The sequence below is a fragment of the Bufo gargarizans genome, chromosome 3 (assembly GCF_014858855.1).
Source record: "Bufo gargarizans isolate SCDJY-AF-19 chromosome 3, ASM1485885v1, whole genome shotgun sequence".
Classification (NCBI taxonomy): Eukaryota; Metazoa; Chordata; class Amphibia; order Anura; family Bufonidae; genus Bufo; species Bufo gargarizans.
The window spans coordinates 280,515,025-280,587,113 of record NC_058082.1 but is presented as its reverse complement, the minus strand read 5'-3'; the positions used below and the strand labels follow the sequence as shown (position 1 = coordinate 280,587,113).

The 72,089-nt window shown below is 44.9% G+C and overlaps 1 protein-coding gene across 2 annotated transcripts; it reads left to right on the top strand.

Moving 5' to 3' along the window:
* Nucleotides 1–14,068: 14,068 nt before the first annotated feature.
* On the top strand, nucleotides 14,069–56,460 carry BEND2 (BEN domain containing 2). 2 transcript variants are annotated; one of them, XM_044286147.1, is made up of 11 exons: nucleotides 14,069–14,169; nucleotides 16,328–16,478; nucleotides 22,779–22,850; nucleotides 41,783–41,857; nucleotides 44,090–44,191; nucleotides 48,066–48,573; nucleotides 50,190–50,387; nucleotides 52,749–52,870; nucleotides 53,726–53,936; nucleotides 54,884–55,087; nucleotides 55,892–56,460. In XM_044286147.1, the coding sequence occupies exons 2-11, from the start codon at nucleotides 16,389–16,391 to the stop codon at nucleotides 56,062–56,064; spliced, it is 1,755 nt and encodes a 584-aa protein (XP_044142082.1). In that variant the 5' UTR covers nucleotides 14,069–14,169; nucleotides 16,328–16,388; the 3' UTR covers nucleotides 56,065–56,460. The 2 variants fall into 2 exon arrangements, with proteins under 2 accessions (XP_044142082.1, XP_044142083.1); XM_044286148.1 differs by lacking the exons at nucleotides 14,069–14,169; nucleotides 16,328–16,478; nucleotides 22,779–22,850 and adding an exon at nucleotides 39,747–39,834.
* Nucleotides 56,461–72,089: the final 15,629 nt, after the last annotated feature.

The following is a 72,089-nucleotide window of genomic DNA, read 5'->3' as shown; positions in this document are numbered from 1 at the left end:
ACAACGAGAAGAAAAAATAAATAAAAATTGTCTGAACGATATGGCCATGACACGATCTCCAGGCTGACTAAACAGTCAGCTGAAAATCGGCCTAGTGGTGCACTGGAACACAGGGGTAACCTTACGCCATCCGGCAGATTGACAATCGGAACCAGACTGATACGTGGAACCGTGCTGGAGCTGTAATAGCCATAGCGCTCAGCACAAGGAGCCGCTGGCAGCAGAAAAGGCAAAGGGAGAATGACATACATCCCAAACGTGCCAAGTCAATCACCCAGAACCACCATCCACAAGGCTGCGATCCAACACTAACCACAATGTCAGTCAACGACCGTACACAGAGGAGGAAGACATAGACCTAGCAAGCGCTGACGCAAAGCACCACATTCGGACCCCGACCCTTCCCAGGACATTCAATGAAATGTTGACCACACTGACAACCACTGCCATACAGGGGCCAGCTACCTCAACTGCATGCAAACATTCAGAGCAAACCACTCTCTGGTGCCCACAACTCAAATGCGATCTCTGGCACAATTCCCAACGCATCATAAGCTAGATAACCTGCACCTGAGAAAGAAAACAGGAATTGCCGATACAGTGCGACATAGCGATCTAAGGGCTCTTTCACACTTGCGTTGTCCGGATCTGTTGTGTACTCCATTTGCCGGAATTACACGCCGGATCCAGAAAAACGCAAGTGAACTGAAAGCATTTGAAGACGGATCCGTCTTCAAAATGCATTCAGTGTTACTATGGCAGCCAGGACGCTATTAAAGTCCTGGTTGCCATAGTAGTAGTGGGGAGCAGTATACTTACCGTCCGTGCGGCTCCCGGGGCGCTCCAGAATGACGTCAGTGCGCCCCATGCACATGGATGACGTGTCCACGCGATCACGTCATCCATGCGCGTGGGGCGCCCTGACGTCACCATGAAGCGCCCCGGGAGCCGCACGGACGGTAAGTATACTGCTCCCCCGCTCCCCACTACACTTTACCATGGCTGCCAGGACTTTAGCGTCCCGGCAGCCATGGTAACCTTTCAGAAATAGCTAAACGTCGGATCCGGTAATGCGTCGAAACGACGTTTAGCTTAAGGCCGGATCCGGATTAATGCCTTTCAATGGGCATTAATTTCAGATCCGGCCTTGCGGCAAGTGTTCAGGATTTTTGGCCGGAGAAAAAAGCGCAGCATGCTGCGGTATTTTCTCCGGCCAAAAAACGTTCCGGTCCTGAACTGAAGACATCCTGAACGGATTTCTCTCCATTCAGAATGCATAGGGATAATCCTGATCAGGATTCTTCCGGCATAGAGCCCCGACGACGGAACTCTATGCCGGAAGAAAAGAACGCAAGTGTGAAAGAGCCCTAAGGCATGCGCTCCACGCTGGAACGCACGCCGACTCGGAAGTAGCTATAGATATATATATATATTTTTTTTTTATTATTATTATTATATATTTTTTTGTATCATCCTCATAATATATACTAAACTTTTATAGGAGGGAATATAAGAGCCGTCATGGTGGATTCAAGGAAACAGAATTGCCGGTAAGTCCAATTACGGTTTTTCCATTTCATCCACCATGACGGCTACGAATGAGAACTAACAGATTACCAAGTAGGAGGGGGCAACTGCTTGCAACACTCTTTGGCCAAACGCCAAATACGCTGCAGCAGAAAAGTTCAGGCGATAGTGTCTAATGAAAGTATTAATGCTAGACCAGGTTGCAGCCTTACATATTTGATCGAGAGATACCCCAGCTCTTTCTGCCCAAGAGGAGGCCATAGCCGTAGTAGAATGTGCCTTAATTCCTATAGGACATGCCTGACCTAATAAGTTAAAACAGAAAACAATAGTTATTTTTATCCAACGCCCTATGGATGTCTTGGAAAGTTTTTTCCCCTTTATTTTCCCCCAAAAACTGAATTAACAGATTATTATCCTTCCTAAAGGGTGCTGTAACTTTTAGGTACTGGATAATTGTCTCCCTTACATCTAGAAGATGCCATTTATCTTCCAAAGTTTTTTTTGGATCACTGCAGAAGGAAGGTAAAATTATTTCCTGGTCCCTATGGAAATTAGAAAACTACCTTCGGGAGAAAACCCGGATCTAGTCACAATACAATTTTCTCAGGAAAAATTGATAAATATGGTCCTTTACATGACAAAGCCTGGATTTCTCCTATGCGTCTAGCGGATGTAATTGCTATTAGAAAAGCAGTCTTGAAAGAGAGATGTTTTAGGGAAATTTTTGTTACTGGGGAAAAATGAGAATTTGTTAACCCATTAAGGACTAAATTTAGGTCCCATGGCGGCGTGTTAAGCTTTAATAAATCTTCTAACCCATCTATGGTTTGCTAGGTTAGTATCGTAGAAAGCCCCCAGGGCTGATATTTGTACCTTCAAGGTACTGGGCCTCTTTGTAAGAACAATATTTTTTTCAGATTTTTAGATAAATGGCTTCCGTAACTTTTTTCCTGCTGGCTTTTAGGGTACTGATTACTAAATTTGAGAGGCCCTTGCTCCTTAGGATCTTGCTTTCAGGGGCCAATCTTTTGATGTAAGATTGGCCCCTGTGAGATAATATTCTTCTGGAAAAGAATCAGCCATGGATCTTCGAAGGATAAGTTTGTCAGGATGGGAAACCAGGTTCTCTTGGGCCAATATGGGGTTATTAGTATCACTGTAACTGGGTCTGTGAGGATTTTCGGCAGACCCTTTGGGATTAATGCCCATGGGGGAACGTGTATGCTAGATTCCAGTTCCATTTTACTGAGAAGGCGTCCACCGCCCATGGATTTTCCCTGGGATTCAGGGAGCAAAACCAGTTGACCTTTGCATTTCTTTTTGAGGCGAATAAGTCTATTTGAGGTTGACCCCACCTGTTTATTCATTTTGAAATATGTCTGGATTTAAGGACCATTCCCCTGGGTCTAGAGTTTGTCTGCTTAGAAAATCTGCCTTGGTATTTTCCGATCCTTTCAAGTGAATGGCTGTGATAGATAAAACATTTCTTTGTGACCAAGAAAATATTTTCCTTGTTAAGGATCTTAATTTTTTGGACCTTTTGCCTCCTTGATGCTTCAGGCAAGCGACTGCTGTTGTATTGTCAGAGAATATTTTTAGGTGTTTTACACTTAATAGATTCCGATTTAAATTTTAGAGCCTCCCAGACCGCTCTTAACTCCCTGTAGTTTGATGACTCATTTTTTATCCGTTCCAGCCACTTCAGGAGGCCACCATTGCACCCCATCCTGTTGCACTTGCGTCTGTTACCACTTGCACTCCTGGCTCTTTTTGTCAGATAACCCCCCTGGTTAGATTGGTTTCCATCTTCCACCAATTTAAATCTATTTTTACTTGCAGGGGGATTTTTATTATTATGTCCAAGGATGACTGATGTTGGTTCCAATTGCTTAACCCCTTAAGGACACATGACGTACCGGTACGGCATGTTTCCCGAGTCCTTAAGGACACATGACGTACCGGTACGTCATGGCTTTAAATAGCGATGCCGGCGCCGCGGGGGTTAATCGGAACGGGATGCCGGCTGAAATCATTCAGCCGGCATCCTGTAACAATGCAGGGGGGGGTCATTTGACCCCCCCGCATCGACGATCGCAGAAAACCGCAGGTCAATTCAGACCTGCGGTTTTCTGCGTTTCCGGTCCATTCGGGTGTCCTGTGACCCGATGAACCGGAAAAAGACTGCGATCGGTGGCGTAATTTTACACCACCAATCGCAGTCCGAGGATTTGCAGAGGCGGAGCTGGCCCTGGTGCTGAACGCCGCTGTCCAGGGTGCTGATTGGTGCAGGGGAGAGAGGCGCGAGATTCAAACTTCCTGCGCTCCTCTCTCCCCTCCTCTTCCTGTTCTGCACGAGCACCCGGCAGCATCGTCCAGCACCAGCTCCTGTGTCCCCCTAATCGCCATCCATCACCCTCCTGCACCCATCGCCACCCAGGTAGGTTAGGGTCAGTGAGGGAGAGGCACCTTTAGGCAGGGATAGAAGGGAAAAGTTAGAAAAAAAAAAAAAAGCTACCAGACCCCAGCTCAGCTACCAGACCCCAGACCCCCCTGCCACTTGCCCCCCCCCCCCCCCCCCACCAGACCCCCCCACCACCACTTTTTTTTTTTTTGCGTGCGCTGACTGGCCGGCACTTTTTAGCGTCCGTCCACTGTTAGCGCATCGCCCGCCCCACCGCCCCACCACCCCACCGACCGCTGATCAGCGTTGAACCGCTGATCAGCAAGTTTGAACTTTTTTTTTTTTTTTTTCTAACACTTGCCCATTTTTTTTGCCTGGACTTTTAGTACGTGAACACCCGTGCCCCCACACACACGCACATAGAATAAAGGTTTACACGCACGCACATACACACACCCATGGCCCGCCGGGTGTTCTCGGCCGAGGAGGCATATGCCCAGATTGCCTCCGACTCTGAGAGCCCCAGTGAGGATGAGGATGACCCCACGTTCCTTTTGTCATCCGCATCCTCCTCATCATCATCGGATGACGATGAGCCACCAAGGCAGCGGAGACGCCGCCAGGCGGAGCCAGGGGCCACACATGCTAGGGATCCTGTGGCCCACCCTAGTACGAGCCGCCCTGGGGTTCGTACTGGTTTCCCGGCCCACCAAATAAGTTCACCGGAGCCCCCTGCCGATGAACTTAGCTGGTGTCCCCCAGTGGACTTTGAGCCTGAGATTCCGGATTTCGCTGGCAATCCTGGAATCCAGATTCCCACAGTGGGGTTTACTGAAATAGACTTTTTTAGTTTTTTTTTCAGTAACCCACTGGTGAATCTGATGGTGGAGCAGACGAATCTGTACGCCCAACAGTTCGTCACTCAAAACCCGGGCTCATTTTTGGCTAGACCCGGTGGCTGGACGCCGGTCAGTGCAGCCGAGATGAGGACATTTTGGGGCCTCGTGCTGCATATGGGTCTAGTGCAAAAACCCAGTGTCAGGCTGTACTGGAGTGGGGACGTCCTATACCAGACCCCACTGTACAGTACGGCCATGACACGCTCCCGGTTTGAGGCCATCCGGAAATGTCTGCATTATTCCGATAATGCAGCATGTCCCCCCCGAAGTGATCCTGCCTATGACCGGCTGTACAAGATACGGCCGGTCATCGATCACTTTGGGGCCACATTTCAGCAGGCCTACGTACCTGGAAGGGAGGTCGCGGTTGATGAGTCTCTCGTTGCGTTCAAGGGGAGACTCAGTTTCCGCCAATACATTCCCACAAAGCGGGCGAGGTATGGCGTGAAGCTATACAAAATTTGTGAGAGTACCTCAGGGTACACTTACAAATTTCGTGTGTACGAGGGGCGAGATTCCCGGATTCAACCACCAGAATGTCCCCCCACTCTGGGTGTTACCGGGAAACTCGTGTGGGACCTTATGTACCCACTGCTGGATAAGGGTTACCACTTGTACGTGGACAACTTTTATACCAGCATTCCCTTGTTCAGGTCCCTTGCCGCCAGATCCACGTTCGCTTGTGGGACCGTGCGGAAAAATCAACGCGGCCTCCCTGCCCACCCCCTCCAGGTACCTATCCCCAGGGGTGAGACCCGTGCACTTACCAGTGGAAACCTGTTGCTGGTCAGGTATAAGGACAAGAGGGATGTCCTTATGCTGTCCACAATCCACGGTAACAGCACCACCCCAGTCTCTGTGCGAGGTACCACGGCAACGGTCCTCAAGCCCGATTGTATCGTCGCCTACAATCGGTATATGGGAGGAGTTGATCTCTCTGATCAAGTCCTCAAGCCATATAATGCCATGCGCAAAACCCGGGCATGGTACAAAAAAGTTGCGGTCTACATGGTGCAGGTTGCCATGTACAACTCTTTTGTACTATCCCGAAGCGCTGGCAGCACAGGGACATTCCTCCAATTCTATGAGGCAGTCCTCAAAGACCTGATCTTTTCGGACCGGGAAAGAGCAGGCCGGAGTACCTCGGGAACTGGAGGCGCCCGGATCGTCCCTGGCCAACACTTTCCAGGTGTGGTCCCCCATACTGGAAAGAAGGGACGAACCCAAAAAAGATGCAGAGTGTGTCACAAGAGGGGGATACGGAAGGACACCACTACTCAGTGTGACACTTGCCCCGATCATCCGGGCCTCTGCATTATCGATTGCTTCAGGGAGTATCACACTTCCATGGAGTACTACATTTTTATAATCTCCAACAGTCCCCTAGAGAACATAAAACACTATGGCTCTCAGACTTTGGAGACACAGAAACAATTTTTTTCCCCCAAAAAAATATTAGTTTTAGTGCAGGCATCCTCAAACTGCGGCCCTCCAGATGTTGTAAAACTATAACTCCCAGCATGCCCAGACAACCTACAGCCATCAGCAGGGCATGGTGGGAATTGTAGTTTTACAACATCTGGAGGGCCGCAGTTTTAGGATGCCTGCTTAGTGTCTCCAAAGTCTGAGAGCCATACATATTGGGCATCGTCGCGTGCGTAAAAGTCGTCGCTATAAAAATAACATTTGACCAAACCCCTCGGATGAACGGTGTTAAAAATATAAAATAAAAACGGTGCCAAAACACCCATTTTTGGGCAAAATTTCCATTTGAATCCTTTTTTTCCAGTAATAAAGCAAGGGTTAACAGCCAAAAAAAACTCAATATTTATGGCCCTGATTCTGTAGTTTGCAGAAACACCCCATATGTGGTCGTAAATGGCTATATAGCCGCACGGCAGGGCATAGAACGAAGGGAACTCCATATGGTTTCTGGAAGGCAGATTTTGATGGACAGTTTTTTTTTTTGACACCATGTCCCATTAGAAGCCCCCCCTGATGTAGCCTAGACTAGAAACTCCAAAAAAGTGACCCCATCTAAGAAACTACACCCCTCAAGGTATTCAAAAGTTACTTTATAAACTTTGTTAACCCTTTAGGTGTTCCACAAAACTAAATAGCAAATGTAGAAAAATTTTAGAATTTAATTTTTTTGTTACCTTGCCTCAAAAAAGTGTAATATAGAGCAACCAAAAATCATATTTACCCCTAAAATAGTACCAAATCAACAACCACCTTATCCCGTAGTTTCCTAGATGGGGTCACTTTTATGGAGTTTCTACTCTAGGGGTGCATCAGGGGGCTTGAAAGGGTACATGGTGTAAATAAACCAGTCCAGCAAAATCTGCCTTCCAAAAACCGTATGGCGTTCCCCTTCTTCTATGTCCTGCCGTTTAGCCAAATAGTAGTTTACGACCACATTTGGGGTGTTTCTGCAAACTACAGAATCAGGGCAACCCATTTTGAGTTTTGTTTGGCTGTTAACCCATTTTTTTCAGTAATAAAGTAAGGGTTAAAATGGAAAATTTTCCAAAAAATAGAAATTTCTAAATTGTTTCTCCATCTGCCATTAACTCTTGTGGAACACCTAAAGGGTTAACAAAGTTTGTAAACCCAGTTTTGAATACCTTGAGGGGTGTACTTTCTTAGATGGAGTCACTTTTTTGAAATTTTTATTCTAGGGGTACAACAGGGGGCTTCAAATGGGACATGGTATAAACAAAACCAGTCCTGCAAAATCTGCCTTCCAAAACCCATATGGTGTTCCCCTCCTTCTATGTCCTCCCGTTCGGCCAAACAGTAGTTTACGACCACATATGGGGTGTTTTTGCAAACTACAGAATCAGGGCAACCCATTTTGAGTTTTGTTTGGCAGTTAACCCTTGTTTTACTCCTGGAAAAAATTGATTATATTGGAAAATTTTCCAAAAAATAGAAATTTCTAAATTGTTTCTCCATCTGCCAATAACTCTTGTGGAACACCTAAAGGGTTAACAAAGTTTGTAAACCCAGTTTTGAATACCTTGAGGGGTGTACTTTCTTAGATGGAGTCACTTTTTTGAAATTTCTATTCTAGGGGTGCAACAGGGGGCTTCAAATGGGACATGGTATAAACAAAACCAGTCCTGCCAAATCTGCCTTCCAAAACCCATATGGTGTTCCCCTCCTTCTATGTCCTCCCGTTCGGCCAAACAGTAGTTTACGACCACATATGGGGTGTTTCTGCAAACTACAGAATCAGGGCAACCCATTTTGAGTTTTGTTTGGCAGTTAACCCTTGTTTTTTTCCAGGAAAAAATTGATTATATTGGAAAATTTTCCAAAAAATCTAAATTCTAAAAATGTATGTCCATTTGCCATGAAGTGTTGTGGAAGACCTAAAGGGTTAACAAAGTTTGTAAAAACAGTTTTGAATACCTTAAGGGGTATAGTTTCTAGAATGGGGTCATTTTTGGGTGGTTTCTATTATGTAAGCCTCACAAAGTGACTTCAAACCTGAACTGGTCCATAAAAAGTGGGATTTTGAAGATTTCCGAAAATTTCAAAATTTGCTTCTAAACTTCTAAGCCTTGTAACATCCCCAAAAAATAAAATATCATTCCCAAAATGCTACAAACATGAAGTAGACATATGGGGAATGTAAAGTCATCACAATTTTTGGGGGTATTACTATGTATTACAGAAGTAGAGAAACTGAAACTTTGAAATTTGCAAATTTTTCAAAATTTTTGGTAAATATGGTATTTTTTTTATGCAAAAAAATTAACTTTTTTGACCCAATTTTAGCAGTGTCATGAAGTACAATATGCGACGAAAAAACAATCTCAGAACGGCCTGGGTAAGTCAAAGCGTTTTAAAGTTATCAGCACTTAAAGTGACAGTGGTCAGATTTGCAAAAAATGGCCTGGTCCTTAAGGTGAAATAGGGCTGTGTCCTTAAGGGGTTAATATCCAGGATTGTATGGTCCTGGTGTGAGCTTGGCTCCAGGCAACCACTGTTATGCAGAAGGTCATGAGACCCAAGATTCCTCATGGCGTTCCTGATCGAGGTGCTGTTTTGAGTTTGGAATTTTCCAATTTTCTCTATAATGGCTTTTATTTTTGCCCAAGGTAGTGATGTCTTTTGGGCTACTGAGTCTAGTATCACCCCAATAAATTTACCTGTTGGATGACGGAATTAGGGAAGATTGTTTTATATTTATCAACCAACCCAAGCTGGAAATTTTCTGTAAGAAGGTTTGAGTATTTGTGATTGTTTCTGCTTCTGAATCTCCCAGTAGAAGCAAATCGTATGGAAAAATTAAGTTTCGTAAAGACCCTTGGTGCGGATGAAATGCCAAATGGAAGGGAACAGAACTGAAAATGATGAATTTTGTGATCTGGACTTTGTAATGCAAAACAAAGATATCTTTGTGAGTTTTGATGTATAGGGACATGATAGTATGTGTCCTTGATAGCTATGGACGGCATGCCGCGTTTTTTATTAAAGGGACGATGGAGGAGATGGATTCCATTTAGAATTTTTAGTACACTATAATCTTGTTCAGATCTTCTAGGTTTATAATTGTTCTGGAGGAGCCATCCGGTTTTTGAACTAAAAAGAGTCTTGAGTAAAAACCTTGTTTTTCCTCTGGCATCGGGACCTGTTTTATTACTCCTGATGCTTTAAATTCTAGTATACCCTGTCAGATTTTTGAAAAGGTATTGGGATCATGGGACATTATTTGGAACCTTTTTGGTGGGGTAGAGGGAAATTCTATTTTGTATCCCTTTTTTATAATTTCTAGCGCCCAAGGGTTTGATGTTGTGGCTTCCCACTAGGTTAAGAATTGTTTTAGCCTCTTCCCTACTCTGGCATCATTGCTTTTCACTTGGTTTGTTTTGGGGGTTGAGGAGGAAGCCTCTGCCTTTGCCCCCCTTCTGGTAACTCCAGCGACCAGTCTTTCCTTTGCCTCTATATGGCCCAGATTGCTGACTGAAGGGGCGAAAAAAAAATCCCTTTTTGTTCTTCAGGAAAGCCTTTTTGGCAGTGGCTTTTTCTAGTATTTTATCGAGTACTGGTCCAAAAATACATTCCCCTTATCACCTCCCCCCCAGGATTTAATCCAAAGTGTGCGCCTGGCAGAGTTTGAGAAGGCGGCATATTTGGCAGCAAATCTAACCGATTCAGCGGAGGCATCTGCTAGTAATGCCGTGGCAGATTTTAAGAGGGGAATAGACTGAAGGATTTCTTCTCTGGGGGTTGTATTTTTTACATGACACTCCAGTTCATTTAGCCAGAAATACATGGCTCTAGCCACTGAGGTAGCTGCAATATTTGTTTTGACCCCAAACATAGAAGCTTTCCAACATTTCCTTAGAAGGGAATCCGCTTTCAGTTCCATAGGGTCACGCAACTGGAATGCATCTTCAAATAACAGTGAAGTCTTTTTTTACTACTTTTGCCACCTGAACATTGATTTTAGGAGTATCGTTGAAAATTTTTGATTTGGCAAGGGAAAAGAGTAGCCTCTTTCTGAATTCTCTAGAAACCCCCAGTCTTTTTTCATGATCCGACCATTCATCAATGATCATCTCTTTTATATTTTAATTAATGGGAAAGACCGTCGCTTTTTTGTGCGTAATCCCCCAAACATTTGGTCCTGTACAGATATAGTTTTTTTGGACGTTTTGATGCCCATGGTCTCCCTTACAGCTTTAAGGAGTTCATCCATATCTTCAGAGGAAAAAAAGTATTTTTTTTTTCTTCATCATCCTCTACTATCTCCCCATCCAACAATTGATCTTCATCAAGATTGTATTTGAACGCTGACACCCCTTCCACCGTGTCCTCAGAATTTGAGGTGGATGGAATGGATAACCTTGGCTTTTTAGTAGAAGGTGGGGGGGGGGGGTAAGAGAGGCCAATGAGGATCTGATTTCATCCTGAATCATGTTTTTAATTTCCGTCGGTAACGCAATTTTTGCTGAGTTTTTCCTTATATCCCTCGGGTAATTTTTTGTTGTTGCAATTAACACATTTGGTATACTTTGTTTTTGCTTTCATTTCCTTAACCTAAGTAAAAGAAGAGCAACCCCCAATCAGGCCCATGAACTAACTTAAGAAAACATTTAGGCATCTTTCACACGAGCGTGACAGATTTGGTCCGGATGCGTTCAGGGTGCGTTCAGTGAAACTCGCATTATTTTGCAAGCAAGTTCAGTCAGTTTTGTCTGCGATTGCGTTCAGTTTTTTCCGCGCAGGTGCAATGCGTTTTGATGCGTTTTTCACGCGCGTGATTAAAAACTGAAGGTTTACAAACATCTCTTAGCAACCATCAGTGAAAAACGCATCGCACCCGCACTTGCTTGCGGATGCAATGCGTTTTTCACGCAGCCCCATTCACTTCTATGGAGCCAGGGCTGCGTGAAAAACGCAGAATATAGAACATGCTGCGATTTTCACGCAATGCAGAACTGATGCGTGAAAAACAACGCTCATGTACACAGACTCATTGAAATGAATGGGTCAGGATTCAGTGCGGGTGCTATGCGTTTACGTCACGCATTGCACTCGCGCGGAAAACTCGCTCGTGTGAAAGGGGCCTTACAGACAAAGATGCAGGTTTTCCCCCTGGGAGACTCACGGATGGAGCTACCGATGGTGGGTCTGCACTTTCACCACGGGTCCCAGGAGCCAACATAGTCGCTGCAGACAGGGGAGATGCTGACTGTGAGCTGCCGCGTTGTATTGAAGCTCGGCATCTGACATCATCAGGGTTTGACTCAGGAGCCCGACCCAGAGTGATGACATGTGTCCCATCAAGCCCACCCCTTCCAGAAATAGCTGGGATTACAGCGGAGCCTTGAGCAATGCCCCATGCGGAGTTCGGCGTCCCCGCTGGTCTGCTTTCACACAATCAGTGGTAAGTGACAGGTCTGTGCTATAAGCAATGCGCCGCACAGAAATTTCACTTACCAGTAAGAGGAGCGACCGGCCGGCCACAGACAGTGCAGGTAAGTATAATGCTTCTAAAATTGCTAAGTAACCATGGCAGCCAGGACGGCAGTAGCGTCATGGTTGCCATGGTTACCTATCGGAGCGCCAGCAATTAAACTGGGACTCCGATCGGAACTCTCCGCTGCCACCAATGATGGGGGTGATTTTAATTAGAGGGAAGGGAGGCCGCACTGGCCACCAATGAATTTAATACAGGGGGGGGGGGGGGGGGGGGTCTGGCCCCTGCTGCCTGGCACACACACAGCTCCCATTACACTCACACGGTTCTGCACAGCTCCCATTACACACACACACAGTTCTGCACAGCTCCCATTACACACACACACAGTTCTGCACAGCTCCCATTACACACACACACAGTTCTGCACAGCTCCCATTACACACACACACACAGTTCTGCACAGCTCCCATTACACACACACACGGTTCTGCACAGCTCCCATTACACACACACACACGGTTCTGCACAGCTCCCATTACACACACACACGGTTCTGCACAGCTCCCATTACACACACACACACACGGTTCTGCACAGCTCCCATTACACACACACACACACGGTTCTTCACAGCTCCCATTACACACACACACGGTTCTGCACAGCTCCCATTACACACACACACACACACGGTTCTGCTCAGCTCCCATTACACACACACACACACGGTTCTGCTCAGCTCCCATTACACACACACACGGTTCTGCACAGCTCCCATTACACACACACACGGTTCTGCACAGCTCCCATTACACACACAGTACTGCACAGCTCCCATTACACACAGCTCTGGATAACACACACACACAGTACTGAACAGCTCCCATTACACACACAGCTCTGGATAACACACAGTACTGCACAGCTCCCATTACACACAGCTCTGGATAACGCACACAGTACTGCACAGCTCCCATTACACACACACAGCTCTGGATAATGCACAGCTCTCGTTACACACACAGCTCTGGATAACGCACACGGTACTGCACAGCTCCCATTACACACACAGCTCTGGATAACGCACACAGTACTGCACAGCTCCCATTACACACACAGCTCTGGATAACGCACACGGTACTGCACAGCTCCCATTACACACACACAGCTCTGGATAACGCACACAGTACTGCACAGCTCCCATTACACACACGGTACTGCACAGCTCCCGCCTCCCATTACACACAGCTCTGGATAACGCACACAGTACTGCACAGCTCCCGTTACACACACAGCTCTGGATAACGCACACGGTACTGCACAGCTGCCATTACACACACAGCTCTGGATAACGCACACAGTACTGCACAGCTCCCATTACACACACAGCTATGGATAACGCACACGGTACTGCACAGCTCCCATTAGGCTGAGTTCACACGGGCGAGATTTCCGCGCGGGTGCAATGCAGTAGGTGAACGCATTGCACCTGCACTGAATCCTGACCCATTCATTTCAATGGGGCTGTGCACATGAGCATTTTTTTTCACGCATCACTTCTGCAATGCTTTAAAATCGCAGCATGTTCTATATTCTGCGTTTTTAACGCAGCCCTGGCTCCATAGAAGTGAATGGGGCTGCGTTAATAACGCATTGCATCTGCAAGCAAGTGCGGATGCAATGCGTTTTTCACTGATGGTTGCTAGGAGATGTTGTTTGTAAACCTTCAGTTTTTTATCACGCGCGTGAAAAACGCATCAAAACGCATTGCACCCGCGCGGAAAAAACTGAACAACTAAACGCAACCGCAGACAAAACTGACTGAACTTGCTTGCAAAATGGTGCGAGTTTAACTGAACGCACCCTGAACGCATCCGGACCAAATCTGTCACGCTCGTGTGAACTCAGCCTTACACACACAGCTCTGGATAACGCACACGGTACTGTACAGCTGCCATTACACACACAGCTCTGGATAACGCACACAGTACTGCACAGCTCCCGTTACACACACAGCTCTGGATAACGCACACGGTACTGCACAGCTCCCATTACACACACAGTACTGCACAGCTCCCGTTACACACACAGCTCTGGATAACGCACACAGTACTGCACAGCTCCCGTTACACACACAGCTCTGGATAACGCACACGGTACTGCACAGCTCCCGCCTCCCATTACACACACTGCTTTGCCGACGTTCCACACAGAACAGGGGAACCAGACACAGGAAACTCCTCCAGCTGCACAGCTCCACTCCTCCCGCACACGTGACTGATCACATGGTCATGACATCATCAAAGGTCCTTTAGCAACTAGGATCCAGTGTCTGCCACCGTCCGCTAGAGCCCGGATACGTGAACGGACGACGCTGCTGCAGCACTTGCTTCCCGCCGGTTGGTTATGGTGTCCGCCCGTGTGATTGATGCTGGGTGTGGTGCAGTCCTCCCCCGCCCTCAGCTCGGTGCCCCGGTGAGGGGCGGGTGGAGGATGGGCCGGGGCTCGCTCTGTTTATACCCTGTGATATGGGGAGACTGTGCTCAGTGGTCGCTCTGCTGCTTGCCGCTTGGTGGCGCTATGATGTGTGGGGTTTCCATAGATGAGGCTGTAGGGGAGTGTCAGAGAAGTCCACGTTATTTGTGTCTGTGATAATGAGGGTTATAGTCCCTTATATAGACCTTTACCCTCTATATGGTACGTGCATTTGGTCAAGGGGCTTACCCTGTGTAATATATAGCAGTGCCCAGCACCATGGCACACGCATGTAACCTCCTTGTGTGAATAAGAACCATTGAAGTCTATTATATTCACACGCCGTCAGTAACTGACATCAGAAAATAGGACATGGCCTATTTTGTCCGTTTTCACAACCGGACAGCTCCAATGCAATTGTAGGCTGCAGTTTAAAAAAAATTAATCTGTGAAAAAACGTCCGTTGTGTGAATGTAGGCTAAGGGCAGATGTCGCACTATACTGAAGCCTCCGGGGGGCGCCGTGTATGCCGGACTGCATCATTTTGACATGTTATGTACCAGACATCCAGTGTGCTTTTATTTGGTGTCGGTGACAGCACAAGGTGTATCGCTCTGGCGTACTGATGGACCAAATAGGGAGTAAATTGGGGTAAAAAAGCAGAAATCCAAACTGATGACTGCAGCTTCTAGTAAGAGGACGCTGTACTGCCTATAGTCAGCAGAAAGGCCTGGAAATGTATTAAAGAGGTTTTCCAGGTTTAGAATATTGATGGTTGATCCTCAGGCTAAGGCCTCGTGCACACGACCATGTCCGTTTTGCGGTCTGTAAAGTGCGGATACTGACCGTATGCATTCCAGCCCTCAATAGACCAGTCCTATTCTTGTCTGTCATACAGGCCAGAATAGGACAAGTGTTGTTTGTGGGGCCCCAAAATCAGCAGTTTGAAGAAACGGTGAGGCTCAGCCTGTGATGTCACATTCATCGGTCTTGTGGCCTATGTGCAGCTCTGGAGAATAAGCCAAGCACATCCGCTATACAGTGTACTGAGCTGTAAGTAGGCTGCGGCACTCATTGCAGAGCTGCGGCCACTTCAAGCAGCTGTTCGGGGGGAGGGTTCAGGTGTCAGACCCCCACCGGTCTAAGGCTACTTTCACACCAGCATTTTCAATTTCCGATATTGAGTTCAGTCATAGGATCTCACTAGCGGAAAAAAACGCTTCAGTTTTGTCCCCATTCATTGTCAATGGGGACAAAACTGTACTGAAGGGAACCGAGGGCACCAGAACGCATTCCGTTCCATTTGGTTGCGCTCCCGTGATGCACACATAAGTGCAGCAAGCAGCTTTTTTGAGTGCGTCCTGGGATGCAGAGCAAGACTGATCCGTCATAGGGTCAATATCGGGGGAAAAAACGCTTCCGTTTTGTCCTCAATCTTTGTCAATGGGGACACAACGTAACTAAACAGAACGGAAAGCTCCAAAATGCATTCCATTCCGTCCTCACACTGGAGAGCAAACCGCAGCATTCTGCGGTTTGCTTTCCGTCCTGGGATGCAGAGAAAAACTGATCTGTCATGACCCACAATGTAAGTCAGTGGAGACGGATCCATTTTCTCTGACACAAAAGAAAATGGATCCGTCCCCCATTGACTTTCAATGGAGTTCATGACGGATCCGTCTCGGTTATTTCAAAGATAATCCAACCGGATCCGGTTGTATTATCAGTAATGTAAGCGTTTTTGTTGATCCATGAGGGGTCCAGCAAAACCGCTGGTGTAAAAGTAGCCTAACATTGATGACCGGTCCTTAGGATAGGTCACTAGTATTGTACTCCCAGAAGACCCGGCTAGAAGTTTAGGGTGCCTTCCTTCAGACAAGGCAGATTCTGGAGACGAAACTTTAGCAACAGAAAATCCCTTCCGTTCATTTCAATGGGACTGTTTTGCTAGCAAGCTTCTTCTTTTTTTTTTTTTTTTGCTCTGAATTCGGAATGGAATAGTCGCCACCGCATGACTGACTGCTTTTTCGAAGTTTTACATTTTGGTGTTATTCCATATTCAGTGCTTTGTCTCTGTTTTAGATGATGAAAATCTGCTGTCACTGACTGGTTCTGGATTGACACCCATCCTCTCCACTCAGCCATGCAGAGCGATGTCAATACTACTGAGGAGCTGGAATTTCGCATTCCACACAAGCGGCGGAAAGCCAGCAACTTGATGTCAGACACTACAGTAAGTATATTAGTCACAACAGACCAAGTGATTGCCATCCATTTTAACCCAATAACTGCTGGTGTATTAAAGGGGCTGTCTCACTTCAGAAAATGCCATTTATCAGGTAGAGAAAGTTAATACAAGCCAATTACTAATGTATTGTGATTGTCCATATTGCTTCCTTTGCTGGCTGGACTCATTTTTCCATCACATTTTACACTCTTTCCATGGTTACAACCAACCTGCAATATAATTTGATGGAAAAATGAAGGAGGCAATATGGACAATCACAATACATTAGTAAGTGCCTTGTATTAAACTTTCTCTACATGGTAAGTGCAGTTTGCTGAAGTGATTTTGATTTTGCCACCGTTCTGATATTGAAGACCTATCTTAACCACCGCAGCCCCCTAGCTGAAACACCCTTAATCAAATTTTTTTCAAAAAAATGACATTTTTCACTTTCAGTTGTAATTTTTTTTTTAAAAAACGACATCCATATATACATTTTTCGCTAAATTTATTGTTCTACATGTCTTTAATAAAAAAAAATAAATGGTTTGTGTAAAAGTTATAGCGTTTACAAACTATGGTACAAAAATGTGAATTTCCGCTTTTTGAAACAGCTCTGACTTTCTGAGCACCTGTCATGTTTCCTGAGGTTCTACAATGCCCAGACAGTAGAAAAACCCCACACATGACCCCATTTCGGAAAGTAGACACCCTAAGGTATTCGCTGATGGGCATAGTGAGTTCATAGAACTTTTTATTTTTTGTCACAAGTTAGCGGAAAATGATGATATGTTTTTTTTTTTTTTTCCTTACAAACTCTCATATTCCACTAACTTGTGACTAAAAATAAAAACTTCCATGAACTCACTATGCCCATCATGAAATACCTTGGGGTGTCTTCTTTCCAAAATGGGGTCACTTGTGGGGTAGTTATACTGCCCTGGCTTTTTTTGCGTGCAAAGTAGTTTGAAATAAAAATCTGTAAAAAATGGCCTGTGAAATCCGAAAGGTGCTCTTTGGAATGTGGGCCCCTTTGCCCACCTAGGCTGCAAAAAAGTGTCACACATGTGGTATCGCCGTACTCAGGAGAAGTTGGGGAATGGTTTTTGGGGTGTCATTTTACATATACCCATGCTGGGTGAGATAAATATCTTGGTCAAATGCCAACTTTGTATAAAAAAATTGGAAAAGTTGTCTTTTGCCGAGATATTTCTCTCACCCAGCATGGGTATATGTAAAAATGACACCCCAAAACATATTCCCCAACTTCTCCTGAGTACGGCGATACCACATGTGTGACACTTTTTTGCCGCCTAGGTGGGCAAAGGGGCCCACATTCCAAAGAGCACCTTTCGGATTTCACAGGCCATTTTTTACAGATTTTGATTGCAAACTACTTTGCACGCATTTGGGCTCCTAAAATGCCAGGGCAGTATAACTACCCCACAAGTGACCCCATTTTGGAAAAGAAGACACCCCAAGGTATTCCGTGAGGGGCATGGCCAGTTCCTAGAATTTTTTATTTTGTCACAAGTTAGTGGAATATGACACTTTCTAATAAAAATCATCATTTTCCGCTAACTTGTGACAAAAAATAAAAAATTCTAGGAACTCGCCATGCCCCTCACGGATACCCCTCAAAATCTGTAAAAATGCCCTGTGAAATCCGAAAGGTGCTCTTTGGAATGTGTGCCCCTTTGCCCACCTAGGCTGCAAAAAGTGTCACACATGTGGTATCGCCGTACTCAGAAGAAGTAGGACAATGTGTTTTGGTGTGTCATTTTACATATACCCATGCTGGGTGAGAGAAATATCTCGGCAAAAGACAACTTTTCCCTTTTTTTTTTTTTTTTTATACAAAGGTGGCATTTGACCAAGATATTTCTCTCACCCAGCATGGGTATATGTAAAATGACACCCCAAAACACATTCCCAAACTTCTCCTGAGTACGGCGATACCACATGTGTGACACTTTTTTGCAGCCTAGATGCACAAAGGTGCCCAAATTCCTTTTAGGAGGGCATTTTTAGACATTTAGATCCCAGACTTCTTCTCACACTTTAGGGCCCCTAAAGCCGATCAAAAGCTGGGTGGCCTCTGGGATGGGAGGTGGTGTTGTCGCTAAAGTGCAGGAAACGCAGGATGGTCTCAAATCGTGTCCTGGACATAGTAGCATGGGCATGTGATAATTTGGGTTCGTGGACCAATATGACTGCAATTCATGCTTTTTGGTTAGACCCATGTTGAGGAGAAGGCCCAGAAAAATTTTAATTTCGGAAACTTGGACTGGTTTCCACTGGAAAGGCTGGGCATAAAAGCTTCCCGGGTTGGCGGATATAAATTGAGTGGCATACCGATTTGTTTCTGCCACAACTAAGTCCAAGAGCTCCGCAGTCAAGAACAGCTCAAAAAATCCCAGGGCCGAACCGATCTGAGCTGTCTCAACCCGAACTCCAGACTGGGCGGTGAAAGGGGGGACTACAGGTGCGGCTGAAGTTGGGGACTGCCAATCAGGGTTTGCCAGCACCTCAGGGATTCTAGGGGCTCTACGGGCCTGTCTGTGCAGTGGCTGCGACGGGGTCACTACTGCACGTGCCACCGTACCAGCTTCAACTGCCCTTCTGGTGCTCGCCACTTCACCATGTTGTACGGCAGTGCTGGTACTAGGTCCAGGATGGGCTGCGCTGCTGGTGTATGCCTCACCACGTAATCCGACAGCGCCAGCTCCACTCTGCTGCCCTTGAAGCGGATCCTGCGCAACCTGTGGTCTAGCGACACGGGGCCGGGTACGCCTGGTGCTATCAGGGACCTCAACCTCCTCGTCCGAACTTTGGGTCAGACTGCCACTGCTTTCTACAGGTTCATATTCTGACCCGCTAGATTCATCAGATGAGGGTTCCCATTCCTCATCCGACTGGGTCAGAAGCCTGTAGGCCTCTTCAGAAGAATACCCCCTGTTTGACATTTGGGCAACTAAATTTAGGGGTATTCCCTGAGACTACCCAAGAAAAAAAGCAAGCCTGTCTTACAAATGGGAGGCTAGCGAAGTACCGGAGGCCGCTGCGGTTGATAAAAAATATCAAAACTGATTTTTTTTTATTGCCGCAGAGCTTGTAAAGTGATTGTGCAGTGATCAAAAAATAATATTTTTTTTGTCACCCCGGCGGGGCGGGCGTGGGTGAACGCACCTGTGGGCGACCGATCAGGCCTGATCGGGCAAACACTGCGTTTTGGGTGGAGGGCGAACTAAGGTGACACTAATACTATTATCGATCTGACTGTGATCAGTTTTGATCACTTACAGATACTATAAAAGTACAAAAGCTGTTTGCGATACGCTAATCGGCAAATAAGTGACTGCGGAGGGCTGGGCGCTAAACTACCCAACCAAGGGGCCTAAACTAACAGTCAATACCATTAAAAAAAAAAAGTGACAGTTTACACTGATCACTTTTTTCCCTTTTACTAGTGATTGACAGGGGTGATCAAGGGGTTAATTGGGGTGCAGGGGGGTGATCTGGGGCTATGTGTGGTGTTTGGTGCTACTCACTGTGATGCCTGCTCCTCTGCTGGAACCAACCGACGAAAAGGACCAGCAGAGGAGCAGGGAAGCCATTTAACACATTATATTTGTAAATATAATGTGTTAGATGGCTTCTGAATGGAGATTTTAAAAATCGCCAGCCTGCCAGCCACGATCATTGATGACAAAATAGTGCTTGAACTTTTGCCGGCCCGCGATGCGCGGGCCGGCTCAGACCGAAATCTCGCGTCTCATGAGATGACGCACGGATGCGTCCAGGAGGAATGAATCGACCGCCTCCAGGACGCATCCGTGAGTTAGGGGGTCTGGAGGCGGTTAAAGGGGTTCTCTGGGAATTAAGAAAGTGAAAATATGTAAATATTACTTTATTATAAATATATTCCCATATGCCTTTCATTAGTTATAATGTCTCGTTTTGCCCGGGGAGCAATCATCAGGAGAAATAAAATGGCCGCCGTCCTATTAGTGCACACAATGTCTGTCCTAATCACACAGCAGGACAAGTTACTTCACAACACTGACGTAAAGAGCTGCCTTATCCTCCTCTCTGCTCTGCTAGTCAGGGATTATGATTCTGAATACAGATGAGAAAATCTTTAGCTAAATCTCTGTAGGAGTGGAGTTCATGAGGAGACATTAAAGGAAACCTGTCATGGCAAAACCCATCCCAAACCACCAGCAGTACCTTCAAGTAGCCGGCAGTGAGTTTTGAATGATGGTTTTCTTACTGCATTCAGATGAGGCAGAAGTAAGAAAAACGTTCTTTTATCCTCCGTCCGCGCTATTTTCCAGTCAGGCTTGAAGTCAAGGGGGCAGCGGCCTCTTTGCTTGAAGTCAAGGTAACCGCGCCGCCTTCCCGGCCCCTTTGCTGTGAATGACAGCTGGCTGTCAGGCATAAGCGCTGTCAGTCACAGCGAAGGGGGCGGGAAGGCGGCTCGGTTACCTTGACTTGAAGCAGAGTCTGCTGCCCCCTTGACTTCAAGCCTGACTAGAAAATAGCGCGGACGGAGGATAAAAGAACGTTTTTCATACTTCTGCCTCATCATACTTCATTTGAAACTCGCAGCTGGCTACATGAAAGTACTGCTGGCGGCTTGGGATGGCTTTTGCCGCTGACATGTTTCCTTTAAGTACAGAGAGGACGGACAGGACAGACTGTGGTAATGGAGACTGCATACAAGTGCTGCTGCTCATTCCTACAGAGATTCAGCTGATGACCATATTAAACTTTATTCAGGGTGATAATCCCTGACAAGCAGGAGAGGAGGATGAGGCAGCTCTTTACCTCAGTGTTGTGAAGTAACTTGTCCTGCTGTGTAATTAGGACGGGTTTTGTGTGTACTAATAGGACAGCAGCCATTTTATTTTTCCTGAAGGTTGCTCCCCAGACAAAACGAGCCATTCTAACTAATGTAAGGTATTTGAGAATATATTTATAATGAAGTAATATTTAAGTATTTTAATTTTCTTAATTCCCGGAGAACCCCTTTAAGGATAGGTCAGTAAAAGGCACCTGTCAGCAGACTTGTACCTATAAAACTGGCTGGCCTGTAACATGTGCACTTGGCAGCTGAAGGTATCTCAGTTGGTCCCATTTTTGTATCTGCACTACAGAGAAAAATGATGTTTTATATAAGCAAATGAGCCTCTAGGAGCAACAAGGGCGTTACCATTACACCTAGAGGCTCTGCACTCTCTGCAACTGCCTCGTCCTCTGCACTTTGATTGACGGGACCCAGACAGCGTAAACCTGATTATGACTGCCTAGTCTTGTCAATCAAAGTGCAGAGGACGTGGCAGTTGCAGAAAGAGTAGAGCCTTTAGGATGGTTAAACATATAATTAACTCATTTTGTCCCAGAAAAACATAATGCTGTGCAATAGTTACTACTTCTATTGAAGTGTCACACTGCCAGAGGTATGGCCTCATAGGCAAAAATGGCAATCCTGGGGGCCTTTGTATATGTACATCATGGATCCCAGGTATTAAAATAATAATAAAAGGTTATAATGACATTCCAAGCCTCCTCCCTGTCTGGCTTTGCTTTTTTGACTGTAGCAGTGACGTGCCCATATACGGCACCTGACCTCTGTAGCCAATCCCTGGCCTCAGCAGTCTCATACTGTGTACCACTGAGAGACAGCGGTCACGTGTGGTATACATACACATCATTGCGGCATCCAAACGCATGACGTCATGGCTGCAGCACTGGAGAGTACTGGAACGGCAGTGTTGGAGTGGGCAGGGTTCAGAATGGCAAGTACTGGTATATCTTTTCTATTATTGTTCTAGTATCTATTCTGCCTTTTTCAACAATTTTATTTACATTGATGTCACCTTTTAAAGGGATTCTGTCCTCTCCCAAACCCCCCAGAAACGACATTAAGCATTGTACAGTAAAATGGGGGCAGGAGCACAGTGTTACATATACATAAGCCCACTCGTCAGTCTTTACACTGTACAATGCTGGCTGTAGTTTCTGGGGTCTTTGGGAGCTGACTTCCTTCTAAATGACGTTGTCTGTCTTATGAAATCTGAATTATGGCACAGACTTTCCCAGTACAAAAAAAAGTGCTTAGCTGTAAGTTTTCCCTTAGCTTACATTTGTAAGCTCACTTATTGTTAACTCTTTCTGTCCAGCTATCATGACATCTTTTTCGTTTAATACCACACTACGTACTTGTTATTTTTTTTTCTTTAGCACACTTATGTTTTCCATTTTGTAACAATGTAGCTTTGCTTTTGTCTTTTGCATATTCAGATGGGTATACAAGGTGAAGAATATGACGAGGTCAATAATTCCGAGTATGATTATGAAGCAGAATATGAAAACGTAAGTTTTTTTTATTTTTTATTTATTAAATTATATATATATATATATATATATATATATATATATATATATTTTTTTTTATTTTTTTATTTTTTTATTTTTTTTATTATCTACTCAACCTGGCAAAAAAAAAAGTGTAAGTGGCGGCCACCCCTCAAAGCAGGCTGGGGCTACATGGTGATCTTGGCCACAGCATACGTCACACGACTAAATATCTCTGTATAGCAGGTCAGCCATTGAACTGATTGGGGTTGCAGCACAACTCGTAAGTTGCCATGACACCAGAATCGCTAAAGATCCAGCAGTGTTACCAATAGTATACATAGGCTTTAAAGCAATGTATCACCTAGATGAGTTTTTACTAATTAAAACCATGTAGTATTTTCTGTACATGGTTATAGGGGAAGCCATGTTTCCTCAGTAGTTGGTCTGCTATGTTAACAGCAGTTCGGAGATGATTAAAGGGGTTGTCCAGGTTCAGAGCTGAACCTGGACAGCCCTTCATTTTCACCCCAGCAGCCCCCCTGACATGAGCATCGGAGCAGTTCATGCTCCGATGCTCTCCTTTGCCCTGCGCTAAATCGCGCAGGGCAAAGGCATTTTTCAGAGTTCCGGTGACGTACCGGGCTCTCCATGGGGCTGACAGGAACCCCGGTGACGTCACTGGCACTGATGGGCGGGATTTAGCGCTGCCCTAGCCAGTAAAACGGCTAGGGCAGAGCTAAAGCCCGCCCCTCAGAGCCGGTGACGTCACCGAACACACTGCTGGGCGGAAGTTACCGCCCGGCAGTGTGTTATTGAAAACACAAGAGCCCGTGCCCTGTGCGATCTAGCGCAGGGCACTGGAGCGCATCGGAGCATGAGATGCTCCGATGCTAGGCTCAGGGGGGCTGCCGGGGTGAAAATAAGGGTATGTCCGGGTTCAGCTCTGAACCCGGACAACCCCTTTAACTACTGCTTGGAGATAGGGTTGCACCAGGTATCGAAGTATCCAAACTTTTTTGATACTTTGATGCCCATTCAAGTCAATGGGGATGAGCTGCAATACCAAGCACTGCCCCTATACAATGTACAGCACTGTGCTTGGTAAGCTGCTGGGAGTCTGCAGTGTTCACCAGAGCTTTGGTGAGTGCAGCGGCTCCCTGAAACAGCCGATCGTGACTAATCGGAGGCACATAAGGGTCCAAACTGATAAAACTTCACATTAAAGGGGTTATCCAATTCCTATAAATCCCCCGGGCCCCTCACACAGGTAATACTTACCCCGCTCCCCAGCACCCACGTTGCTTCTGATGCCTGTACGGCTGCTTCTGTTTTAATCTGCGTGATGTGGGGAGGCAGCCAATACCAGGCATGATGGGAACGAGCCTCCCTAACGTCGCGGAGATGCAGCTGCGGCCATCATAAGCGATGCGGGTGCTGGTGAGCATCCCTTATAGTAAGTAACCCCCATCAAGTACCTCCTCACATAATGAGCAACATGTAAGGTACATGATGATGTTATTTACTATTAATATGAGGCACATAAGGGTCCAAATTGATAAAACCTTGCGCCTTACATTAATAGTAAGTAACCCCATCATGTACCTCACTTATTAACCCCATGTTGCTCATTATGTTGGCTAAAATATCCATTTGGTATTGAGTATCGTGATACTTGTTATCGAAATCAAAGTTCAAATTTTGGTATCTTGACAAACCTACATGGAGATGACGACTTGAGTTCTCAGCAGATGTCATTGTGCTAAGTGACAAACCATGAGCTGTGAACATCTGTTGTCAGTGGTGTGATCCAATCTGTGTTCAGCTTTATGTGGCAGGGTTTTGATGGGGAGGCCGAACTGAGGTATTACATTCAAATATGGACGGCCATTGGCCTACTTGAGACGGTGCCTATCATTGTAGCCCTGCCCTCTTAAAACAATGAGGTGACTAATGAGAAGTGATTTCTACAGCACAGGAATGGCAATATTTTCATGCACTTTAATAAATAACATAGTAACATAGTTTATAAGGCCGAAAAAAGACATTTGTACGTCCAGTTCGGCCTGTTATCCTGCAAGTTGATCCAGAGGAAGGCAAAAAAAAAACTGTGAGGTAGAAGCCAATTTTCCCCACTTTAGGGGGGAATAAAAAATTCCTTCCTGACCCCAATCAGGCAATCAGAATAACTCCCTGGATAAACAACCCCTCTCTAGTAGCTAAAGCCTGTAATATTATTACACTCCAGAAATACATCCAGGCCCCGTCTTAAATTCCTTTATTGTACTCACCATCACCACCTCCTCAGGCAGAGAGTTCCATAGTCTCACTGCTCTTACCGTAAAGAATCCTCTTCTATGTTTGTGTACAAACCTTCTTTCCTCCCGACGCAGAGGATGTCCCCTCGTCACAGTCACAGTCCTGGGGATAAATAGCTGATAGGATAGATCTCTGTATTGACCCCTGATATATTTATACATATTAATTAGATCTCCCCTCAGTCTTCTTTTTTCTAAAGTGAATAACCCTAATTTTGATAATCTTTTTGGGTACTGTAGTCCTCCCATTCCAAGTATTACTTTAGTTGCCCTCCTCTAAACCCTCTCCAGCTCTGCTATATCTGCCTTGTTCACAGGAGCCCAAAACTGAACACAGTACTCTGTGTGGTCTGACTAGTGATCTGTAAAGTGGTAGGACTATGGTCTCATCACAGGCATCTATTGTCCCTTTTGATGCAACCCATTATTTTATTGGCCTTGGCAGCAGCTGCCTGACACTGGTTTTTACAGCTTAGTTTGCTGTTCACCAAAATTCATAGGTCCTTTTCCATGTCAGTGTTACCCAGTGAAATACCATTATGTATGTACGGGTGATTTGCATTATTCCTTCCCATGTGCATAACCTTACATTTGTCAGTGTTAAATCTCATCCGCCCATCTATCTCCAATCTATCCAGATCGCTCTGTAGCAGTATACTGTCCTCTTCCATGTCCATTACTTTACACAGTTTAGTGTCATCTGCAAAATTTGATATTTTACTGTGCCAGCCTTCTACAAGATCATTAATAAATATATTGACATATAGAATGAGAAACTCACATTTTAAAAAAAACCATTTTTTTTAATCTAAAAAACAGATTTAGACAGTCGGTAATTTCCTAACAATATGTATATTTTTAAAGTGTTTAAATTGTAGATACATTTTTTTTTTTAAACTTGTTTTATTGAAGTTTAACATTAGGCATGAATCAAGACAGCAGGAAGTAGTGACAGCCCACGCAGGGGAGTCCCAGACTTCACGAGCAAATGTTCAGATAAATATTATAATAAACATCAGGATAGACAGTGGCATTATGTGCAAAAGCAGTAGGCAAACCAGCCCCCCACCACGCATCAATTAACTGGTGGTACCCCGGTAATAGTCAGCAAGCAGTGGCTATCATCCCCAAGGGTCTTCCGACACCGAATGCATATGAGAGCGATGTAGTGAGTAAGTCGAAGAGCACCACTCCCCCCCATACTTTTTCAAATTTCTTCGGGCACTTCCTATGAATATAGACTACCTTTTCCATAGACATAGCCTGATTTACCAAGCCTTTCCACTGACCAGCCGTAGGGGGCCTGTCCGCCATCCATCTCAAAGCTATCGCCTTTCTGGCCAAAAACAGAGTCTCTCCTAAAAATACTCTCTGATGATGTGTCCACAGTTCTTCATCCAGAATTCCCAGTACACATATTTTGGGGCAAAGTGTTATCGGAGCGGGCACCAACGTCGACAAAATCCCTACAACACTCTCCCAGAAGGTCCGCACATAGCTACAGCTCCATATCAAATGCCAGAAATCAGCTCCCTCCTCCTGACACCTGTGGCATCTGCTACTAGGTAATCTCCCCATTTTGTACAGCCTAAGAGGGGACAGATAACTTCTATGAAGGATAAACAGCTGAGTTAATCTATTATTAACCGACGGAGAAACCTTGGTGGGAACCAGTAATGCCTCCTCCCACTCCTCATCATCAAGTGTCGGGATAGTAAATTTCCATTTTGCTTCCACCTCCAGCGGCTGAAGTCGCATTCTATCTCCGAGTAACTGTGTGTATAAGACAGAAATGACTCCCTTAGGACCCTGGGACCTCAGCACTCCTATCAGAGGATACCTGGAAATGCTGCGGCTCATCCCCCTAAATTGCGCCTCCAGAGCATGTCGCAGCTGAAGGTATCTATAGAAGTGGGTGTGAGGAATCTCAAACTTCTCCTGCAGTTGTTGCAGAGATCTAAGCACACCCCCCACATATAACTCCTCCAATGATATGATCCCATATCCTTTCCAAATCGCCGAGCCCTCCAGGTCAATCAAATGTGGGAACATAGGATTATCCCAGAGGGGAGCTGCATCAGGTAGATCTGCAAATGCGTTAAATTTGGCAGCCTTCCACACCTGGTTAGCTAGCCTATGGGCAGGAAGCATTCTCCCAGGGACTGTACTCAGAGACTCCAACACTGGCCACAAGGTAGAAATACCAAGGCACTCTCTCAGCCAATACTCTGGCCCAGGCAGCTCCCCCTGCCTCACCCATGATGCAATATATTTCAGCTGGCCAGCTAAGTACCGTAGTACAAGAAGAAATCCGGCAAAGCCATTCCCCCCTGGAGCCTGGATCTCTGCAGCACTTTCAGAGAGAGCTTCCTCCTGGCCTTGCCCCATACAAAGGTAGTGATTAAAGAATGGAGTCTGTCAAAGAAGGCCTTTGGGACCGGAGCACATGCATGTGACAGGAGATATAAGCCCTTAGGGAGCAGTATCATTTTAAATAAATTCAACCTCCCCATCACTGAAAGCGGCAGAGACTTCCACGTTTTAAACTTATCTACAAACAGATGTTCTATAGGGTCTATATTTCTCACCACTGACGCATGAGGGTCCTTCGTAATTACTATGCCAAGATACTTTGTAGATACATTTTTGTCCCACGTTTAACATATACAGTATGTTGGTGGGGGGGGGGGAGGATGCAAAAGTGTAATACATGATTTTTCCATACTGTGGTGTCCTATAAATAAAACGTGTACGTTAAACGGATACTACTTTTACTGTATGGCATCCATCTGAGGCATTTAGCGTATTTGTCACATGTATACTGTAAATGTGAGACAAACTTGTGATGTGAACGCAGCCTAATGGGAATGCAATTCAGTGTCAGATGCTTTCCTGCTGTTTGTCATCAGGTCTTGTCCCATGGCTTTTGTTTGCTTTACTGCATTAAAGGGAATCTGTCACCAGTGACACGTAGCTGTGGATCACCTGATTTAAAAGCAGTTTTTTTTTTCTTTTGTTGATCCGAAGCTTTGTTCCTGAGTTATGATTCTTTTTCTTAAAGTGTAACTGCCATTTTCTACCATAAATAAATGTTTTCCCTAAATAAAGTATATTAGAAAAATGTTCCCTGTCACTCTCTCTATACATCAGCAAAAAAAGAAAATGGCAGTTACATTTTAATGTGCAAATTTAAGCCTTTAGTACAATAAGGAGGTCACTGTTGCTGTTGTTTGACACAAGCTCCACTCATTTCTATGGCCAGTAAGGGAAGGGCTGGCCATAGAAAGGAGCAGAGCTTTGGTGCAACAAGAGCAATAGTGACATTATCATTGCACCAAAGGCTTAGGTTAGTTTCACACCAGCGTTAAAGTTTTCCGGTATTGAGTTCCGTCATAGGGGCTCAATACCGGAAACAAAAAAAATCTTCAGTTTTGTCCCCATTCATTGTCAATGGGGACAAAATTGAACTGAAGGAAACGGAATGCTCCAAAATGCATTCCGTTCCATTCCCAGAACGGAAAGAGAACTGCAGCATGTGGAGCAAAACGTCATGACCCCCAATGCAAGTCAATGAGGACAGATCAGTTTTCTCTGGCACAATCTGCAACAATAGAAAACGGATCCATCCCCCATTGACCTTAAATGGAGTTCAAAACAGATCAGTTTTGGCAATGTTAAATAAATGTTAAAGATAATACATCTGGATCCGTTCAAACATATGCAGGCGGTTATATTATCTGTAATGGAAGTGTTTGCTGGACCCTGCCGTATCCAGCAAAAACGCTAGTGTGAAAGTAGCCGTAATTTGCTAGGAAAAAGAACCGTGACTCGGGAACATAACTACATAGTAATATAGTATATAAGGCCGAAAAAGACATTTGTCCATCCAGTTCGGCCTGTTATCCTGCAAGTTGATCCAGAGGAAGGCAAAAAATACCCTGTGAGGTAGAAGCCAATTTTCCCCACTTAAGGGGAAAAAAATCCTTCCCGACTCCAATAAGGCAATCAGAATAACTCCCTGGATCAACGACCCCTCTCTAGTAGCTATAACCTAAGTTATTACACCCCAGAAATACATCCAGGCCCCTCTTGAACCGTTTTAGTGAACTCACCATAGTCACTGCTCTTACCGTAAAGAACCCTCTTCTATGTTTGTGTACAAACCTTCTTTCCTCCAGACGCAGAGGATGTCCCCTTGTCACAGTCACAGTCCTGGGGATAAATAGCTGATGGGATAGATCTCTGTACTGACCCCTGATATATTTATACATCGTAATTAAATCTCCCCTCTGTCGTCTTTTTTCTAAAGTGAATAACCCTAATGTTGATAATATTTCTGGGTACTGTAGTCCATCCATTCCAGTTATTACTTTAGTTGCCCTCCTCTGGACCCTCTCCAGCTCTGCTATGTCTGCCTTGTTCACAGGAGCCCAGAACTGTACACAGTACTCCATGTGTGGTCTGACTAGTGATCTGTAAAGTGGTAGGACTATGTTCTCATCACGGGCATCTATGCCCCTTTTAATGCAACCCGTTATCTTATTGGCCTTGGCAGCAACTGCCTGACACTGGTTTTTACAGCTTAGTTTGTTGTTCACTAAAATTCCTTCCATGTCAGTGTTGCCCAGTGTTTTACCATTTAGCATGTACGGGTGACTTGCATTATTCCTTCCCATGTGCATAACCTTACATTTGTCAGTGTTAAACCTTATCTGCCCAAGCCTCCAATCTATCCAGATCCCTCTGTAGCAGTATACTGTCCTCTTCCGTGTCAATTACTTTACACAGTTTAGTGTCATCTGCAAAAATTGATATTTTACTGTGCAAGCCTTCTACAAGATCATTAATAATACCTGGCCCCTGAGGTACCCCACTAGTTACAGTGACTCAATCTGAGTGTGTACCGTTAATAACCACCCTCTGTTTTCTATCATTGAGCCAGTTACTTACCCACATACAGACGTTTTCTCCCAGTCCAAGCATTCTCATTTTATATACTAACCTTTTATGTGGTACAGTGTCAAATGCTTTGGAGAAGTCCAGATATACGACATCCATTGATTTGCCGCTGTCAAGTCTAGAACTTAGGCTACTTTCACACTAGCGTTCGTCGGTCCGCTCGTGAGCTCCGTTTGAAGGGGCTCACGAGCGGACCCGAACGCAGCCGTCCAGCCCTGATGCAGTCTGAATGGAGCGGATCCGCTCAGACTGCATCAGTCTGGCGGCGTTCAGCCTCCGCTCCGCTCGCCTCCGCACGGACAGGCGGACAGCTGAACGCTGCTTGCAGCGTTCGGGTGTCCGCCTGGCCGTGCGGAGGCGTGCGGATCCGTCCAGACTTACAATGTAAGTCAATGGGGACACAGATCCGTTTGAAGATGCCACAATATGGCTCAATCTTCAGGCGGATCCGTCCCCCATTGACTTTACATTGAAAGTCTGGACGGATCCGTACGAGGCTATTTTCACACTTAGCTGTTATATGCTAAAATAATGCAGACGGATCCGTTCTGAACGGAGCCTCCGTCTGCATTATTATGATCGGATCCGTTCAGAACGGATCCGATCGAACGCTAGTGTGAAAGTAGCCTTACCTCCTCATAGAAACTGATTAAATTAGTTTGACATGACCGATCCCTCATGAAGCCATGCTGATATGGCGTTATTTGCTTATTGTCATTGACGTAGTCCAAGATAGCATGTTAGAAAACCTTCAAACAGTTTACCCACAACAAATGTTAAACTTACCGGCCTATAGTTTCTGGGCTCTGTTTTTGGATCCTTTTGGAATATTGGCACTACATTTGCTAATCCTGTAGAACACTCACTGTCAGTATAGAGTCCTTAAATATCAGAAATAAGGGTCTGGCTATGACATTACTTAATTCTCTTAGGATACGGGGGGGTGTGCCATCTGGTCCTGGTGATTTGTCTATTTTAATCTTTTTAAGTCGCTGTTGTACTTCTTCATGGGTCACAGGACACTTTTAATGGGGAATTAACTTTTACATTCTGCATTTCATCTGACAGTTTATTTTCTTCAGTGAATACAGTTGAGAATTTTTTTTTTTAATAGCTTTACTTTCTCCTCATCACTCTCTGCAACTCCCCCCTCATTACTCTGTAGAGGGTGGACACCTTCAGATTTATACTTTTTACCATTTATATTATATAATTGAAAAATATTTTAGGGTTAGTTTTGCTGTCTTTAGCAATTAATCTCTCGGTCTCTTGTTTGGCTGCTTTTATTTGTGTTTTTACATATTCAATTTTTTTCCTTTAGGGCTGTTTCACACGAGCGGATGCCGTGCGTGACATCCGCTCCGTGAATGACAGCCAAGACCCGATGCAGACTGCAGAGGCACGGAGCATTAACATGACTGATAATGCTCCGTGCCTCTCTGTAACCTCTTTACTACGAAATCACAGTGAGATAAAGTTGTCACTGTGATTTCGTAGTAAAGAGGTCACAGAGAGGCACGGAGCATTATCAATCATGTTAATGCTCCGTGCTTCTGCATGTCTGCATCGGGTCTTGGCTGTCATTCACGGAGTGGATGTCACGCACGACATCTGCTCGTGTGAAACAGCCCTTATAGTTTTTCAGTGCTTCTTCGCAACCCTCCTATTTTAGTGATTTTAAATGCTTTCTTTCTGTCATTTATATCTTTCTTTACAGTTCTATTTATCTACATTGTTTTTTTTTCTTGTTCCTTAACCTTTTATTCCCATAAGGTATGTACCTCTTACAATTTAGATTTTAGGATGCTTTTAAAAATATCCCATTTTGTGGCTGTATTTTTATTTTTAAGGACTTTGTCCCAGTTAGTTAGGCCTATGGCCTCTCTTAGTTGGCTAAATTTAGCTTTTTTGAAGTTTGGTATTTTTGTTCCTCCCTGAAGAAACGCTCTTGAATAATAATTGGAAGGTTATTACTTTATGGTCACTATTTCCCAGGTGTCCCCCGACCTGCACGTCTGTTGTTCTGTCAGGTCTATTGGTTAATACAAAGTCCTGTATGGTCGTCCCTCTAGTCAGGTCCTGAACCAGTTGGGAAAGGTAACTGTCTTTGGTTATTGCCAAGAACCTGTTTCCTTTATGAGATATACAAGTTTCAGTTTCCCAGTCTATATCTGGGTAGTTGAAGTCCCCCATAATAATCACCTCATTATGATTTTCCGCCTCATCTATCTCAGTTTAGTAGTTGATTTTCTGTGGACTCTGGTATAATAGGTGGTTTATAATAAACTTCTATTAGTAATTTATTATTGTTTTTGCCTCCATGTATTTCTACCCACAGTGACTCCACATGTTCATGTACCCTCACTTATATCTTCTCGGACTGTGGGCTTTAGACAGGACTTTACATAAAGGCCGACCCCTCCCCCTCCCCGGTTTTGACGATCCTTTCTAAACAGACTGTAACCTTGTACATTAACTGCCCAGTCATAGCTATCATCCAGCCATGTCTCAGTTATTCCCACTGTCATAATTCTCCTCAGACATCACTAATTCCAGTTCCCCAGTTTTATTAGTCAGGCTTCTGGCATTAGTATACATGCATTTAAGAGGTTTATGTATATTTTGTGCCCTACAATTTTCCTTCTGAGCTGTTCTAGTCCCTCCTTCCATTCCTCCCCCAGTCCCACTACCTTGCCCCCGGTCTCTATCTGCACTATCTTCCCATCCTATAACGTAATTACCCTCCCCAGTCCCTAGTTTAAACATTCCTCCAAACTTCTAGCCATTTTCTCCTCCAAAACATCTGTAGCCCAATAGAGCCTGTAGCTGACAGAGTTCTTCAGGAACCCAAATCCCTCTTTCCTACAACAGTTCTTTAGCCACTTGTTAACCTCCCTAATCTCTCGCTGCCTTTCTTGTGTGGCCTGTGGTACAGGCAGTATTTTGGAAAATACTACCTTTGGGGTTCTTGCCCTAAGCTTTTGACCTAAATCCCTGAAATCATTTTTAAGGACGCTCCACCTACCTCTGGACCACGACCGCTGGATCTTCTCCAGCCCCTCCCAGTAATCTGTCAACCCGATCCACGATGTGTCGAACTCTAGTGCCTGGAAGACAACACACGGTTCGATTATCCCTGTTTTTGTGACAGATCTCCCATCTGTACCCCTAAGAATTGAGTCTCCTACTACCAGCACCTGTCTGCCCTGCCCTGCTCTCCTGGTCCCCTGCTTACTGGAGCTGACATTCCCCTGACTGGCAGAGGAAGTGTCCGGCTGCAGCAGTGCTCTCCCTGGACTGACATCCCCCTCGTCTGCCAACCGTGCAAACTCGTTCGGGTGTGTCAGATCAGGGTGAGCCTTCCTGGCACTCTTCCCTCTACCCCGCTTTCTAACTGTTACCCAGCTAGCTACCTCACTTTCCTGAGCCTCCTCGCTACCACCCTCCCCCACATCTACTCCCATTGAGTGCATGCTCAGTGAGCAGCAAACATTTTTACCAAATTGTCAACGCTTCTCAGTGTTGAAATTTGCCCGTTTAGATACTCGATGTGCGATTCCAAACAGGCAATTTGCTCACATTTTGAACAAAGATATGCACCCTCAAACAGCTGTTCCAGGACTGCATGCATCTGACAAGATGTGCACTGGACTGAGCTGTCAATAATGGAACACATACTAAGTGGGGAAAAGAAAAGAGAAAAATACAATATAGTGCAGTGATAAGAATCTAACTTACTGTAGTCCCCTCCTAAAGTTCCTGAATCTCAAGTCACGTAATCTAAAGTCACACACTTAATACAAACACACACTGAAACTCAAACACACGAATGCTCACAAACTCTGCCTGCTTATATAAATGCAGATCTCAAACCAGCCTGCCTTTTTTTTTTCCCTCTGGATTCAAAAACTTTGGATGAACAAAAGAAAAACAACGTTTTAACCAGGTGAACTACAGTTTGTGTCCATGTAAACAGTTGGATAGGGAGGTCTCTGGTGATAGATTCCCTTTAAAGGGCTTCTGTCACCCCACTAAAGTCATTATTTTTTTTTTTGGCTACTTAAATTCCTTATACTGCCATATATCAATATATAATGCTCTTACTCATTTTTGTTCAGCAATTTCTTGAAAAAACATACTTTTATAATATGTAAATTACCTCTCTACCAGCAAGTAGGGCAGATACTTGCTGGTAGCAGCCGCATCATCCTTTCATAAAGACGCCCCCTCCTCATGTTGATTGACAGGGCCAGCGAACGCGCTCGTCCTCTGGCTAGCCCTGTCTGCGTAAAAAATCTGGCGCCTGCGGCGTACCGGTCTTCAGTCGGCGCAGGCGCACTGAGAGGAGGACACTCGCTCGGATGCTCCATCCTCAATGCGCCTGCGCCGATGACGTCACATCTACACCCGGCGCAGGCGCACTGAGGAAGGAGCGGCCGAGTGAGCGTCCTCCTCTCAGTGCGCCTGCGCCGACTGAAGACCGGTACGCCGCAGGCGCCAGATTTTTTACGCAGACAGGGCTAGCCAGAGGACGAGCGCGTTCGCTGGCCCTGTCAATCAACATGAGGAGGGGGCGTCTTTATGAAAGGATGATGCGGCTGCTACCAGCAAGTAGCCGCCCTACTTGCTGGTAGAGAGGTAATTTACATATTATAAAAGTATGTGTTATAAAAGCGTCCTCCTCTCAGTGCCCCTGCGCCGACTGAAGACCGGTACGGCGCAGGCGCCAGATTTTTAACGCAGACAGGACGAGCGCCAGTGGCGTACTGCCAATATAGGCAGACCACGCCGTTGCTATGGGGCCCGCAGCACAGGGGGGCCCGGAGCGCATGAAAGGCTCCGCCCCCTACTCTGCACAAGACAGTGACACTACAGTGTATTCATAGTTTCAGGCGGCGTTCTTGAACTTCTCCCTCAACCCCACCCATTGTTCGGGCTGCATCTCCCTCCCCGGCAAGGATCCTGCTGCTGCTGATTGGCCAGTGTATCAGGCAGCAGGAGCAGCGCAGCCAGGCACACATAGAGACTAGGGTGGCCACTGGCTTCACGGACCTCGCCGGCCACGCCCCCAGAACTTACAAACCACGCCCACCTCAGCGAAGCCACGCCCCCGCATGCCGGGAAACGGGTGGAGGAGAGGTAAGAACTTGTGGAGGGGGTCATGGGTGTCCTGGAGGGACAGTAGTAGTTATTATCGGTAACCCCTTTAAGCAGTACCCTATTCACAGTATTTATTAACCCTTTTTAGCAGTCCCCTGAGGGCTTAATAAATACTGTGAATGGGGAACTGCTGAAAGGGGTTAATAAATACTGTGAAAGTGTGAAGGGCCTTCACATAAACCCTTTTCAGCAGTCCCTCATTCACAGTATTTAACCCCTTTAAGGCTACTTTCACACTAGCGTTCGATCGGATCCGTTCTGAACGGATCCGATCATAATAATGCAGACGGAGGCTCCGTACAGAACGGATCCGTCTGCATTATTTTGGCATATAAAAGCTAAGTGTGAAAATAGCCTCGGACGGATCCGTCCAGACTTTCAATGTAAAGTCAATGGGGGACGGATCCGCTTGAAGATTGAGCCATATTGTGGCATCTTCAAACGGATCCGTCCCCATTGACTTACATTGTAAGTCTGGACGGATCCGCACGTCTCCGCACGGCCAGGCGGACACCCGAACGCTGCAAGCAGCGTTCAGCTGTCCGCCTGTCCGTGCGGAGGCGAGCGGAGCGGAGGCTGAACGCCGCCAGACTGATGCAGTCTGAGCGGATCCGCATCCATTCAGACTGCATCAGGGCTGGACGGAAGCGTTCGGGTCCGCTCGTGAGCCCCTTCAAACGGAGCTCACGAACGGACCCATGAACGCTAGTGTGAAAGTAGCCTAAGTCCCCTCTTCACACTTATTTATTTTCCCCTTTCAGCTGTTCCCAGGACCCACACAGTAAGTATTATTAACCCCTTTCAAAATTACCAGCGCCTGCCCTTTTCCCCCTGTGAGCAATCCCCGACGGCCCACAGCACAGACCAGGGAGTACCTCAGCGCAGCTGCGCTCCTCAGAGTCTGTTCCTCCACTTCCTGCGTGGCCGCGCCTGCACAAACCAGAATTGACTGGCGCGATGCAGGCGCTGCCAGACGTGCGACTGATGTCGGTGCGCTCTACGCCGTGATGCGAGTGATCCTTAAAGTGCCCCGTACTCGTCGAGTCTAGAGTCGCTGATGACCACAAAAAAGGAGGACTTCTGGCAGTCCGTCCTGGCCTTGTGCCGGACGGAGGACCAGGAGTCTAAAAACCGGACGTCTGGTCACCCTAATAGAGCAGTGCACTCGGCTTGGCAGAGTTATCCTCTGCGCTCACGTGCTGCCCGCCATCTGCCGCCCGCCCTCAAGACAGTCATCAGCCAGTGAGTGCCCCACACCCCTGGCCCATACTGAAGGACTGGCCAGTGAAGTGTGCCACAGTAGGAGGACAGCAGCAGACTTAATATAAAGCTCATATATGGTATTGGTTGGATATGGGTATTCTTGATAGGGGGAGGGCAGCAGCAAGCAGTGGGGTTTGGGGGGAAAGGGGCCTGTAGGATCATAGAGGACTCCGGAGGACAGTGTGCTTTCCTCCTAATCCCCCCCCCCCCCCTCACTCCCTGGGGAGAAGAGGGTGGAAGCACACTGTCCTCCTGAGTCCTCTATGATCCTACAGGGCCCCCCAGCATATCAGTCATCTTGCAGGGGTGGGGGGAGAATATGATTGGTGGCTATGTGCACACTCAGCATCAGCAGCAATGAGTTAAAGGGGTTATCCAACCCATATAATGCCCCCCAAAATGCTCGGGGCCAGGCACCTTACTTACCTCATTCCCCAGCACCCGCATTGCTCCTGATGCCCACACAGCCGCCACTGCCTCCCTCCCGTCACGCAGATTAATACATCCTGCGACATAGGGGGGAGCAGCCAATAACAGGCCACAATGGGAACGAGCCTCCCTAGCATCGCGGGTGACGCTAGGGAGGCTCATTTCTGACGCAGCCTGCTATTGTCTGCACCCCCCCATTGGGCATAAGTATTAACTGTATGCGGTGCCTGGGCAATTTGGGGGGCATAATAGGGATTAGATAGCCCCTTTAACCCTTAGGATACCAGAGGTTTTTTCATTTTTGCATTTTATTTTTCCTTCCCTATCTTCCTTGAGCCATAACTTTTTTTTGTGGGAAAACCCCACAATTTTTCCACCTTTTTAGGGGTTTTGTTCCTACAGCTTTACCTTTGTGGCAAAACTGACCTGTGCCCTTCATTCTCTGGGGCAGTACGATTACAACGATACCACATATGTGTAGGTTTTTCATGTCTAAATAGTGTAAAAATACATTAACACTTTGATTTAAAAAAAAATATTTACTTTTTTACATCACCATATTCTGACCCCCCATAACTTTTTTATAGTTATATGATCTACTGAGTTGTGTGGGGGCTCATTTTTTGTGGGATGAACTGTAGTTTTTATTGATACCCTTTTGGAGTGTGTGTGACTTTTTAAATCACATTTTATTATTTTTTGGGGGGAGGGAAGTGATGAAAAAATGGCGCCGGTAACAAAGCTGTGTCAGGCTTTACCGCAGTGGGCACAGGCAGGAGGAGTGATATATATGCTCGCATACATATGGCGCCCTGTGCCCACTCTGCTAAAGCCTGACATCGCCCATTTATGCCCGACTTTACCAAAGCAGACAGGCAGGAGCAGTGATGTGTGCTGTACATGGCTGAGATCCTTACTCCCATACAGAGAGAGTATGGATTATAAAGCGCTATAAGCACCTGAATTCAGCACCTATTTCTTAAAGGTTTCTAACGGTTTCAGTAGAACATGTATACATTTTCTTATTGGCAAATGGGGGTGTGGCGGGGAGGAGCCAGGGGGTGGGATGGGCCAGGGGTGGGTAGTGGGCGGGGTTGGGGGCCCAATTCAGACTCTTGCTATGGGGCCCAGTGATGTCTGTGTACGCCCCTGACGAGCGCGTTCGCTGGCCCTGTCAATCAACATGAGGAGGGGGCGTCTTTATGAAAGGATGATGCGACGGCTACCAGCAAGTAGCCGTCCTACTTGCTGGTAGAGAGGTAATTTACATATTATAAAAGTCAGTTTTTTTAAGAAACTGCTGAACAAAATTGAGTAAGAGCATTATATATTGATATATGGCAGTATAAGGAATTTAAGTAGCCAAAGAAAATTAAAAATACTTTAGTGGGGGTGACAAAAGCCCTTTAAGGGCCCATTCACATGACCGTATCTGTTTTTCTGATCCGCAAAACATAGATACCGACCGTGTGTGTTCTGCAAGTTGCGGATAAGAAAGTCCTTCTCCATGATAGAAATGCCTATTCTTGTCTGCAAAAACAGACCATCTTTTTGCGGGGAAGCAGAGCAGAAGTGTGGATGCGGACAGCACACTGTGTGTACGGGGGGGGGGGGGGCGTGGCTAGCCAGGAATGTGAGCGGCCACTTGTCTGCAGAGCTCCTGTGCACTCTTTGCTGTTTATCCAGAATTTTCTGAATCCCCTAGCTGCAAAAATACTTACCATGCTCCTGACCTTTTAAGGATCCCTCTGGTACCTGGCAGGAACAATACCTCCTTGCCATGATTAAGAAAAAGGAGATGAAAGGTGCTGATAAGGACATCCAAGATGGCACTGGAGCGGCAACTCCTAGGTGCCTGGGCCATGCAGTGGAGGAGCAATGGAAGGCTGTGGCAGTTAGAAAAATATTCCTTCAACACTAGCTGCAAAAAGAGCTCACAAGAAGCAGCTGCCTCCACAAGATGAGTCAGGCCTGGACTCTGATAATGAGGCAGTCGGTACCAGAGCAGAGGCCATATGTAGCCCCATTAGATACAGCACCTTACAGACACGTGGCACAGAAGTGGATTCGGGGGCCCGGGATTCGGACTCGGAGGAGCCAACCCTTAAAGATGTAATGCATGCTATCGCTAAATGTGGCAAATCGTTGAACACTCTTACAGTACAGGTGGGAGCAATAAAAGAGGACATTACCATTGTTAGACATGACGTAAAGAAAGTCGCTGAACGCACAACAGCCCGTATGGGGTTGTGGAGGACGCCATACAACCACTCAAAAGAGATGTAGTGGAACATGCACGATAGTTGGACTCAGTGGCAGCCGAGCAAGAGGACTTAGAAAACCGGCTACGCCGAAACAATGTGCGGATGGTAGGGGTGCCCGAAAAGGTAGAGTGAGCGAACCCCACGGAATTCTTTGGAGGCATGGCTGAAGGAAAAGTTTGGAGTAGAGACATTGACCCTACTATTTGCTGTTGAAACAGCCCACTGAGTCCCAACTCGCCCATTACCACCAGGCACGTGGCCTGTTCTGATGAAGATATTACACTATAGAGATCAAGACATTATTCTTAGAAAAGCTGAGACTTGCCTGAACTGTCCTTCAATGATCACAAGGTGTCGCTCTTTCCCAATTATTCCCTAGAGATACAGAAGAGAAGAGTGAGATTTTTTTGACGTAAAGCGTTGCTTGAGGGCGCTCAACATCCCATATTCCATGCCGTACCCAACAAAACTTAGTGTGGTTGCCCTAGGCTCCACCAGCTTTTTTGAAGAATCGAAAGAGGCGATGAGATGGCTGGATCGGCATGAACGCCAGTTGAGAGAAGACAGGAACAGAGAGGATTAAATGAACAGACTCGCATCTAAGCGCAAGTACCATGATCACACACAATGAGACTGAGTGTATGTGGGCATGATCGTGCGGGAGGGTAGTTGTGTAGGGTTAACATGGTATGCTGACAGGGTCCTGTAAAGGGAGAGTATGGCTATAACAGACTGCAGTGGGGAGTATATCGGAATGGATGGCCTTGTTCAAAGGCTTGCCGAGACACATGCTGGGAGCCGAGGAGTAGACTGCTTTATTAATCGTGGTTATATATTAGCATTGTTCTATTTTTTTTATACTGTTTTGTTGACATCTGTATAAGGAGCGCCACCCTCTTACTGGTACTATTAAGTCCCACAGACTTACAACTAGGTGCCTAAGTGGGGGCCTGCTGGGAAAATCAGCACTTTAAATTGCCTTTCTAGAGGCACGTTTTAGGGACATTATTGGTTTACAACCTGGGGGACTGCAACTATGAGATATGAGGCTTTGAGAAGTACAATAAGGGTTTGTGCTATAACCCGAGAGAACAACGTATTCCTGCCACTGACTCTGTAGAGTTACACAAGGGGTTAATTTATGTTATTATGGCATGTATATTGCTAGTTCGCTGAGGCTTTTGAGCTGGAATGTCAGGGGGTTAAAGGAAGCCAATAAAAGGAGGGCTATTATGGATAGTATGAAACAATACCATCCTCTGATATGTAGCCTTCAAGAAACACACTTAATGGAGGACCATACCCACTTACTCGCTCCCTAGTGGGCAGGGCACTACTATCATGCCACCTACTCTGCCTATGCTAGAGGAGTAAGTGTCTTTATCCATAGCAACAAAGCGTTTGAATGTATATCTAAAAAAATAGATGAGGGGCGATATATACAGTATGTCTGCAAGGCAAAATATTTACGATCCCCTGTATTATAGGAGGCATCTATATCCCTCCGCAATATTCACCACTGGTGATTAGGAGGGTTCTTTCTTTTCTGGCTGAGTCACCAAACATCTCGGTAATATTAGGGTACTTTCACACTTGCGTTGTTGGATTCCTGCCTGCCGGATCCGGCAATCTGTATGCAAACGGATACCATTTGAACACTGATCCAGATGCGGATCCGTCTCACAAATGCATTGCAATACCGGATCAGTCTCTCCGGTTGTCATCCAGAAAAAACGGATCCGGTATTTATCTTTTTCACATTTTTAAAGGTCTACGCATGCGCAGACCGCAAAACCGGATCCGTTTTTTTCGGAACACTTGGGGCCGGATCCGGCATTAATGCCATCCTTCATATAAGATAGGGCCAGGGGCTGTCCATAGTATTTAGTATATTGGTCAGACTAGATGGGCCAAATGGTTCTTATCTGCCGACACATTCTATGTTTCTATGTTTAATGCATTTGCGGCAGGTGTTCAGGATTTTTGGCCGTAGAGAAAACTGTAGCATGCTGCGGTATTTTCTCTGGCCAAAAAACGTAAGAGGGACTGAACTGATGCATCCTGAACAGATTGCTCTCCATTCAGAATGCATTAGGATAAAACTGAAAAACAAAAATACTAGTGTGAAAGTACCCTTAGGCAACTGTAGAGAGTAGAAAGGCTACTCTGCAAGTCTCCTTTGCAGTAGAGTGTTTTACATTTGCCTATGCAAGTGGCCCATCCGCTGTCTGTTTGTGCCGATCGACTTGTATGTTGTCTATCAGCACTTGTTGGGGACGGTTATCACTCTCTGGAAAAGTATCCTATTATATTAACAGGTTGCCCAGAGAAATCCGCATGATCTCACAAGAAACATCTAATGGCTATAGCTAGCTGTTAAAGAACATGCAACCTGTCTGTTTTCTGTCAATGAATATTTCATATGATCTCTAGTTTGTTTTTACTTGTTCCCAGCTCATTAGCATGGTGTTGTATCATCTTTATATGATCAGTGAATGATTTAATTGAGCGCAAATCGTATGTCAGAAATACGTTAATATGTACTATCTTTCATCAGGCAAGCATCATTTCGGATGTCTCTTACTCTGGAGAACAGCTGCCAACGCTCACAGAAGTTCTCAGCTATTGCCAGGTATAGAAAACTGTCCTGTGCATATCTTTACTATGCTCATGTGGTACAGCAAATGTACCCCATAAACCAAAACTTAGTGGCTACATTTTTTTATTTCCTCATGTGCCCTGAATCCATTTGCTCCTTTCAGTGTTTTCATCTCCTGCTAGGGACTGGATGTTCTTGGGTCCTTGCATACAACCATCACCCTGCTTCTGCTCTACAGGGTCCATCAAATTGCATCTTGTCATGTCTGTAACTAGAAAATTCTGGGACTAATGACAAACATTTGAAAGGGCCTATTCCAGATCTATAATTAAGGCTATTTTCACATTAGCGGCAGGCTGTTCCGGCAGGTGAACAGCCTGACTGATCCGTGCCGCCGGAAGTCCTCTCCGGCCCCATTCACTATAATGGGGGCACATGCCTAGAAGCGGCCGGAATAAAACTATGACATGTGCCTTGGCCAGCGGGAGCAGTGTGGTTGTAATACACGCTTGTAGCACTCCCCTACAAGCGTGTATTACATTGAAGAAATTGAAATACAGCGGAGAGCGCTTTTTCTTATGTAAGAGCTCCACCTGCTGTCTTTATAATGAAATGTCAGCCTGCTGACTGGCAGAAAGGGGTTAATTCACTTAAAAAAAAAAGTTAATAAATAAGAAAATGCTAAAAAAAAAATAGAAAATAAAAATGAAAATATATAGCTATAGTAATTAGACTACATACACACCCATACAAACATCCCACCCCTTTTTCGTTCATAAGCAATAAAATAAAAAGATATATTTTATATATATTTATTAGTTTTAGCAATAGTATAGTGGAATCTGCATGTGTAAAATATACAAACATACACACACTTGTTTATTTTCAAAATCTAGGTATTTGTTTTAGATATATTTTGTATAACATGGTTTTTTTCTGCTTAAAATATAGTAACACACACAAAAATATTTACAAAAAAAACCCCCTTAAAATGTCTACATTTCCCCAAGATGAAAACCTTAGGCGAATAACATAAAAAAAGTCACTTTGAAGGGGCTTGTAATGTTTTGGCGCTGTACAAGATTTGTCTGGCAGTATGGTGCCCTAGAACCAGCAATAGAAAAATAGGCCGCCAAAATCTGCTCCAGTCTTTTGAAGTCTTGCGGCGGGCCCAGCCAATAGATAAAATACATACTTAACATCCACTTTTGGGGTACAAGCGTACGGGAATGGTTTCAGAAATGTTTTGTCTTGAAACCTTCTGTAATAGTTAGAAAAAGAATTGGATAAGAAAGAAAAAATATAAAAAAATATTCCGAATTTTCAGTTTTTCCTTAAATGTTTTATATATATATATATATATATATATATATATTTTTGTATTATATCCATCAACTAATGGCACAAAAGAAAGGTCTGTGTCCCGAGAAAAATATCAAATACATGTAGACTGGCATTCCGTTATTCATTCCGTCATAATAGAAGTCTATGGGCTACAAAACGGATCCGTCCCGTTTCCATTATGCAGGACAGGACTCCCCTGCTTAACGGAAACGGGATGGATGCAGGCCATAGACTTCTATTATGATGGAATGAATAACGGAATGCCTCTAATATGCATTCCGTCATAGAATTGCGTTATGGTCCGTGGCAACAGAATCCATAACGCAATTCACCTTTTACCAGTAAACCAAGCGTGACCAAATTTTAAAATATGAAATTCGCTCATCTCTAATTGCTACAACTGAAAAACTGGCCTGGTAAGGAAGGGGGGTAAACACTCCGGTAATGAAGTGGTTCAATTCTTACCAGTGTTGTGGATTTATTTCATTTATTGGTGTTGTCATATGTGAGCTTAAAGTGTTAAAGGGTCTCTGAGTGTTCATAAATACTTTGATATGTCAGAGACATGTCAAAGGTTTTCATTGATGGGGGTGTAAATGCTTAGACCCCATTGATCGCTAGAATGAGGAGACAGAAGGGCTCGCATATTGTGGACTGTCTCTTCGCTGCAAGGGACAGAATCGAGAGGGGCCCATAGACATTCTATTGCATCCATCTCGCTTCCTGTCCTGTAGCAAGGAGAGAGCGTGTGTCATACGTGAACGTTTCTCTCGTTCTAGCAATTGGTGTAGGTCTCGGCAATCGGACCGCACCAATCAAAACTTGATATTACTCCATGACATATCAAAAGTTTTATGTGACCCTTTAAAGAATGTATTAGCTACCACAGTGGCAACTTACTGCAACATTATAACACTATAGGCAATGTACGAAATGGTCCTCAGACTGGATAAGAAGATGGATTTACTCCAGAGGAAGGTATCTGAGATGTACCATGTCCGGATGAAGCCACATTTCAAGTCTGTGAGTCAGCTAAATGTTGTTGTTTTTAGTTAATTAGTTATTTATAGCATTCATTGTAGGTTTTTTTTCTTCAACTTTTTTGAAGTTCCGTTGTGCATGTGCATTAATTATCTGCATGGTGAATGTTGGATTAAAAGATTTTGCCAAAAAACTTAAAAAGGGACCACATCCTAAAAAACCTCTTTAAAGGGGTTGTGTGTGTCATCTCAGACAATGAGGGCATATCGCTAGGATATGTCCCCATTGTCTTATAGGTGCAGGTCCGAAATGAGTGGGAGCGGTGGCCGCACAAGCGAGGTGCATTCCCATTCATTTCTATGGGGTTCTGAAAATGGCTAAGGGCGCCGCTCGACTATTTTCGGTGGGCCAGTAGGAAGGATTGGTGCTGACTGGACCTGGCACTGCCAGCCCCCACATTGCCAGCCTCCTGTTAGGCTTAGTTTTAGAGATAGAAGTGGGTCCCAGAGTTGCGACCCACACCTTTCTCTAAAATGAAGCCTATCAGACAATGGGAAATATCCCTTTAAGTATCCCCCTAGCGTGTGACACTTAAAGGGGTTCTGCATGAATGGTTTAAAATGGCCACCAGCAATCTGTCCTAGAATGGGAACAGGACTGGTTTCCTCCACTTGCAGAGCTGCCTAGCAGAGTAAGGGGTCGGGATCTCGCTACATACTACACTCTGGCACTTGCATATACTACATATTGGTGATTTTTCCTGGGAGGCTGCTCAGCCATGATGGCACATCATAGGCAGGATCACATCATTACCATCTAGTCCTCCTAACATTCTAGGATGGGTTGCTGGCGGCCATTTTAAATCATTCCCAGAGAACCCCTTTAATGAAAGGATCATACTTGCCTGCTTCCTGCCACTTCAGCAGTCTTCCCCTGGTTTATTTACTTCTTCACAGGGTATAGATGGGGTCACGTATGCCACTGTAGCCAATAACTAACTTCAGCGGTGATGTGTCACCAAGCAGCACATGACCAAGCATTGGCTTGCCACTTGGGGACATGTCACTACTGAGGCCAGTCATTGGCTGCAGCAGTGCACTTGACCCTGTGCGTATCCTGGCCAGAAGTAAACAAGCTGTGGCCCCGAAGATTACTGAATGGAGCATCGGACCAGAGTGGTGGGAACAGGTGAGTATGATTCTTTCATGAAGTTCCACACACTGTGTGGCTACTTTAAAAAGAGTCAAATCCTGGAAAACGAATTTAAGGGCAGTTATCAATTGTAGTCTCTATATTCTTGTGTTGCATGCCACCGGACACAACTGTTCCAACAGAAAGCTACAATATGGGGCCTGTTTCGTCACCAGTGAGCAGAGCACCAGATGTAAATGAAGTAGTATAACCTACAGCAATAGGTTTTTCCCATTATCAACACTTTGTAGTACTAAAGATGTGAAGGGAGGAACTTAAAGAGGACCCGTCGCCACTCCTGACATGCCCTTTTTTATAGCTACATGCATTCACTGTGTAACAACTATTCTTAAGCATCTGTGCCATTCCTATATTATTTCAACTAGAAGTTGTGAATGAATTGCTAGCAGTCTGCAGTAAGGGTACAGAGGGGAGGTAACCAGGTGGGGGGGAGGGTCCCATCACAATCTGACAATGGCAGCACTGACTGGTTAGTCAGACTGTGCAGGTACACACCCCAACTAGTTACCACCCCTCTGTACCCTTACTGCAGACTGCTAGCAATTGATTCATAACTTCTAGTTAAAATAATAAAGTAAAACAACATGGAGCCATAAGAATATATGTTCTGGAATTGTTATTGCATGTAGCTATTAAAACAGACATGTCAGGAGTGGTGACAGGTAGAGTTGAGTGAATAGATTCCAACGAAGTGGAATTTGATCCGAATTTTAGGATAAATTGGATTTGCCGTGAAGCCGAATTTCCTCGTGCATCGTGGTTGCGAAACGATTTAACCTGAAATAGTGTGAAGAAAAAAAAACACACACAAAAAAAAAAATCATACCTGCCTCCTCCATTTGCTCACAACAGGCCAGCCGTCGCCTCCATCTTTATTGAAGATCTCAGCCAAAATCCCATGCGTGGAGATGACATCATCTCGGTCCGTGCGAGATTTCACACCAGATCTTCAAACAAGATGGTGGCGGCCGACCCGTCATAGGCAAATGGAGGCGGTAAGTATGATTTAATCTTTTTTTAAATTTTTTTCCTGTAAATTTTACACTGCCTTTTTACTCTTAGATGCTGCGATCATGTATGAATGCGGCATCTGAAGGGTATAGTGATGTGGAGTGGCGCAATCGCAGCTCCCTGTCATTGCACCCGCTGCTTTGCAGAGTGACTGATATGTCAGCGCTAGTGAATTACAGGGCCACCGTGCATGATTTGCATATGTACCTGTGCACCTGGAGAGGTTCAGTTTACATTATACCATCAGATTTCTGAAAAGGTACTTTTTTAATTTTAGTTACATTGACACATATAAGGCTACTTTCACACTAGCGTTTTTGCTGTATCCAGCAGGGTTCAGGAAAAAAGCTTCCGTTACTGATAATACAACCAGGATCCGGTTGTATTATCTTTAACATACCAAAGACTGATCCGTCATGAACTTCATTAAAAGTCAATGGGAGACTGATCCGTTTTCTATTGTGTCAGATCCGTGCCCTTTGTCTTGCCTTGTGGGTCATGACCGATCCGTTTTGCTCCGCGTCCCAGGACGGAAAGCAAACCGCAGCATGCTGTGGTTTGTTCTCCGGTGGTATCAGAACGGAACAGAATGCATTTTGGAGCATTCCATTCTGTGCAGTTACAGGAAGCATTTTTTTCCAGGATTGGGACCCTATGACGGATCTCAATACCAGAAAATAGAAACGCTAGTGTGAAAGTAGCCTAAGGCCCCTTTCACACGGGCGAGTATTCCGCGCGGATGCGATGCGTGAGTTGAACCCATTCATTTCTATGGGGCTGTTCACATGAGCAGTGATTTTCACGCATCACTTGTGCGTTGCGTGAAAATCGCAGCATGCTCCTCTTTGTGTGTTTTTTCACGCAACGCAGGCCCCATAGAAGTAAATGGGGTTGCGTGAAAATCGCAAGCAAGTGCGGAAGCGGTGCGATTTTCACTCACAGTTGCTAGGAGACGATCGGGATGGATACCCGATCATTATTATTTTTCCTTATAACATGGTTATAAGGGAAAATAATAGCATTCTGAATATAGAATGCATAGTAAAATAGCGCTGGAGGGGTTAACATTTTTTTAATAATAATTTAATTCACCTTAATCCACTTGCTCGCGCAGCCCGGCATCTCCTTCTGTCTTGATCTTAGCTCTGTGTAGCAACAAGGACCTTTGGTGACGTCACAGTCATCACATGATCTTTTACCATGGTGATGGATCATGTGATGACCGGAGTGATGTCACCACAGGTCCTGTTGCTACACAAAGCTAAGATGAAGACAGAAGGAGATGCCGGCTACGTGAGCAAGTGGACTAAGGTGAGTTAAATTATTTTTTATTTATTTTTAACCCCTCCAGCGCTACTTTACTATGCATTCTGTATTCAGAATGCTATTATTTTCCCTTATAACCATGTTATAAGGAAAAATAATACAATCTACAAAACACCGATCCCATGCCCGAACTTCTGTGAAGAAGTTTGGGTTTGGGTACCAAACACGCGCGATTTTTCCCACGCGAGTGCAAAACGCATTACAATGTTTTGCACTCACGCGGAAAAATCGCGGGTGTTCCCGCAACGCACTCGCACATTTTCCCGCAACGCCCGTGTGAAAGAGGCCTAAGAGTAAAGTGGTTGCACAAGCGAACATTCCATTTTGCTTATTAAAACATATTTTCCATTTTACTATTCCTGCACAGAGACAAGTTAGCTTACACCCTAGAGGTGCTCAGCCCCTACCCCAAGGTCATTTTAGGTTACAGAAACTAAACCAAAGAATCCCAAGCTCACTGATCCTACAGCGTCCAAGAAACACCCCAAGCCATCCACGGAAGCCTGATGAGCAGAGAAGACTGTGCCATCAGAGCACCACAGGTCCTTCACTATCTCCTCCAATAGAACGTGAACAGACTTTTTACAGATCAAGTCCTCCTCTGCCCACCATTGTATCTACCCATTCTTTGCAGTCACTCATCACTGTATCAGATGAAGAGAACAGAGAAGTAAAAATTGAAACCTTGCCTGAGAGCACTTGTTCTCCTCCACCAGTCATCACTGCACCTCTTGCAACTTCATCAATGGGTCAAAAAACGACAGGGGCAACTATTGCAGAGATTGAGCCATTGTTAGTGCCATGCATCCCTGTGCAAAAAAATATTACCAGTGAAGAACAACCTTCATCCTCTGTTCAGCTGGTTCCAGTATATGGTGAGTTACATGTAGGGTAACCCATTCCCCCAAGCAGTACTACTGGCTAATTAACTATAACATTTTTTGAAAGGGCTTGTCCAACAAAAAACATGTATCAATGTTGTGGGCTCCACCACTGCAACCCCCACCATTTACTAGAATGGGGGTCCTGAGGGCCTGTTCCTTGCTGCAAGGATGCAGTGAGAATGTAGTGGCTGTGCATGCGCACTTCTGTTCCATTCATTGTCTTTTGCGCCAACGTAGACAGGTCTTTTATTACGTCAATCAAGCCTAAAGTAGAATGTATTTTTGTGAACCATCAGCTGCCATTTATTATGACATATAAGGGTACTTTCACATTAGCGTTTTTCTTTTCCGGCACTGAGTTCCGTCACAGGGGCTCTATACTGGAAAAGAACTGATCAGTTATATCCCCATGCATTCTGAATGGAGAGTAATCCGTTCAGGATGCATCAGGATGTCTCCAGTTCAGTCATTTTGACTGATCAGGCAAAAGAGAAAACCGCAGCATGCTACAGTTTTATCTCCATCGAAAAAATCTGAAGACTTGCCTGAATGCGCATGCACAGACCAAAAAAAAAAGGAAATGCCGGATCCGTTTTGCCGGATGACACCGGAAAGACGGATCTGGCATTTCGGTGCATTTTTTTTGACTGATCAGGCATTTTTAAGACTGATCATAATCCTGATTAGTCTTACTAATGCCATCAGTTGACATACGTTTTGCCGGACCTGACAGGCAGTTCCGGCGACGGAACTGCTTGCCGGATCTCTCTGCCGCAAGTGTGAAAGTAGCCTAAAATAGGTAGGTAAATTGTGATAGGTAGAGGGCTTCAGATATGGAGGGGTATTTTTTTACTTTTATATTTTTTTCTTTCTTTCAACATTAGTAACCTTAGTGTCCTTACATGCACAGCCCTTATAGTGCCGAGGCTCATACCAGAGCCGTTTGTTAGTACGCCGGCTCCCCTACAAGAGTAGCTCGCTTAGGCAGGCACTACAATATAGTTTTTTGGTGCGAAATTATTGTGCTCCTGAGGAAGTGCTTATATAATGCGCACAGAAGCGCGTTGAGCATTTCAACTTGTGCACTCGAGCATGTTAGCACTGGTGTTTGGCTGTTTGGTGTTGAGTGTAGCACCTATTAACAGGGGTCCTCGGCTATTGGCATGTGTTCAGCCATAGGTTGAGTGACTCTCACTGCGTCTATAAATATTATATTTTATTAGTATGGATGACATCTCATTATGCAGGAAAGGACATCATCGCTGTGGCCAGGTATTGGCCACAATGGTACTATTCTGGCCCTTTGCAAAGCCTTCACACATATAAAGGATTCTTCTATATGTCCTAGGAGATCAGTGCCCCATCCTAAGCCCTGGAGACCAGAAATGCTAAGCTTCCTTATCTATGATGCAAGCCGCACAGATCTTTACTTCCAGACTCAAGTGATTACAAACGGAGCAGAGAGCGATATTTTGCTGTATACCAGACCTACCCAATACTTTTAGAATTTAAGTAGAGTTACGGTAGATTGTAAATAAGTGATCATTACATTTTTTGGTCTTTGTTTTGTAACTTGTGCACTGATTATATCGTGCTTATATTGTTAGAGTTTCTTGGAGATCCAAGTAGGAATATCCAAGTCCCAGGCAGCGTCTTGATGAAAGCAAAACAGAAAACACAGGCAAAGTATGCAGCCCGGTACTTGGTTCGTGCCTTGTTCAGTAAAGAGGCGTTGAGCAGCGCTAGTGGAAAAAGCGTCCAAGGATTGATGGCACTTGATGCCAACAAGGTTGTTGCAATAAGAGGTAATGTAAATGGAGGTAATTTTTGAATTATTAGCTTATGACTGATAATGATCGAACACTAAATTGATCTCAGCATGGTAGATGCTATACTAATTGGATCCTAGATTGGTTATAACTTGTAGAAACAATGGGGTAGATCCATCCTCCAGTCTTCATCTCCCTGCACTGGTGTCAGATGCGCCTGATTTGTTAAGAAGCAAAAGCCTCTTAACAAATCAGGAGCGTCTCTGCCCTGCAGTGGGCCAGAAACTGGAGTCTACGCCAACTACAGGCTGACATAGACTTCAGCTATAACCTCCGCCACTTTCTGGCGAAAGTTATAGTAAATGTGGCCGGCAGCACATAGCCACTCCCCCTTTTTATCAGCCCTTCAGAAAAGTGCAGAGAACCTCAAAAAGTCACACATTATGGTGCACAGATGCCGTGCGCCATGACGTGTGACTTTTTTACACCACAATTGATTGGCGTAAAGTGATTGATAAATGTCCCCCAGTGTATTTTTGATGTGATAAATAAAAAAATAATACACAATGGTTTTAGGATAATAATGGGAATAAACATCATTAAAGGGGTTGTCCGGGTTCAGAGCTGAACCCGGACATCCCTCCATTTTCACCCCGGAAGCCCCCCTGACTTGAACATCGGAGCAGTTTATGCTCCGATGCTCTACTTTGCCCTGCGCTAAATCGCGCAGGGCAAAGGCATTTTTTGGAGATCCGGTGACGTACCGGTGCTCTCCATGGGGCTGCCAGGAAGCCCGGTGATGTCACCGGCACTGATGGGCGGAATTTAGCGCTGACCTAGCCAGTAAAACGGCTAGGGCAGCGCTAAAGCCCACCCATCAGAGCCTGTGACGTCACCGAACACACTGCTGGGTGGAAGTTTCTGCCCTGCAGTGTGTTATGATAAAAGAGCCCGTGCCCTGCGCAATTTAGTGTAGGGCAAGGGAGGGCATCGGAGCATGAGTGAAAATAAGGGTATGTCTGGGTTCAGCTCTGAACCTTAACAATCCCTTTTAATGGTCACTGTCGTTTTAATCAGCCTTGCTTCATTCAATAGTACAAGTGAAAATATGAAACTTCGTAATATATCATATTAAAGAAAAATGCCTTTTTCTAGAATAGTCAGATGTCTTCGCCCCACCCGTCTGGAATTTGTGTGAAATCTGTCTTAAGGTACAGTGTATCGAAGGTGCTGCACAGCCATTAAAGGGGTTGTGCAGGGGTTTTATATTGATGGAGGAGGCGGCACTAAATGTTAGCCATATATTTATAGGAAGGTTCATACATTTTCTAACATTTTTCCCTATCGGTTAACACCATATCCTTTGACCAATTTCTTTGATATGGGTATCTGAACTGATGGATCCATCCTCGGCATAACTGAAAAAGTTTTAGAAATAAAGGTGTTATTAAAGGGGTTGTTTCCTTTCTCCGGCGAGATAACACACAGTCCTCCCACCTCCAGGCTGTGAAACAGCAGAGCACTCTGGTGCTCGCTGTTTCAGTAGCTCCAAGTGCGGTTCATGAGACCTACAGAAACAGCGTAGCACATCAAGGTATGCTGTGTTTGAGTTATACCCCATTCACACGTCAGTGTTTTGGTCAGTTATTTCCAATGAACCCATTTTTTACTTTTTAAAAAAAAAAATTGTACAATACACCCACATCAGGGTGTAATAGGAGCAGTAACATGACAGACCTGGGAGCCTTCACAAGGACATTGGCTGCCCTGACAGCCCTTTGACACTCTGCAATTGTGTCACAAGGGGGTGATGGGAGGACAGAGAGAGCCCCCTCCATTTATCCCAGTCACTCAGATACCGCTGTCACTATGTATAATCCCAATCACTGCGGGAGTCAACTGTATAACACAGCCAGCACACAGCTCCTCAGCGCCCTTCATACACCTCTTCTGCCATTATGATGTCCATCTAATGTCGGGAAGGGGTTAAAGCAGGGGTGCACAACGTTTCCTGGTTGGGGGCCACATTGCCTGACTTAAAGGTGTATTAACAACTGAAATTTTGTACTTATTGAACACACATTATACACCATTAATGTCTAGTTACAGTTCCAGGACTCCCATCTAATGGGAGAAATACATGAAAAATACATGTGAGCAGCCACAAGACATAGACATAGATGTATGTTACCAGATGGTTGGGGGCCGCACAGAATGGTATCAAGGGCAGCATGTGGCCCCCGGGCCGCAGGTTGTGCACCTCGGGTTAAAGCTTTCAGAGCAATAACAAACATTGTAGTGAATAAAAGTGAGAAGCGTTCAGTGCCTGTGTCTCACTGTTTTTATAGTGCATCTCAAAATAAATCTCTTCATTAGGCTTAACTCTTTGTTTGGCAGAATTTCTAGCATCTGAATTCCCTGAATGTGATGTTGGCGAAAATGGAAAAGACTGGAAAACCTGTGTCACAAATGTTAATGCCATGATTCGATGTTTGCATTTAGAAGCAAAGAAAAGTACAGTAAGTTTTCCCTCCGTTTTTTACATGCTCCCAAGGTCTCTGACACCAGAGAGGCCGACACTTTTTCCTATACTGTTCAAGCACGGCCACCACTGCTGGATTGCACAGTGGTCATAACCCCTGGTAAAGGGCTGTGTATAATGTGATGGAAAAATAAATCAAGCCAGCAAAGGAAGCAGTATAGACAATCGCAATACATTAGTAAGTGCTTTTTATGAAGTGCATTTTTCTATATGATAAATTCCATTTTCTGAAGTGAGACAACCATTAACTATGGTCTTTTAGTCTAAACATCCAGCTATGTATTTTAGTCTGTGACCGGAACCTCTGGAGTTGTTTGACCCATCATTTCTGCCGACTCCCTGATAAAATCTATAGCATTTGAGGCTTTAGCAGACTAATAGTCTGCAGACCATGTCCGTACAGGCTTTACGCAGAGTGGAATGAGTACAGCAGGAGCTCCTATATCACATTGCTGCCTTGCCTGCTCAGCTAAAGCCTCAAATGGTATGGATTTTAGCAGGGAGCCGGCGGAGGTGACGAGTTCCCCACAGTATCCCCCACACTCTGTGCATACACTTATATTAGTTGCATGACTGGCTGATGTGTAATCCCCCTTATAGTATAAAAGCTGGCTGGACCATTGTACAAAACAAGCATTTTTTACCTTTTTGTGTCTGTCCTAGTTCCTCATAGATTGGAAGCTCTTGTGAGCAGGGCCCTCAGTCCTCTATTTATTAGTTTGTTACGCTGTAACGTTTGATTTTGTTTGCACATGCACCCTCACAAATGTAAAATGCTGCAGAATAAGCTGGTGCTATATAAAGAGTATTATTACTATGTATTTTCCTGAAGGTCAATGTCTATCCTAAAGCTACACCACAAGTTCCTGATGACTCCATTTGCTTGGATTCTGATGATGCGACGGAAGAGGACAACGCGGTGGAAGTTCCAGATGATGTCCACGCTGTACCTCCTAATACTCTAAAGAAACAGAAGGATAACAGGTCATCTTCAGCTCAGAAAATGAGATTGTCTGGAAAACAGAAAGCCTCAGACCCTATAGGTAATGCTCCTGGCTAGTCCGTGTTTACAGGCAGAATTCTGTATTACTTTATATTTTCTTTATTTTGTGTATCTGCTATTTTTCTACTTTACTTGAAGCTGCATTTACCACACGTGGTTCTGGGGGGGGGGGGGGGGGGAGACTTTTATGAAAACTGTCTACATTAAAAACATTATTTTGTTGCTCATATCAACCAGTCACATCACAGCTTTCACTTTTTAACAGTACGAAATGCTGTGCTGTGAATGGGGCTTTTAGGCTGTTTCAATAAACTCATCCATAGTTTTTTCCAGGCACTGTTATATTAAAGGGATTGTTCATCTTTGAAACCGCTTTGGTCAACCCAAACGCGGGTTTTGTGGAGGGGATCATTCAGTCCACCATGCTCCAGTTCCCTTGTCAACTTCCGGAGTAGAGGTCAAGTGTGCCACTACAGCCAATGACGCATATCACCACTGTGACCAGTCATTGGCTGCAACAGTACACATCTCTTCCATCCACTCCAGAAGTTGACAAGCAGGGAACCAGAGCACTTGGGGACCAAGTATGCTTACATAAGTTCTGCGGGGAAGGGGGGCAACCCCTTTAAAAGGGAACCTGTCCCAATGAAAATGCAGAGTGATCTGCAGACATCATGCCAAAGAGCAGACAGTGCTAAGCAAATTTTATCGGGAAAGATTCAGCAAAATATTCTCATGGTGACAGGTTCTCTTTAATTCCATTTACCTGCCCGCCATCTACTTTGTGGTGACGGTGCTATGCAATTACAGCTTCCTTTCCCATTGACTTGAATGGCATACAGGTAAACATTGAAGACGCATCAAGGCCCCTTCAAATAGCTGGTTGGCGGGAATGCCGGGAATCCTAAGGATAGGTTATCCATATCTGTAGCACAGACAATTCACTTTAAATTGTACCAGAAGATGTTTTTTTCTTTTTCTGCTTAGAACATTTTGGTGAAGCCTGGAGAAACGTGCAGTTACCATTCTCAGTCATATATATTGGCAAAGGAAAGTCTCGTCCAGAACTCTCTGCGAGGTATTTGATTAGGCATCTCTTCCCGGAAGAAATTCTTGTGAAGAGCAATGTTTATGGGAATGTGGAACGTGGTGTTCTTCCATTAGACTCCAACAGAATTGCTGCTTTAAGAGGTATGAGAATTGCTTTGTTCTTAACCCCTTCCCGACATCCTCTGTACATGTATGGCAGATGGCTCCCGAGCTCTATAGCAGATAATGTCTGCGATCGGCGGTAATGCAGTTCGCATACGTTTAACCCCTCAGATTCCATGGCTCCTTGTAAGTAAGAAGCCAGAGCCTGTACATACCTGTGTGTGTAGTAACCCCTTTAATGGCCTAAAAAGTAAGTTTTTTTAAAAGCAAGTATGGAAAATTAGTATAGTAATTTAGTGTTATTTTTGTTGTCCTGTTCATCTGCAAAGATGCACATACACATTAGATGAGTCGTCTGAATCTGTCGATATCAGCAGGACTGACTATTGTGTATGGTGGTGACCCGACTTTTCCCTGATGGCAGATGTCAGAGGGAAGAAAATTGTGCGTGTTGAATTGCAGCATGCAGAGGATAAGCCACTGCTACGTGCCTCAAGCGTGAGTGTTTTGTAACGGTACATACATATTAAATGTATTTGGTGGTAATTAAAATACTCTTCAGTGTTAATAAATGTTTAAAGATCAAAAACCATTCAGTCTGAGAAATATTCTACAATGGGGAATCCAGTAGGAGACAGACTTTAATATTTTTTTTTTCCTACAATAAAAAAGTGACATTTTTGGGAGGGGTTTTTCTATTTTAATGTGACTGTTAGGATGTTAAAGGACAAGTGTAAAACAAAGCTTTATCACTTTTCCTCAGAGGTCAGTGCTGTATAGAAATACAAGTAGTATAGATTTCCAAATTGGTCTTAATTTACTTCTTTTTTTTTTTTTCTGTAGACTTCCTACAACAGAATTACCCAGCGTTTGATCTGAAGGAAAATGGTCAAGACTGGAAAGCGTGTGTGGCTGCGATCAATAGTACCATCCGAAGCCTTCGTCATGATCAGAAAAAAGCATCATTGCAAACTCGGAAAAGGACCTCTCTTGGCATTATGGATCATTTATTTTGACAGCCTGAAGTAGCCATCTGATGCTGAAGCTGTCCAGCATGATTTGGTTGCTGTCCATAAATTTCTGGTTGGTGCCGAGATGTGCCTTTGTCTACTGAGATATTTTTCTACTGACACAGTTTTACTGACTACTTTGAAATACTACCCAATACATAATGTGGAAATGTACTTTCATTTATAGTTTTACAGAAAATATGTCTATGATTTGTATTGTGGTTATGTTAATTTTATTATCCCCCGCCTATAGAATTGTTCCAGTTAAACATGTTTGATTCTCCTTTATTTTGTACTAGCAGAAGGACCCTGCTTTGCACGGGTATATATCATCTATTTCAGGCATGCTCAACCTGCAGCCCTCTAGCTGTTGTAAAACTACAACTCCCACAATACCCTGCTGTAGACTGATAGCTGTAGGCTGTTCAGGCATGCTGGGAGTTGTAGTTTTTGCAACAGCTGGAGGGCCGCAGGTTGAGCATGCCTGATCTATTTCATTTAATGTTTGTGTATCCCCCATCAATTGGTGCAGATTTGCGTGCGGATTTTACTAAGTGAATGAAGAAAACCCGGTCAGGAAAAATAAAATAAATTGACATGCTGCGGATTTTAAAATCCGCACAGAAAAAATCTGCATCGTGTGCACTGAGAATTTCAAATTCTCATAGAATAAAATGTACATAACCTACAGTGCGGAAAATCCGCACGCAATCCTGATCGTGTGCATTTAGCCTAACAGTGACCTCTACAGCATCCGCCCCTTAACACTAACCATAGGTTACAGTCCCCTTAACTGTGACCTCCACCATTCCTGGCCCCCTTAACAGACCTCCACAGCGACTGCCCCTTTAACAGTGACCTCCACTGTACCCCGCTCCCTTAAAGGGGTTATCCCATCTTAGACAATTGGGGCATATCGCAAGGATATGGCCCCATTGTCTGATAGGTGCGGGTCCCACCTCTGGGACCCGCACCTACAATGAGAACGGAGCCGGGGAGAGTTGTGGCTGGAGGACCCCGGGTTTCCCAGGGTCCGACCACCACCAGGCACAGCTCCCCGCCTCTCCCATTGAAGTGAATGGGAGCACACCGCACATGCGCGGCCAACACTCCTATTCATTTCTATGGGGCCGACAGAAATAGCCGAGCCAGCGCTCTGCTATTTTCGGCGGCTCCATAGAAATGAACGGAGGGCGGCTGCGCATGCGCAGTGCGCCCTCCTCCACTTTCTCTGCTCCGTTCTCCTTGTAGGTGCGGGACCCGCACCTATCAGACAATGGGGGCATATCCTTGCGATATGCCCCCATTGTCTAAGATGGGATAACCCCTTTTAACAGTGACCTCACAGTACCCCGCTGACTTCAGTGACCTCACAGTACCCCGCTGCCCCTTTAATAGTCCCCCTCCTCCCTGAACTCTACAGTGCCCGCCCCTTTAACAGTGACCTCCACAGTGGTTTTCCCCCTTAACAGTAACGTCCACAGCAGCCGCATTAGTGACCTTAGTACCCAATCTCCTTATCAGTGACCTCCACAGCAGCTACCCCTTTAATAGTGACCTCCATAGTCCCCCACCCCCATAACAGTAACCTCGACAGCGCCAGACCCTTTAACAGTGACTTCCACAGCGGCCGGCCCTTTATTTGTGACCTTCACAGTACCCTGTCTCGTTAATAGTGATTTCCACAATAACCCGCCCTCTTAACAGTGACCTCCACAGAGCTCCGTTACCTTAAAATGTGACCTCCACAACACCCGCCCTCTTAACAGTGACCTCTACAGCACCCCACCCCTTAACACTGACCTCCATAGCGGACCGTCCCCTTAACTGTGACCTCCACCGTTCCCTGCCCCCTTAACAGAGACCTCCTCAGCGCCCGCCCCTGTAACAGTGATCTTCGCAGCAACCCCCCCCCCCCCCCCCTGTAACAGTGACCTCCACAGTGGCCGCCCCTTTATTAGTGACCTCCACAGTACCCCATCTCCTAAACAGTGATTTCCACAACACCGCACCCCCTTAACAGTGGCCTCTACAGAAATCTGCCCCTTTAACACTGACCTCCATAGAGGACCGTCCCCTTAACTGTGACCTCCACAGCACTCTGCTCCCTTAACAGTGTCATCCACAGCGCCCTGCCCCTTTAAAGCTGACCTACAGCAGTGAAGAAAAATGGCTGGGTTGTTATGGAAACCTGGTGTAAAACTGTGTGTATGTGGAGACTAAGGGCCTGTGAGCTTCTATTGGCTGATAAGGGTCACGTAACCATGTGTATGGCAGTTGGGATATGAGGAGAAAGACCTGGAGGCTTCTATTGGCTAATGCATTTTTGGGAGTATCTCAGGAACGGTACGTGCTAGAGAGCTGAGACCCAGTCTAAAACCTTTCCAGACACCTGATGTACCTGTGTGCCAAATTTCGTGATTGTAAATGTGACGGTGCAGATTCCTTAAGCGGAAATGCACACGCATGCATGCATACATACATACATACATACACTCAGCTTTATATATTATATTTGTTTTTATAGTAGTAATCGCCAAGCTCCCCACTCATCTTTAAAGGCTATGGACACCATTCTACTTATGGGTTTTGGGCTAAAAATCATTCTTTTAATTGGTCTTTATTAAAACTTTTCAGCCACTTCCCTAGTAAAACGGTGTAGTCTGTGTATTTGCAGAGCACCAGGGTTCTGTGTTTACATTGAATCCCCTCATCTAATGGCTCATGTGAATCCCTTATCTGTGATCTGTGAACACTTAAATCACATTATCCGTGTAACAAGAATTGAGCTGTAATGAGTATTTATGAGCTAGAGGACAGGGCTACAGACTGAGCAGGTGCTCTGCCGGATAATGGACTCCAGATAAATAGAAACTGATGGTCTGCAGATACTCTCTTAATTAACCCCTGTAGTACAAGGACTGTTGGACATTTTTAATAAAAAAACAATTAAAAAACAGTTTTTTAGCCCAAAATTAGTACAATTTAAACGGTCATGCACCATGTGTCCAGGGGGAAAGCCATTGACCTGCACATCCATGTCTCTATGTGCACTCTCATCCTTTGGGTTCTACTGCACATGTCCCGAATCAAATGTAAATAATATGCTTAGCAGAAGGTGTGTCTCGATGCCGCCATCAAGTAGTTTCTTTCCAACAAGCATCTGTTTTTACTGCTCATGCTCTGGACAGGTAAGTCCAGAGCATGAGCAGTAAAAACTGTGCTTTACAGTAAAAGTGAGCTTTTCCTAGAGCACACGTCTTCTGCTGTTCATGCACTGGGCAACAAAATCCATGTTTGAACAAAAGAAGCTAAATGGTGGTAGCAGTGAGACGCACCTTCTACAGTCTATGCCCTGAACACTGGGATTTTTAACATGTGCTGTAGACACCGAAGAATGGGGACAATGGAATTTGATACGGTACCCCCACTAGTACCACTCCCCACACAGCATGAATCCAAAAGAAAGGTTATATTAGTAATCATTACAACTGTGCATCATATGTTCTAATTGATTTAAATTCCTTTTTGTTATTTTTTTGTTTTGTTTTTTATCATTGCATTCCCCCTTTTTGGGGTTATTTTCAAATTTCTCATATTTAGCATTTTGCACCTTTTTTGCCACAACTTTCAATGCATTTGCAGACTAAGATGCTCTCTTTTTCACACTGAATCCATGAGGGAGCTGTTCTGATGGCTGGATCTGTAGCTTTTATCTCTGAACTCCTGATAGCTCATAAACCTTCATTTACATGTTGCCCCAAAAGTGTCCATGGTCAACTCTTTAAGGCAAATCTATCATCGTTCAATAAGTGGATGAAAATTATAATTATTAGAAAATTATTTTGAACAAAAAAAAAGTATAGGCCTCATTGAGCGGTAAATGCTGAAAAGGTGTGTATGTTGGCTTATTTCATAATTTATTTTTTTCTTTATAAACAGTTTTTATCCATTAAGCCCAGTGTATATATGAAATAATATTTTCCACCTTGCCTGAGTTCACTAACAGCCATATTGTTTTATGGTACGACAGACCTAAATCAGTGAAGTCTTCATATTCAAAAGGTTACACCATGTATACATATATTATTGTGCTGGAGACTTATTTATCGGGGTGCTACTCCAGTTCTGCGCCACCGGATGATGCATTTAATTTATGATGAGGTGCACACCTCGGCATTAATTAAATGCATCCTCTGGCAGTCGTGTGACCGATTTGAAATCTATACCCTCTCGTAGATAGTACACATTTCTATCATCGTTTACAGTAGTAAACTGGTATAAATGATGATAAATGTGTCTGGGCAAATCACTCCGCCCGTTCCATACCTCTTTTTTGGAAACTAGTATGAGCGGCATAAAAACGCTCCTTATAGTATAACTAACTAAAAATATGGTGGCACCCAGTGCCGGAAAAAGCAGGCTTTATACATCTTTGCGTTATTGACTGCAAAACATTGCCTTTAATGGGGGATAGTCAGTACATTACAGATTCTGACAACCAGCAAGGCTGTTCCTAGAGGGGTTAACCTGTGGATGGCCTCTGAAAAGACTGCCTCTCACTCTGGCAGACCTAGCAAGTTCGTAATTGAACACATGTATTAAGAAACAAGGGATTCCCGCTATTATCGTATGTTTGACAGAGAAGGCGGAGGCTGGGGCACCGAGGCTGGGCAAGGGTTGTCCACATGTGATCATCCTTGTACTCGAGCAGAATTATTAATGTCTATTGTATTTAATATTACACAATTACTGATACCTACGATTCTAACTTGTAAGATGTGATTTGGTCTATATAGGTGCAGTTACTATGTTAATACTAGGTTTTACTAGGATTTCTGTAACATTATATGTACTGCAGGAAATGCTACTACTGCTCCAGAGATATTTCTCTGATCTTTGTAGAGTAATATTACTTGACGCAAAGTTTGAATGATCCTTTAATTTAGAATACCTAAAATCTATGGGGTAGATTTAAGAAAACTGTTTAAAAGAAAAGCGTTCTTTGTTGCCCATAGTAACCAATCGCAGCACCTCTTTCATTTCGCAAGAGCACTATAAGAAATTAAATCTGTGCTGTGTTTGGTAGCTTTTTTTTATTTTTATTTTTTTATGTAGACACTTTAAAAGAGGGTTATCCAACTCCTATAATGACCCCCCCCCCCCCCCCCTCCCGAATGCTCAGGCCCCTCGTATACATGGCTGTTCTCCATAATCCGTGTCGCACTGGATCCCTGCACAGCTGCCACTGCATCTTCTCGTTGAGCGGATCAAAACATTTGAAGACAGGGGGAGCAGCCAATAGCAGTCCACGACGGGAACTAGACTTCCTAGCATTAACCACTCATCCCTGTTGCGACCTACTATTGGCTGCTCCCCCTGTTGTCGGATGTTTTGATCCACGGGGAGATGCAGCTGCTGCAGGGATCCAGAGCAACGTGGGTGCTGGGGAGCAGGTAAGTATAATCCATACAAGGGGCCCGGGCATTGGGAGGGGTGGTCATTATAGGGGTTGGCTAACCCCTTTAAGCTCTTGCAGATAAGGATTAGGAGTGATGTGCACAGCAAGCAGTCAGATTATGGGTTTTGTCTGCACTAGGTTACACATATGACCCCTAATATGTTTCATGTGTCCAGAAACCATGCTTATGACACAGTATGAAAGTGCTTATTGTTCTAAATCCTGTGGTGTTTGCATTTTACCTTGTCATTTTTATATTATAAGTTTTAGTCCAAGACATGTTGTAGTTGTGTAAGCTGGATTATGGTGTAGTATGTACTATTTCTAGAATACTACAGGGATTTTTCATACATTTTTGTTATACTCTAAATTGCAAATCACTTGTGTTGGGTTTATGTAACAAAAGTGCTTTTATATATCTATATTTTTTTTAAATTAAATTCATGATGAAATGAAAAAATATTTTTTTCATCAGGCAGATTGGGAAACCCTAAGACCCTGTTCACACAAGTGCAATACAGGTTAATGTTCTATTCTGTAATGCTTAACCAAAAACAGATCCTAGCAAAAGAAACAAAAATCTTTTCAGTTGCCCTTGTTTTCTCTGAATTTCGTTCATGTTTTCGGATTAAAAAAATCAACATGGTCCCATATTACACTTATATAAATCCAAGTCTTTGTTGAACCCATAGTGTGCAGAGTGCTGCAAGTGTCTGGTGATCCAGTCATGTTGTAGTGTGTGTTTGGTCACTGGACCTGTCAACTCAATGGCAGAGATTTATCAAAACTAATGTAAAGGAAAATTGGCTTACTTGCCCAAAGCAACCAGATTCCTTTCCTTTTTCATTGGAAAATGTAAAGTGGAACCTGATTGGTTGCTATGGGCAAGTCCATCTAGTTTAACCTCTAGTACTGAAGATGCTCCATTCAGAAATGGAAATGTGTGAAGTATCTCCTGCTACTCTTCCTTGCTCGGTCTGATTTGCAGCTTCTGTTGTATCAATTGTTTCAGAAAATCAGAAACTGATCCCAAAACAGAAAAAAGAAAGAAGCATCACAGCTTCGGCTACTTTCACACTCGCGTTTTGGCTTTCCGTTTGTGAGATCCGTTCAGGGCTCTAACAAGCGGTCCAAAATGGATCCTCTCAGAATGCATCAGTTTGCCTCCGTTCAGTCACCATTCCGCTCTGGAGGCGGACACCAAAACTCTGCCTGCAGCGTTTTTCTGTCCGCCTGACGAAGCAAAGCCAAACTGATCCGTCTTGGCACATAATGTAAGTCAATGGGGACGGATCAGTTTTCTCTGACACAATCTGGCACAATAAAAAACAGATCCGTCCCCTATTGACTTTCACTGGAGTTCAAGACTGATCCGTCATGGCTATAGAAGACATAAACCGGATCCATTCATGACGGATGCATGCGGTTGTATTATTGTAACAGAAGCGTTTTTGCAGACCCATGACGGATCTGCAAAAAAAAACGCTAGTGTAAAAGTAGTCTTATTCTTTCTCACTCACATCCATGGGATCCAATTGTGACGGACTGAACCATTACTGGGGCTGCTAGAGAGGCCTGAGGGCTAGCCTCCTTCCTATGGACTATGGACCCAGAACTATGGAGACCACACACACTGCCTTTGAGTGATTACGTTATCCCATTGTGTTGGTTAGTTGTATCACATGTGTGTCTTTTCTGCATGTGATTGGTTTATGTAAAAACTGTCTCAGTTTTCCACAAGGTCACCATGGGGAATTTCCCTTGCTGGAAGATCTGCATAAAAGGCTGGCATGTAGCCTCATTAAGGTGTCCTGTTCTACCCTTCATGAAGTCTGGGCTCATGTTTGGGGAATTAGAGAACTACACTCTGGGGATTGCTATAATCATTATACTCTCCAGAGTATAATCCCTAGCTCTTGTAAGAGCTTGTTCCTGCATCACTCTCTGAAAGAAGAGGGGGTCACCCACTGGAACCTGGAATCCTTGTTGTAGGTCCAGGGTGGGTAGAAGATGACGAGATCCCAACCAAGCTAGGGCGGTTTGTGGGGTCAGCAGTGCTTACGGTGTCGAGCAGAGTGCTTGGAGCCCTCAGGAAGCTCTAGGAGCATTCATCAACGGAGGTACCCAGTCGGGGTGCCAGGCGATCCGTTACAGTGGTGGCAGCAGTGGGATGTCGTCCTAGTGCCAGGAGAAGCAGCTCAGAGACACCATTTGCGGATTTATAATTAGGGCAACGCCAGTACTCGTACAGCGCCCTGGCGACAGCAGCATGGAATGAGCTAATTCTTGGACAGCGTTCCATGAGGAAGAGGAGGATCACCCAGATTACAGGAATGCAGTCCGGAAAGGCATATAGCACGAGGCCCTGGAGGACGTGCAGCATTGGAGGGGCGAGAGTCTCCCCAGTGAGGAGCAGAGGTTGCGGATGCGATGGGAGCTGCAAGTGCCTCTACTGGGAGAGCAGCCCCTGAAGGGGTGGGTGTCGAAACGCGAGACCCTGGTATGGCAGGAGACCTGGCTGGATGATGCATACCAGGCACTATGGGAGGACCCACAGTCGACAGGTGGAGATGGGACCGAGGTCTCTACCGACCCTGCAGGGATGCTGGGCAGCCGGCCCAGATCCCTGGCGGCAGTATATTATAATGGGAGCTGAGACAACTGGTCTCTCTCCAGCAGCAGCCCGTGTTACAGAGAGAGGAGACTGTCTGTCCCTTATCTCATCAGCAAGCATCACTGTGAGTGGAGATGGTCGGTACCCAGCAGCATTCAAGGGAGAGGCGACAATCAGTCGATCTCCCCAGTGGCAGAGGGCGTTCCAGGAAGAAGAGGTAGCCAACCTCTCTCCCCAGTGGCAGTGTGGTTACCCAGGAGATTATATGGGTGGCATCACTCTCCTGCAGCAGAGTCAAGCGGACCATTTGGGAGAGGTTCTGGATTCATCTTATCCAACTAATACAGGTCCAGACTAGTTGGGTGTCTGGTACCTGGTTAGTCTACTGTTGGGAGGGGAAAAATGTGACTGACTGAACCGTCACTGGGGCTGCTGGAGAGGCCTGAGGGCTAACCTCCTTCCTATGGACTATGGACCAAGAACTATGGAGAACACCCCCCCCCCCCCCCCCTTTCCTGGCTCATTATTCTACAAAGGGAAAAATGGGTAGTTTCTGCCAGTGAGTGATTATGTTATCCCATTATGTTGGTTAATTGTACCACATGTGTGTGTTTTCTGCCTGTAACTGCATGTGATTGGTTTATGTAAAAATCTCAGTCTTCCCCAAGATCCGCATGGGGTGTGTCCCTCACTGGAAGACTTGCATAAAAGGCTGGCATGTAGCCTCATTAAGGTGTCCTGTTCTACCCTTCATGAAGTCTGGGCTCATGTTTCAGGGATTCGAGAACTACAATCTGGGGATTGCTATAATCATTATACTCTTCAGAGTATAATCCCTAGCTCTTGTAAGAGCTTGTCCCTGCATCGCTCTCTGAAAGAAGAGAGGGTCACCCATTGGAACCTGGAAACCTTGTTGTAGGTCCAGGGTGTGTAGAAGACGACGAGATCCCAACCAAGCTAGGGCGGTTCGTGGGGTCGGCAGTGCTTACGGTGTCGAGCGGACTGCTTGGAGCCCTCGGGAAGCACTAGGAGCATCTATCAACGGAGGTATCCAGTCGGAGTGCTAGGAGATCCGTTACACCAATTATGCGGTTTCACATAAAAGGAAGCCACGTGTGAACAGACTGTAAAGCTTTGTTCAGTTCATGTATGATTTTAATTGGCATAAAAAAGTTGCATATTCAGCTGCATATGTCTAAATTATGGAGTACATGTATACATCAATTTGAATGTCCTCCTATGAACACCTAAATATGCAGGAGAACAAAAGTTGGCACTCAATCGGATGGCAATGCTACACGTCAGTGTCTGGCCCTTTAAAAACAGGCCTAAGAACAGTGACTTGTGAAATAATCCAAAACCAGAATCTTTACCATTAAGAAAAAGTCATATGTCTGCTTTAGGGGTTTTGTCCCTCCATCAGTGCAGGGCAGGGTACTGGTTTGGCTGCGTAAGAGGTGATTGCCATATGCAGGGCCAGATTAGGATTACAATGCAGTTCTGGCACACAAACCCCAACAGCCCACATATAATAATGAGTAAAAAATAGTGGTGTGCAATATGAATGCTGAGGCAGATTTTGCTTAACTTGGTCATGCCCCTATGTAAACCACAAATGCAAAAAAGAAAATAAAGTAATAGAAATATAAGAATAAAAAAGTGCAAGACAGAAATGCCTAATCTCATGGGCAGGGACATACAGGTCCTTCTAAAAAAAATTAGCATATTGTGATAAAGTTCATTATTTTCTGTAATGTACTGATAAACATTAGACTTTCATATATTTTAGATTCATTACACACCAACTGAAGTAGTTCAAGCCTTTTATTGTTTTAATATTGATGATTTTGGCATACAGCTCACGAAAACCCAAATTTCCTATCTCAAAAAATTAGCATATTTCATCCGACCAATAAAAGAAAAGTGTTTTTAATACAAAAAAAGTCAACCTTCAAATAATTATGTTCAGTTATGCACTCAATACTTGGTCGGGAATCCTTTTGCAGAAATCACTGCTTCAATGCGGCGTGGCATGGAGGCAATCAGCCTGTGGCACTGCTGAGGTGTTATGGAGGCCCAGGATGCTTCGATAGCGGCCTTAAGCTCATCCAGAGTGTTGGGTCTTGCGTCTCTCAACTTTCTCTTCCCAATATCCCACAGATTCTCTATGGGGTTCAGGTCAGGAGAGTTGGCAGGCCAATTGAGCACAGTAATACCATGGTCAGTAAACCATTTACCAGTGGTTTTGGCACTGTGAGCAGGTGCCAGGTCGTGCTGAAAAATGAAATCTTCATCTCCATAAAGCTTTTCAGCAGATGGAAGCATGAAGTGCTCCAAAATCTGATAGCTAGCTGCATTGACCCTGCCCTTGATAAAACACAGTGGACCAACACCAGCAGCTGACATGGCACCCCAGACCACCACTGACTGTGGGTACTTGACACTGGACTTCAGGCCTTTTGGCATTTCCCTCTCCCCAGTCTTCCTCCAGACTCTGGCACCTTGATTTCCGAATGACATGCAACAGTCCAGTGCTGCTTCTCTGTAGCCCAGGTCAGGCGCTTCTGCCGCTGTTTCTGGTTCAAAAGTGGCTTGACCTGGGGAATGCGGCACCTGTAGCCCATTTCCTGCACACGCCTGTACACGGTGGCTCTGGATGTTTCTACTCCAGACTCAGTCCACTGCTTCCGCAGGTCCCCCAAGGTCTGGAATCGGTCCTTCTCCACAATCTTCCTCAGGGTCCGGTCACCTCTTCTCGTTGTGCAGCGTTTTCTGCCACACTTTTTCCTTCCCACAGACTTCCCACTGAGGTGCCTTGATACAGCACTCTGGGAACAGCCTATCCGTTCAGAAATTTCTTTCTGTGTCTTACCCTCTTGCTTGAGGGTGTCAATGATGGCCTTCTGGACAGCAGTCAGGACGGCAGTCTTACCCATGATTGCGGTTTTGAGTAATGAACCAGGCTGGGAGTTTTTAAAAGCCTCAGGAATCTTTTGCAGGTGTTTAGAGTTAATTAGTTGATTCAGATGATTAGGTTAATAGCTCGTTTAGAGAACCTTTTCATGATATGCTAATTTTTTTTATAGGAATTTTGGGTTTTCATGAGCTGTATGCCAAAATCATCAATATTAAAACAATAAAAGGCTTGAACTACTTCAGTTGGTGTGTAATGAATCTAAAATATATGAAAGTCTAATGTTTATCAGTACATTACAGAAAATAATGAACTTTATCACAATATGCAAATTTTTTTAAAAGGACCTGTACATTACCCTTTTCCAACAACAACACATACCATGAGAAAGCTCAATATATCTCCTCGGCAGCATCTGATAACACTGTGCGATACAAAATCTCTCTCCAGCTGCACCAAATAAACGCCATCATGCAGCACAAATTCCCTTCCCCACTGGCAGCAGCAGCAGTTAAACCCTTCTTGATGCAGCGGTTTTCCAATTTTTCTTTTTAGTTTTTTTACTTCCCTGACCCATAAGTTTTCCATTCAGGTGGCAGCACTACATTGAAATATACAGAATTTTCTATTTAGCAATATTACTAAATAGAAATGGCGATCTTATGATTGCATGTTGTTAGGCCCTTGGGGCCTAGAACAAAGTAGAAAAAAAGTTTTTCAAAATGTAAAAAAATTCTAATGACCCCCCCCCCCCCTTCCCCAGAATAAAATGAAGCAATAAAAAAATAAATATTATAGGCACCGCATCCCAAAATGCCCACACTTAAAATATCAAAATATTTATCCCATACAGGGAACAGCGTAATGGAAAAAAATCTAAATGGCCTATTTACTTTTTTTTTTTTTCATCGCTTCATGTATAAAACCGTTTAGGAAGATTGTTGGCTTAAAGTGGCATTGTACTTTGGGAAAAGTTTTGTTCAGTGGAGGGCCGAGTGCTGAGACCCCTGACAAGCGCTAAAAGGAGGAGAGAAAAACACTCTCAAAGCGCGCTCCCTCTTCTCACTTCAGCAGAGGAAGCGAGACAAATTCAATAGAAAGTCTACGGGTCTGTCTCAATTCAGTCTCCTGCAGTGAGCAGGGAGTGCTCCATGTGAGCGCTTCTTTTTCCTTTCTATAGTGATCGGTAGGGGTCTCAGCGCTCATATCAAAAAGTTTTCCTAATGTACAGTGAAATTTAAAGGGTATATTCACACACCGAAAATTAGTTGCTAAAGTTTCTGCCAAAATTCATTAGACCGAGGCTTGCAGAAATCAGTGTGCTTGCTGTCGACCGCAAACTTTCTGCAACAAATCTGGCACATGTGAATATACCCAAAGGCAGGATTTTTTGACCGCTCCCTGTCTTCCCATGTATTCTGCTGATAAGCCTAGCCATTTCATGCACTCCTCGGATATAGCCACAGGAAGCCGCACCTCAATATAAGGCCTCTTGCCCACAGACGCAAGGGCTCTGTGCCTGTGCTGCGGACCGCAAATTGCAGTCCGTAATGCACGAGCACCGACCGCGGGTCAGCCGCATGCGGATCGCAGACCCATTCATTTGAATGGCGTCCGCGATCCGTCTGTTCTGCAAAAAGATAGATCTTTTTGCGGAACGGAAGAATGGAACCCGTTCCGTGCTTTCGTTTCGCACTGCATCTCTGGATTTGCGGACCCATTCAAGTGATCAGCACAGAAAGACACCTGAAATGAGCTGGTATTTGGCAAGGCATTGCTTCTGATATCACAAGGGATATGCTGTTGCTTAAAACCTTTGCATTGCAAGGGTTGAAAGCTACAGGTAAAACCTGCAGCAGAAATTGATATGCTGCGAACTGAAAAGCCACAGTGCGAGTCAGTATATGCTGCAGGCTATCTCCGCAGTGTCAATATCATCCACTTTGCTGGTACTGTAAATGCTGCCAATTTTCTACACGAAATTCTACTGCGTATCCTAATGCTTCTGGGAATTTTTGGATGCATTTCCAGTTTTACCTAAAATTCACATAAAAACTTAATGAAAATGTGTGAATGTTATCTAGGGCCGAGCTCACATTATCCACAAGGCCTGATTTAGACAACGTAGTCTACTGCAGCTTTTGATGCACTTTGTTAGCCAAAGCAAAGAGTGAATAAGGCATTTATGCTGATTTCTTTTAATATTATCAATTCCAACCGTTGCCTAATAAGAGACAAAACTGCTTTGTGTGAACAAGGCCTAATGAAGTTTTCCCAACTGAATCCAAATTGTCACCAAAAATCATCATTCTTCTCCGTAAAGTTGTGTAATGCACTGAGCTGTAGATACTGCGCTACCAAAGCCAGGCTGCAGCCTCAGGCAGATTGGGTGTCCTCACCCTGGTCTTCTCATGTGTAATGTCATACCTGTAGCTGATATACTTCCTACATGTAGTCTATTGGCTTCTAAATCCCACACTGTGAGTTTATTCAGAGGTATGTTTTGTATTTTAGGTTTGGTGAACTTTGTAATTTTAGATATCCAACCTCTTTTGTGCTTTTCAGGAGATTTACCATATGACTCTTTATGATACCGTGTTGTGGATAAATGAAATTATACATTTTGTTACAAAGTATAGTTTTATTGTACTGTTATACTAACTTAAAGATCTACCGCTCGTAATTAAATTAACAATAAACTATCTTAGAAGATCTTCTGTATTTTACAGCAGCTATATTTTTAATAAAAGCTCAGTTATTGATTTTATTGAAAATGTTCAACATTTTAATTCTCTATCTTTGGCTTTTGCCACAGATTAAAGGTGTTATCCCATGATTAATATAAAAATTTTAAATCGGACATCATGACGATACCTTTCTAAGAAAGCTAGAACCAGCCCTGTACCTCATATGGATCCAGAGATCTTCCCATTCATTGCTCTGCTAGATTTATATTAAGCTGACAGCTCAAGGGGAGGGTCTTTTCTGCTGCAGCTCAGGGGGCGTGTCCATGCTCTCCCTATCACATACTCAAGGGGGCAGTTGAAGGATGAGCTGAGCATGTGCGGCCTTCTCAGTGAGCAGGTCAAAGAAAAAATAACAGCAGGTGGCTCTATACAGATACATTTTATTGAATAACTCAGTGGCTATGCTAAATTTTTATTTACATGCAATTACAAAAGTTTTCAGATCCAGGTGCTGGTTTGAAAACTGTTGAATATTTTTCGTGGGACAACCCCTATAACTCCTTAAGGACCCAGGACGAAAATGTTTGTCCTAAAGGGCTGGTACTTTGTGCCCCAGGACGAGCATTCTCGTTCTGCGCCCTTCTCTTGCCCCACGTGCGGCATCCCTGCTGCATTGGATCCCTGCTGCATCCACCAGCATCGGTGATAACGCCGATGTCCGTTGAGTAACCACTCATATGCAACGGTCAGCGCTGACCGCGTCATATGGAAGGTTTGTGCTCCCTCACCTTAGCCATCGGGTCCCCGCTCTGCTGTGGCGGGGACCAGATGGTTGTCAAGGCAGCCCTAAGCCATTCCAAGGCCTTGGAGCACGGTATATACGGAGGCCTATGAGGCCCAGCCCACAGGCAGGGTCTCATAGGCAAATTATCAGTGTGTAATATACTGATAGTTAATGCAGTAAAATACAGATGTATTGTGCTGCATTGAAACAGGGATCAGACCCTGTAATGTTGAAGTCCCAGAATGGGACAAAAATAAAGTGAAAAAAGAAGTTGAAAAAATAAAGTTTAAATTTTTTTATTTTTTTTTTACAGTTTCAAGTAATAAAAAAACACATCCTTTTCCCAAAATAAAGTAGAAAAAAATAAAATAAATTTAAACTAGAAAAAAAAAGAAAAGTACCGTATTTTTCGCCCGATAAGACGCATCGGCCCATAAGACGCACCCAGGGCCGTAGCTATAGGCTCATGGGCCCTGGTGCAAGAGTTCAGTTTGGGCCCCCCCTTACCTCAATACCGTTTCCTAAGACCACCAGACCCCTGCACGCCCACCATGCCCAATGGCAGAACTAAAATCTCACCGAGAAAATACATTTTAATGCAATAAGTGCATGTACAGCTGCTCTCCATTCATTTTCTATGGGGCCGGTGAAAATAGCCGAGTGCTGGCTCGTCTATTTCCGTCGAGCCCGTAGAAGTGAATGGAAGCGGTGGCCGGTCATGCGCGGTACGCTCCCATTCACTTCTATGGGGAGCCGGCTTGGTGATGGCCGGACTGGAGTCCTCAAGCCACCACCTTGCGAGGCTCCGTTCTCGATATAGGTGCGGGTCCCAGTGGTGGGACCCGCACCTATAAGACAATGGGGGCATAGCCTAGCAATATGCCCCCATTGTCTATGATGAGACAACCCCTTTAAAGTGATAATTGACTTAAGGTTAGGCTGCTATGTTCACATGGCTATGGCGCTGCCGTGCCTGTGGCACCACAGCTATGTGAATGTACAGTAGTTGACACTTTAAAGGGATTCTGTCACCTCTCCTAACTCAAAATCGGATTTTGCAGCACAGCTTACCTTGAATCGGCTGTGCTCTTCTATCTTGTAATCCGTCCAGTAGTTTAGGAGAAAAATAACTTTTAAGTTATGCAAATTAGCCCTGAAGGTGCCCAGAGGGGCGTTATGTTCCCCTTAGTGTGCCCAGTAACGCCCCCCTGCAGTGCCCAAAACACCTTCCTCCTGAATCCCTAACCGCCCACAGCGTCTCATCCCTCTCCTCCCCCTCCCTCACGTCCGAGCGAAGTCTCGAGCAGCCGCAGTACCCACTGAGGGCTGCGCCAGTGCGATCTGCAGGAGACTGAGGGAAGAGCGAGCATCGGACATCACTGGGCTCGGTGCATGCCCAGTGACGAGGATGAAGCTCCTGCCCTCAGTCTCCAGCAAATCGCACTGGCGCAGCCCTCAGTGGGTACTGCGTCTGCGCGAGACTTTGCTCGGACGTGAGGGAGGGGGAGGAGAGGGATGAGACGCTGTGGGCGGTTAGGGATTCAGGAGGAAGGCGTTTTGGGCACTGTAAG

Coding starts and splice junctions, on each gene's coding strand:
- BEND2 (XM_044286147.1), top strand. CDS start 16,389: ATGCAGAGCGATGTCAATACTACTGAGGAGCTGGAATTTCGCATTCCA. Junction 16,479..22,778: donor ACTTGATGTCAGACACTACA/GTAAGTATATTA, acceptor TTGCATATTCAG/ATGGGTATACAAGGTGAAGA. Junction 41,858..44,089: donor AAGTTCTCAGCTATTGCCAG/GTATAGAAAACT, acceptor ATAACACTATAG/GCAATGTACGAAATGGTCCT.